Source organism: Mustela lutreola, chromosome 2, assembly GCF_030435805.1.
Source record: "Mustela lutreola isolate mMusLut2 chromosome 2, mMusLut2.pri, whole genome shotgun sequence".
Lineage (NCBI taxonomy): Eukaryota > Metazoa > Chordata > Mammalia > Carnivora > Mustelidae > Mustela > Mustela lutreola.
This window is the reverse complement of record NC_081291.1, coordinates 16,596,058-16,668,146: the sequence shown is the minus strand read 5'-3', so window position 1 is coordinate 16,668,146 and position 72,089 is coordinate 16,596,058. Positions and strand designations below refer to the sequence as shown.

Genomic DNA, 72,089 nt, shown 5'->3' with positions numbered 1-72,089 from the left:
TCTTATTAATTTCAGTGAAAATTTTCTAAGAAACATCAGAATTAAGAAAGTCTTCTTCCCTTTCTCTTTCTCTACCAGCCCCACCTCTCAGCAACTGTAGAAGGCAAAGTTATGAATCATTATGGAAGTACAAGGGTCAGTTCTATAATGTATTACGTTGAAAACATTCACAAGAATATTGGTCCTACTCCTTTGTCTGTTAAGAAACAGGGTGAGATAAGTAAGCGTATCATGCTTAGCGAAATAAGTCAAGCAGAGAAAGACAACTATCATATGATCTCCCTGATATGAGGAAGTGGTGATGCAACATGGGGGCTTAAGTGGGTACGAGAAGAATAAATGAAAGAAGATGGGATTGGGAGGGAGACAAACCATAAGTGACTCTTAATCTCACAAAACAAACTGAGGGTTGTTGGGGGGAGGGGGTTTGGGAGAAGGGGGTGGTATTATGGACATTGGGGAGGGTATGTGTTTTGGTGAGTGCTGTGAAGTGTGTAAACCTGGTGATTCACAGACCTGTACCCCTGGGGATAAAAATATATGTTTATAAAAAATAAAAAATTATATTTAAAAAAAAAAAAAAAGAAAGAAACAGGGTGAGAAAAGTCATTAGCCATGATCATCTTTAACTTGTATCATAAAAAGTCATTCTTGCTTTGCATTTCTAACAGATTTTCAAGACATCTAGACTTTAGATGTTACTATAATTGCTATGAAATGTAGCTTGAAGTATCTAATTGTCAAGTTTGTGAAACTGATTCTTTTTTTTTTTAAAGATTTTTATTTATTTATTTTGTGAAACTGATTCTATTGCTTCATCATCTGCTGCCCTTAGTAATAATATTCAAACTGGCTTTTCTGATTTCAGAAGGTATAAATACCCATAATGAAAAGGAAACATATAATTTCTTTCTGAGCCAGAAGAGTGTAGAAGGTAAAAGAAACTAATGAGGCAGATAGATTTATTCTATCTATCTAGAGTTATTATATCTAAATCTATTAAGATAGATTTATCTTAAAACATTAAGCATGGTTGGTTATTGTCATGTCATTATCTTACCTCTGGACCTCCAGTTTTATGAGAGAATGACCCTCCTTTTTGTTGAAGTTGTTATTTTGGTTAGCTTTTCTGTTACTTGTGTCTAAAATTATGCTGCTTTAAATGTACTCAGGATGAAATTAATTATTAATTAATTGAAAAAGACTTTTTTTAAAAAGACTTTATATTTAGTAGTTCACAGCAATATGTCTAAGTACATCTTGAATGGAAACAAAGTATGCCCAACCAGTTATTGTGGAAACGTAGCACATCAATAGTCCAGAGAAATTCTTCCAAGGTGTCAGAGAGAAAAGATGGTTTTTAAGCAGATGACCAAAGGAATAATAACATCCAAGTGTTTACATAAAATGACAGTTAACTTTGAGGTTTGATACCCAACTATTTTATCAATCAAGAGTGAAGACAAATTTAAGAGATCTCAAGACATATAAGGATTAAGGAATTTTACTATCTACAAACAATAAAAGAACTATCAAATAAAAATCTATTGGTAAATTTAAATGCTGAAGGGAGAAAACTTGGTTGTTGTTGTTGTTGTTTACAAATGTAAAACAAACATAAAAACAACCTGCAAGGCAGTGATGATTATATATAAGGAAGCGATGCTTGATGAGTGAAAAAATTGTACAAAAATCTATGCTGTGTTTAGGCGGAAAATAAAAATATTACATAATTTTAAAATCTGTTGGGAAAATCTGTAAATATGCATGTTTAGGGGTACCTGGGTGGCTCAGTTGTTTGAGTATCTGCCTTCAGTTCAGGTTGCGATCTCAGGGTCCTGGGATTGAGCCCCACTTCCGGCTCCCTGCTCAGTGGGGAGTCTACTTCTCCCTTTCCCTTTGTCCCTCGCCCCCCTGCTCATGCTCTCTCTCTCTCTCTCTCAAATAAATAAAATCTTTTAAAAAATGTACATTTAAAAACATAAGAGGAGCTGTGAAGAGAATTAAGTAGGATATCTAGCTTCCAAAATAACACAGGAGAAACAAACAAAATTAAAGACAGGGAAAGAGATTTAAAGATGAGCTAAAGGAAAAAAGCTCATAAATTGAAACAAAATAGGATGGCTAGGGTCATTCTGATTATACTGGTAATCAAAAAATAGAAAAAGTAAATGGATTGACATCATTTTTTTTTTTTTTTAAGATTTTATTTATTTATCAGAGAGAGAGAGGGCGAGAGCAAGCACAGGCAGACAGAATGGCAGGCAGAGGCAGAGGGAGAAGCAGGCTCCCTGCCGAGCAAGGAGCCCGATGTGGGACTCGATCCCAGGACGCTGGGATCATGACCTGAGCCGAAGGCAGCTGCTTAACCAACTGAGCCACCCAGGCGTCCCTGGATTGACATCATTTATCAAAAGACATAAATTACCCGGCACTGCTTACACAGAACTGTAAGAAAACCACATAGGCTGAAAATAAAGGGTGGGAAAGAGGTATTCTGGGAAAAAATGAACCAAAAAAACATGCTGAAGTAGAATATCAAAATAGAACTTAAAGCGAAATCCGTAAGAAAAGAAGAAAACTGTTTAATTTTAAAGGAATGATTAGAAAAGTAATACTCATTTTGTTATATTATAGTTATAATAAACACTATTATATAAGTAATTAGAAATTATCATAATTTTATAGGTTTTTTTTAACTTTCACATTTATTTTTCTAATTGTATTATAATTATTATAAAACATTAAATATTGGGTTTTTAATCAGTTCTACACATAAGGTGTTTTCCCATTTTTAAATGAGAAATGAGGCTGCCCCTACAGTCATAAGCCTTTATGGTATTTAATGCTAGAGACCACTAGGCGCCTTGCAGATCAAGAGTTTTGATGATAACAATTTCAAAATCTTGCTCATCACCATCAATGAGAAATTTATTCACTTACACAGGGGATAGAAATTAAAGCAAAATATTTACAAGCAGACAAACTTTTGCAATATTGAAATTATGTTTGAGAAATCGAGCAGTTCTTTCGCTTTCATGAACACAGGTAATGTTGAAATTTCTTGTCATACTGAAATACGAACAACTATCAGAGGCCATCAAGCGCTTTATACTAAGAATTTTAAAAAATGCTGCAGCTTTACTTTACAAATCATAATTACATGGTGAGAACAGACTCCCGTGGCTGGCTTGGATGCCAGTAAAAGGGCGCATTAGCCACAAATGAGCAGAAGTGACCAAAAATGTAAAGTAGAGAGTCAGCGCTGTTGCCTAAAGCTGTGTCGGTGGGAGCCCCAGCAGAGCCTCTCTGTTCCCCAACCTCTACTGGAGCTGTACTCTACCTCCAGGGCCCCTGGAATATGAGGGACCTTTTCTATAATTCTGTAGACCCCTTGTCTTTGATGGGCAGCCATGAGCTCTGCTGGTGATGTGAATGTCCACTGAAGGGCGCCTCCTTGCCCAGGCTCAGCTCATGACCATAGAGCCCAGAAGCTGCAGGAAAGTCATGTGCTTACTGCGCATGGGGTCACCAGGTGAGCTTTCTGGACTGAGAGGCTGACTGCCAGGAACCCCAGATGAGGTTGCTTAGGGTAAGCCATCTGTCCCCACCCATCTGTCTGGAGGGCTGAAGAAATCCATCTCTTGTGACATACCCACAGCGCGTTCATGGCTCACTGGCTGGGAACTTTGATGAAAAGCTGGGCGTGTGCAAGTTCCTAATAGACTTATTGGCAAATGGTATCACACAGACTGCATTCCCTGACTGCAATTTATTGAATTAAAGACCATCCTAGTGTAAATTCTAAACAACATGTTTATTGTTGTTTCCAAAATTCCAAAAACACGTTTTTGGGAATGGCAAAATATATTTCTAAATGCACTGTGAGTTAAAAAGAAAAGCAGAACAAAAATCACCAAGTAACGAGAGTTGAATGAAAATGAAAGCATTGATTTGTAATCCATGCAGTCCGCGATTCAGAAATCCAAAGGATTCTGAAAACTGAAACTTTAGTTCATAACTCACTTGGTGGCAAAAATCTGACCTGAGGCTATTCGATCTTTATTTTCCCACCTCTCGCAAGACAATAAAGGGGAAAAACCAACCAACCAAGAATAAGCATAAATAAGCAATATTAGCAACCACAACCACAAAACATATAACTACATAAAACAGAGAATAACCATCTAAGAGAGTAGTTGGCGTGACTTTCATGCCAATACATTTGGAAATTCAGACAAAATGAATAATTTTCTAGAAAATTGAACATTGCCAGAATCAACTCCTGAAAATTATATTTAAAAAACAAACAAACAAACAGAGGTAACGTTTTAAGAAACTAAATTGTTAAAATTTCTTCTTTACCCCAGCAGATTTCCAGACTAGAAACTACAGATGATCAAGAAACAGGCAAATACGCTGAATTTCCATCATAATCAAGAAAATAGAAACGGAAACAGTATTGGGCTAACACTTCCCACCTGTCTGATTAGTAAAGATTACAAATCTTTAATAGGCAAGTGCTACAGATGATGTGGAGAGCATGCCCTCTCCTGTCAGGTAGGCAGGAGTGTAAATGGACAAATCCATTTGTAGAGCAATTTGGTAATATCTAGAAGATGCACAGATGCTCTGATTCAGCACTTCCATTTTTAAGTATATATCTCACCTGGAGAAATGCAAGAGTGGTGCCCAAGGAACTGCCAGGAGAGCAGCTAGAGTGAGAGGGAGTGGGGAGGGGGTGGGACTGACACTCCGCAGAGGTGGAGTTGGGAGCCACGTTAAGTGGGGGCTGGCGGGCATTGGGTGGGGCTTTGCCTTTTATTGGGGCACCAGGTGGAGAAATAGTGCAGGTTCTGGGGAGTGGAGGGATTGATGTTTTAATGGGATGGCTCTGGCAGCTGCATTGGACACAACCTGTTTAGGCACACAGAAGGGGGAAAGAAGCCCTACCCACGGTGGCATGGCTGCAGCGCAGGTTGGGGGAAGGGCTCAGAGCCTGGGTGCAGCCGGGGCCGCATGACTGATGCTGGGCACATGCATAGCCCTGGCCTTACTCCCACACACTGTCCAGTCGCGTGGCTGAGAAATTTTCAGATATCCTTGTGGTAAACTGGTTTCTCTTGGGACGAACAGCTTTCCTCTCCTGTTCCCCGTGGAAGTGAAGAGGCCACTACTATTTCTGTTGGCTTGATTTCGACCATGTAAGGAGTGGGCGTTTGAGAAGGTTGTCTAAGGGTGAAGTGGTCTGACAATTCCTAGTCCCATAAAGCATGGAGGTGTCTTGGAATGAGGTAAGAAAGCAAATCTTGAAATAGATTATCAAAGTCCCTGAGATTTTCAGAATATTAGTGACAGAAATAGACAAGATGAAATTTTAAAAAGAAATAATAATGATAATAATAGTAAGGAGAGTTTTTGACAGGCTCCAGAAGCAGTAAGGCCCCACACTGTAGTTGGGGCTCCTTCCTTAGAGCCCATCTGGTCACTCACAGTGTTCTATCACTTTGTTCCAGGATACTGATTCGAAATGGTTGCTTGTATCTCCTAAGTTTGGGACTTTATAAAGAAAATACATGAATTATTTGAAAAGAGCCCAAGTCAAGTTTTGGGGGCTTGGGGGTTTGTTTTGTTTTGTTTTGTTTTAAAATTTTTAAAAGATTTTATTTATTTATTTGACAGACAGAGTTCACAAGTAGGCAGAGAGCCTGGCAGAGAGAGAGAGGAAAGTAGGCTCCTTGCCCAGCAGAGAGCCTGATGCGGAGTTTGATCCCAGGACCCTGAGATCATGACCCAAGCAGAAAGCAGAGGCTTAACCTACTGAGCCACCCAGGCGCCCCAGTTTTGTTTTAATTTTAAGTGAATGTGTTGTCGGTTACTTTGAACATACATACATCAAATTACAAATCCCAAAAGGATTTGTATACAACCCAGCAGTGTTCAGGGTACAACCTGCACAACTGTTCTTGGACACCCCTCCTCCAATCTACAACTTGATAAAACCCAGCAGTGAAAGCCTCCAGAGATTTCTTGGTTTGGGTTCAGTCCACTTCCTCTTTTATCCTTGTTCTTTTTTTTTTTTTTTTTTTTTTTTTGCTGTTTGCTCACCTCCTTCGGCATCCCACACCCACACATGCCACGATGATCTACCCTAATTCAGAATGGACTTGCCACTTCCTTTTATTAAGGCTGGCACATTAACTACCACGAATATTTTTCTTTTTGTAGTTTCTTAAAGGCCGGACTTTAAAGTAGGTCATTTCCACTGCTCTGTCCACGGTGTCTTAGCTACTTTCCCCCGTGGGACCTGTGAAAGCACAGATCCATTTAAATCTGAGAATTTAGAGGCTTAGCTTTCTGTTGCTATGGCTCTGCAAAACCTCTTCTCCTTCCCTTTCTTAGGAAAGCCTTATGAATATTCTAATTTTGAGGTAGCCTTGAGTTTAGGCTTGCCCGGTTTATGAAAAGCTCTTAAATACAACAGTGGCATCTGAGGCTTGATACTCAGTTGATAATTCTGGCCCAGGATTCCACAAGGTGACACGGTAGATGCAAAACCTTTACACCAGCTCCATTGGCTGGTTCTGTATGGCTCTTAATTATTCCTGCAGCTGTCTCACAGGGTTCTGTTCTATCTGTCTTCTCAGTGACTTTTCTCTTTGACCGAGAGAAGTTCCATTTTTCATCATGATGGGTTGAAGCCTGGGGGCCCAAGCTTCTGTCCTGCCTCTGCTAATGAACGTGAGACATAGGCTGTGGCATGTGGTTCCTTAGGACCTCAGTTTCCCCGACAGTGCAGAGGTCAAGATCAGACTCTCCCAGCCCCACCAGTCCATGGCATTGGGAAGTTGGCTCTTGCTAGGCATCCTGCATTAAAGCAAGAAAAGTCAAGGGGAGCCAACCCCCCTCCCCCGATGGTTTTTCCTCTTGTGTCTTTTCTGCTTATTTCACTATGACTTTTAAGGAAGTGGAGTGATAGATGAGGTTATAGAAATGATCAGTGGGGTTTTTGCACCTTCTCCGAGCCCACCCTGAGAGCAGTTCTCTGCCACATCCTTGCTAAAGCCCAGATGGATAAGCCCACCGGAGAGCTTCTGGTTCCGTAGGTCTGGGGTGGTGGGGCCCTAGACTGCTTTTTTAATGGCATGTGGCTGACAGCACTGCCCTGTAGGACTGCGCCCAAAGTTTATAACTCCTAAATTTCATTTCCTGAGCTCGGCCTCCCATGCACCTGATTGACATTCCAAGCATAGGAGACTCACACTCACTTCCATCCACTTGAGGGGTGGGGGGTGGGAGTGGGAAAAGCCCCTGGACTCAGATGAAGTGACACAGTCTGTCTCTGGTAAGGCCACTGAGCTGCTTCCAGAGTGACTTAAATAAGAATTGAGCCTCCTGGTTGGGCCACTCTCTGTGGTAGACACCCCCCCATCCCCCAGCCTAGGAAGGGGACTCAGAAGAATCTGCTTTGCAGCTGCAGGGGAGGCAAGGCAGAGGTGGGGAGAGGAGAGAGGAGGCTCCTGTTGTCTTGGGCTCCCGTCTTGGCTGCCTGTGTTCAAGGTCCTGCTGTAGTTCTGTCCTTGGAGGACCTGAGGAGCCCCTGTATCCTTCAAATCTATTCCTCCGTTGGCTGAGATCAGCAGTTTCACATTTTTTAATGCACCTCAGCTTCCCCCAGAGGGCTGGTTAAAATGGGGTGCTACCTCCAGAATTTCTGACTGCATAGGTCTAGTCAATCCCCCCACCTCCCATCACCAGGTCCTGGTTGTGAGAAGTTAGTCACCTGCCCGAGGTTCCTCTCCCCAAGGGTGCGGAGCAGGGAGGCGAGCCCCCGGCTGCCTGACTCAAGCTCCTGCTCTTAACTACTGCTGGATTTCACTTCCCCCTCCTGCCAGACTGGGTCTGTTGCCACCCTCTGGAGTGCTGGTCTGCCCTGTCATCCTCAGAGGCTGTTCCAAAGTCTCCCTCTCTCAAGAAGCTCCTCTGGATTTCCCACTCACCGTCCAAACTGTGGATAACGTGGTCCTCAAAGCCTTGCACTTTTTAAAAATTTAAATTCAATTAATTAACATATACTGTAGTATTAATTGCAGGGGTAGAATTCAGGGATTCATCAGTTACATATGACATCCAGTGCTCATTGCAACACGTGCCCTCCAGTTACCCCAGCCCCCCAGTCCCCTCCCCTCCAGCAACCCTCAGTTTGTTTCCTAGAGTTGAGAGTCTCCTGTGGTCTCCCTCTGATTTCATTTTATTCTATTTTTCCCTCCCTTCTCCATCACCTCACACCAGTCAGAATGGCTAAAATTAACAACTCGGGAAACAATAGATGCTGGCAAGGATGTAGAAAGGTGAACCCTCCTCCACGGCTGGTGGGAATGCAAGCTGGGGCAGCCACTCTGGAAAACAGTATGGAAGTTCCTCAAAAAGTGTTCATCATCACTAGCCATCAGGGAGATTCAAATTAAAACCACATTGAGATATCACCTTACACCAGTTAGAATGGCCAAAATTAACAAGACAGGAAACAACGTGTGTGGGAGAGGATGCGGAGAAAGGGGAAACCTCTTAGACTATTGGTGGGAATGCAAGTTGGTGCAGCCACTTTGGAGAACAGTGTGGAGATTCCTTAAGAAATTAAAAATAGAGCTTCCCTATGACCCTGCAATTGCACTACTGGGTATTTACCCCAAAGATACAGATGTAGTGAAAAGAAGGGCCATCTGTACTCCAATGTAGCAGCAATGGCCACGGTTGCCAAACTGTGGAAAGAAGTAAGATGCCCTTTAACAGACGAATGGATAAGGAAGATGTGGTCCATATACACTATGGAGTATTATGCCTCCATCAGAAAGGATGAATACCCAACTTTTATATCAACGTGGATGGGACTGGAGGATATTACTCTGAGTGAAATAAGTCAAGCAGATTCAGTTATCATATGGTTTCACTTATTTGTGGAGCATAAGGAAAAACACGGAGGACATAGGGAGATGGAGAGGAGAAGGGAGTTGAGGGAAATTGGAGGGGGAGATGAACCTTGAGAGACTATGGACTCTGAAAAACAATCTGAGGGTTTTGAAGGGGCAGGGGGTGGGAAGTTGGGCCAGTCTTGGTGGTGGGTATTGTGGAGGGCACGTATTGCAGGGAGCACTGGGTGTGATGCATAAACAATAAATTCTAGCACACTGAAAAGTAATTAAAAAAATAAAAAATTTTTTAAAAAATTAAAAATAGAGCTACCCTATGACCCAGGAATTCTACTATAGGGATTTACTGGAAGGATACAAAGCTAGTGATCTGAAGGACTACATTCACCCCAATGTTTAAGCAGCAATGTCCACAATAACCAAACTATGGGAAGAGCCCAGATGTCCATCAGGAGATGAATGGAGAAAGAAGATATGGTGTGTGTGTGTGTGCGCACACATGCGCACATAATGGAATATTACACAGCCATCAAAAAGGATGAACGGTTATCATTTGCAACAACATGGATAGAACTAGAGAGTGTTATGCTAAGTGAAAAAAGTCAGTGAGAGAAAGACAATTATAATAGGATTTCATCTCTTGAACCTTATGTTTGCTTGTTTTGCCAGCTCCATTGCATGAGCCTGAGCCTGTGAGCTCCTTGAAAGAGGCTGGTGGTGATCCTTCTTCATGTTTGTATTCACCGCCCCTCCCAGCGATGGCTCTAAGCCTTTGATATATCCTGCCTTTGGCAGATGCCTGTTAGGTTGAACTAGAGAAAGAAAGAAAGGGCTTGTTCTTGGTACAAGCTGTGCCACTGGCAGCCAGCAGGGTGTTTATTAGGAGTGGATGACCCTGGGGGGTAGGGAAGGGCAGGAAGCAGGACTGGGAAAAGGGAGGAGCTAGGCTGCCCTGGAGTCCCAGCTGTCTCCTTGAAAGGGCCAAGACAGTGGCGGACTGCTGTCCTGGGAAGGGGGTGGGACTCTTTTCAGCCAAGCGTGTGCCAAGAAGTCTGACAGCTGAGAGCTCTCCACACCAGGGGTCACGAGCCCTTCAGCCTTGTGGGGTGCTTGGGGCGTAGAATCCCCATATGTGGCTCAGCCACCCTCTGGGTCCTAGTGCTCCCTTTCCAGTCCCTGCCACCTGCTTTCTGCATCTTAGACGCATTTCAGGCACTTGAAGTGGTGTGGGGGAGTACCCCAGCTGACTGCCCCTGGTTGTGAGAGGTTGGTCACCTCTCCTCCTTCCTTGCCAACTGCAAATATGCAACACATGGCCTGGAGCTGCAGGTCACAGATCACGGGTCTTGGACTTGGGGAGCTGATGAAAAGTCTTGGAAAATAGGGAAGGGGTTTTACAAGATATCTTGTGGAGGGAGAAGCATAGGGAGAAGGAAAGATTAACCTCCATCATGCTGGTTCAATTGTCATTTCCATGGGTCCCACAGGACTAAGGAGGTGGCAAGGCAGACAGTGGGCATCAAAGTTGGACAGAGCTGAGTCCGAATCTTGGATTCCTCACTGATAAGCTGTGTGACCTTGCCAAGTCACTTGGCCTTTCTAAGCTTTTGCTTGGAAAAAGATTTAAGGTGACTCGGAAACAGAGGTAACGTCCAGAAAAACAACTCAAGTACATGAACGAGGAAATGAGAGAGAAGAAGCAGATGCTATTGAGTCAGGCCACAGAGGCTGTGCTCCGAGGCTCTACACATTTGCTAGAGGACCTCTGACAGTCTGGATCCCAGTCCAGCAGCCAATAAAAAGAGCCAAACACATCCAGATTCAGATTCTCGGGACTCACAGAATCAAGCAAGGTAGTCCTGGATTCAAGGACAGAAATGTCTCCGTGGGTCTTCTTGGAGAAGACAGGCTCATTGGGGAAGTCTGTTCTGAAGTTTAATGCAAAAGCATCTTAAAAAAAAAAAAAAAAAAGGTTAAGTTTGGAAAGTCCCGTCTATCAGACATCCTCCTCGGAGAGTCCCACATCAACGTGTTAAAGGCTCCGTAAATCTCCGAGCGAACAAACCAGGTTCCAGAGCTTCTCGAGCACAGGAGAGTATCTTTGTCTTCTTGCTTCTGTCCTTGTTTCTCTGTAACACCTGCTAACTAGGGCATCATGGCCTGAACCACAACAACTACTGGGGCGATGTGATCAATATTCCTAACAAAATCTACAGAGTCCATATGGCAGTGCGCTGGAAGGAGCCATTTTAAAACGAAACACTCCTCAGTGTAGGTCAGTGATGACACGCCATAGCACAAATCAGGACAGGATATTCGGGAGCTGGTGGGGGTGGGGGGCGTTGCAGATGGAGGGCAGCACCTGCCTGCCTCACACCAGCCTCATTAAATGTGTGCAGATTAATCTCCCCTTTCGGGACCCAGAGGGCAGTCCTCTTGCTAAGGGATTAGGGCCATTCTTAGGATATGAGCTCTTTCTTTCTTTCTGGATTACTGAGTTGAAATTTGTCATTTATGGGTTTCCTCAAGGCAGAAGTAACCATCTGGGACCTAGTGGAGTGGAACCACACACACATTTTTCCTGACAGGAAGGTCCCACGAGTAGGAGAAAGAGAGGCCTGGTGTGGTGGGGTCATTCCTGGGGTGGGGGGAGGGGCTCCTGCAGAAACCCTGGACCTGCTTCTGGAGTGCGGCCAGCACGGGAAGACAGTCTGCGGCCTTGACCTTGGCAGTCCAGGCCCGTTTCTTAGGGCGGGTCAGGTTGGGAGCTTCCACAGAAGCAGGAGGCTGCCTCTCAAAGTCATCCCACTCTCCAGCCATTGTCTTTCCGGGCTTGGGCTGTGGCTCTTCTTGGGTCCAGAGCGTCAGGAAGCAGTGGAGTCCCATGGCCCTCAGGTAGAGGAGAAGACGGACCAGCGTCTCCCGGGAGTGGGACTCAGTGACCTGCCTCGGTGGAGGGATGAACTGAAAGTCTAAATCAGTGACGTATGAAACTCCCCTCCCCCACCACCACACCCGGGCTCCTGATAAAAAGTCAGATGTCCAAGGAGAGGTAGACTTTCAAAAAGCAAAGGGAGTGATGAGTCACAGATAATTTAAAACCTGCAAGAAGGAAATGACTTGAAGCAGTATATTCCGCTCCACTATGTCCCAGGCCTGCATGGGACATGAATCTGAGTTTCCAGGGGAAGAACCTGGACACCTGTAGTTAAGCAAGTCTCAGGCAGATCTTGCAACGGGGCGGGGCTGGGGGCTCGCCATCCATCCTGCTCCTATCTCTGCTGTGAAGATGGCTCCTCATTGTTGCTTCATATCTGAAAACCAGAGCCATCTCCTGGCTGAAAACATCCAGTGACGTTTGCTGGGGGCAGCCCTGATGGAGGTGTCCTTCTGAGTTCTCAGGTGCGCAGCGCTCCCATAGGCCTTTGTGGGCTCGCCCTGTTCCCCCATCCCAGGACTTCTCAGCATCTGAGGCCCAGCTTGTCCATGGAGCTTTTGGTAGGACCTCGAACCCCAGGCGCTCTGTCCCTTCCACCTTAGTGTCTAGCAGTGTTTCTCCAACTTGAACGCGCCTACCTGCCATCTGGGGATCTTGCTAAAATGCAGAGTCTGATTCAGTAGATCTGGGGTGGGACTTGAGAGTCAGCCTTTCTGATCAGCTCCCAGGTGAGGCAGACGGTGTGGGTCCACAGACCTCCCGCTGAAGAGGGAGACCCCGGGCCCTGTAGCACTGTTGTTTAGGGCCCTCTGATTGTTCCATGTGGAGAGTAGGTCTTCCATTGCTCCGCCCCTCCCCTTCCTCCCCTTCCCCAGCTCAGTACCACGTCCATGGTCATGCTTGCTCAACCTTGGTGGGTTGGTGAACAGGAGGAGAGCTATCAGAAAATCATAAACCTGGCCCAGTCGGTCTGCAGGGTTCCATGGCCAGGAGGGAAATTCAAGGAAAGCCTCATTGCCCCTCTCTCACCCCTAGGCTGCCTCAATTTTGATTCCTGTCTCTAAATCCCCTCACCCCACTTGTTCTCTGCCCCTTTGTCTTAACTTCTATAGAAGGATTGAAACTAACAACCTTCAATTTTCGGTGCTTAAAGTAGTTTTCTTCTTGCAGGTTTTAAATGATCTGTGTGACTCATCTCTCCCTTTGCTTTTTGAAAGTCTACCTCTCCCGGTCCCCTGCCCATCCCCACACCCACTTACTCCTGGGATGTGTCACCTTGCTTTGTCATGACAACCTCCTCTTCAGGGCACAGAGCCTGTTGTAGCTTCCTCCATCCACACCCTATTAACCCCAGTTCTTGGCTGTTTCCCCACCTGGCCTCAGCTGTCACTCTCTTCTGTTACTGGCTGCCCTTTCTGCAGAAGACCCACACAACCTCCAAGAGGAAGGGGACAATTCACTGGTCCTGGAGGCTCCCCACAAGGGCTGGGACCAGAATGCAGCTTAGAACCTCACGGATTCTTACCACTTCATTGCTGTTCACCTCACCCCATGTCACCGGGCAATGTCCACGTTGTCCTAATTGGCATCTGTGCATCAACCCATAATGGGAGAAAGTGGGGACTGGCCTGGAGCAGGGGTCAGGGAAATGGCTAGACTGCCTAGCTGCCCCCAAAGGAGTGTCATATGGAGCAACTTACCCAATGTCCATGAGGGTATCCTGACCCAGGTCCCAGATTCCACCCAACCAGCTCAGTGCAGGGGTTGGTGCCTGGTGGCTAAAGTTACAGACACCACCTACATGCATATCCCAAACCCACACGATCCGTCCTTTAGGGCCACACTGTGGCTCAGGAATATCAAGAAGGCTGGGGACATCCAGGGCAAGGGGAGAGTGTCCCCCGTAGCTCAGCAGGATTTCAGGGTCCCACATGGATGAACGGGATGTACTCTCAAGCCAGAGCCAGAAAACATGGCTCCGGAGAATTAAGGGGTGTGTGCCAGAGTTTCTCTTTTCCCCGCAGTGAAGACAGCCTGGTACAAGATACAAGACCAGCATTTGAAGGCACACTGTTTCAGGTGGCATTGGTGGAGTTTGGAAGGGGGTATATGCTTTCCCCTTTATATTATTATTTTCAGTATTATTTATGTACTATTTATTATATTATTATTTATTCCTATGTTATTATTTTTTTTAAGTGTGTTGAAAGCGGAGTTGTAATCTGATTGGCGATCTAGCCTGGTTTGCTTTGCTAAAAGCCACTATTTGGGGGGACACCTGCTCTCTGTGGTAGAAAGACAAGCTTCTTATCTCATCAGGTTGTGACTTTCAACAGGTGTTTCTATTGGGTTGTTTATCCTTTTCTTGCACCTTTTTTTAGAACTCTCTACATTGTAGATTTCAACACTTTATTGGACGTGTTAGCTCAAAGGTCTTTCTCAAACAATTATGTTTACACTAGTTTGCGATGGTTCTAGAGAAATTTGAAAAAAATTATGTCATCAGACATGTTTATCTTTCTTTAACAGCATCTGAGTTCCTGGGCCACTATGGGTAGTCTAAGGAAAAGTGATTGATTTTTGTGTGTTCTGGAAGTTTCTTTCAGGTTTTCTAGGTGTCTGGACATGAAAAGTTTTACCAATGTTTTTCCTTGTTGTACTCATCATATTTGTTAGAACCTCTAAGATAATATTAAATTATAATGATGCTGGCAGGTGTGTATATGTGGTTTCTGAATATCATTGGCTTAATTTTAATATTTTACCATTTGGAGGGATATTTTTCGAGGATTTTTGGTAATACATTTCATCTCAAATAGTTCCACGATTTCCCTTATTTTGGAACTAATTGCTGCACTTTTATCCAATAATTCCTCAATTATTACAACAATTTGGGTTTTATCCTTTTATTTTTTAAAAGCTTTTTAAAATCAATTAATGCAATCATTTGGATTTTGTTCTTTAATTTTTTTTTGTTTTACTTATTTATTCATTTAAGCAACCTCTACACCCAGTGTAGAGCTTGAACTCACAACCCTGAGATCAAGCTTTTCCAACTAAACCAGCCAGGCACCCTGGTTTTTGTTTTTTTATTTATTTGTCAACCAAATGTATTAAGAGAATGGAGTTCCTAACTTGTACTACCTTTTCACATTTACATAATATCACTTGACCATATATTATTATCCTTTTGATGCATTGTTGAATTTTATTCAGTCATGTTTGGATTTGTACAAACTTATGTAAGTAAGGTCCATATATATTTGATTCTATCTTTGCAACAGGCTGACCTCACAAAATTAAATAAGAAATTTTCCTTCTTGTTCTATGAGCTGCAAACATTGGAGTATCATTAAAAAAATCTATTCTTAAAAGGTTAGGTAGAACTTAGCTGTGAAAACATCTGGTTCTCATGGGCTTTTTTTTTTAAGTAGTTATTACTTCACTTTTCTAATTTTCTATTATTAACTGATCTCTTCATACTTCCCTCTTCTTGGAAGAATTTTGATAATGTAAAACTCTCCAGGTAGTCTCCTGTATCCTCAAGATTTTCAAATGTATTGCCATGATGCTCTAGTAGAATTCACCTATAATCGTACAATTCTTTCCGCATTTATAAGTATGTCTCCTTTCTTATCCCTGATGAATGGCCAATTCACAGAAAGGCAAATCAAAATGGCCAAAACAGAACACACACACACACACACACACACGTGAAAACACACAAAAAGTGTTACATCCAAAGCAAAATACCACTTTATGTCTTAGACTAACCACAATGGGAAGAGTGGGAATGCCCGGGTAAGGAGTTTAGAGGTAGAGGCAGAAGTGGGATCTTTCCTCATACACAGTCTGTGGAAAACATAAATTATTGTGATGGTTTCAGAAATTAATGGGACAGGGTCTTTCAAACTGAGAACATGTATCCTGTGGCTGCCCCAATCCCATTCTTGACATTGACGCCATAGAGATAAAAGTAGCAGAGACTGGTGTTTAAGGATATTTAAGTAGGGGGGGAAAAAAAAGCCTGGAAACTGATTAATTCTAAATACTAGAAAGGTTTAATCAATGAGGGTCCATCCACAGCCTAGAAGTACGATGCCATTAAGAAGAAGGAATTCAAGCTAAACCAGCTGATTTGGAAATTTTTTCTGCGAGGTATTGTTGAATAAGGAAGTCAGTTGCAAAGAGCTATGGGGGAAAAAAAGCAAAACAAACAATCCTGTGTATTGGTTTGGTGCATTGGGACAGAGAATATGGTCCTCCATGAGATGTGGGGTCTGTAGCAGGGAGGACAGGGAGAGACGGGAGAGACTGGTAGGAAAAAGAAAGAAACAAAAACTATGCTAAAAAGAAAAACATGGGGTGCCTGGGTGACTCAGTGGGTTAGGGCCTCTGCCTTCGCCTCGGGTCCTGATCCCAGGATCCTAGGATCGAGCCCCGTGTCGAGCTCTCTACTCGGCAGGGAGCCTGCTTCCCTTCCCCCCTCTCTCTCTCTGCCTGCCTTTCTGCCTACTTGTGATCTCTGTCGAATTAAAATAAATAAATAAACAAAAACTTTAAAAAATTAAAAAATTTTAAAAAAAAGAAAAACATGCTCTCACCTGTGCAGGTATAATGTAATACCATAAGTGTAAAATTATGTGTGTAAATGTGGTTTTTTTTTTTTGAAGATTTTATTTATTTATTTGACACAGAGAGAGAGATCACAAGTAGGCAGAGCAACAGGCAAAGAGAGAAGGAAACGCAGGCTCCCTACTGAGCAGAGAGCCCGATGTGGGGCTCGATCCCAGGACCCTGGGATCATGACGTGAGCCGAAGGCAGAGGCTTAACTCACTGAGCCATCTAGTTGCCACCATATGTGTATTTTTTATGAAGAAACTGGGAGAAAGATGGAGAGTTAAGTATCTATCTGTTGAATGGAGGGAATGCCCATAATTTACCATAAAGTGACAAATTAGCAAGTTGAAGGGGAATAAGTACCATATAGTTATATATCCATGAAAGCAAGCAAAGAGAACTCTGTATGTGTGGATATGCCCGTGATACTGTTTGTATGAGCAAGGGGAGGGTGGAAGGAGAGATGCTCACCTTTGCCATTATCATCTTTATCCATCTCTATATATTAAGATTTCATTTGCTTCAACATGTATACATTATCTTGGTAATCTGAAAACCACCAAAAAAAAAAAAAAAAAAGGAAAAGAAAGCACAAAAAAAGAAAGAAAAACTAATCTGTAATTATTACTAACATTTTAAAATATAAGTTTCTGGTCCTTTATTATAAAAGGCTGTCAGATACTTACAGATGGGAGTAGGCTGTCCTTTTTTCTTGTGATGTTAACAGGCACTGATGACCATGGCCTGCATGTACGGATTCATTATGGGTCACAGAATGGTGATATTATCATCCTATTGTTTTTCTTGATTTATTAGCTAGACTCCTTCTAGAAAGAGAAACGTCCTCTCCTCTACGAGTTGATTGCAATAATATATTTTTTAAATTTTTTATTATGTTCAGTGAGCCACTGCATGGTACAGTAGTACGTCATTAGTTTTTGATGTAGTGCTTATGCTAAGTGAGTAAGTCAAGCAGAGAAAGAAAATTCCTATATGGTTTCACTCGTATGTGGAACATATGCAATAGTACTTTCAAGGATTCCACTGGTTAGATCATCTTGCTGTGGCAGAAGTCAGTATTTCGTTTTTACACACGCACACACATACACACAAGCACCCCATTCAACACTTGTTCGTCAGAATGTACACATCCTGAAATCACTCTAGGCTGAACAGCATGCTTGACCGTGTCCTTCTTTCTTATCCCACAAGGATTCTACCCTTTCTCTGAATCCGCCATCTCTAGACCAATCCAGTGTCCTCCAAGACCAGATCGAATTTCCTAAAAGAATCCACCCTTCATGTTCACATCAGTTGCATTTCTTCAAAAAGCAGCTGATACTGACACTTGGACTCCATAAGATCTTGTTGGAAGGACGTACAGCAAAGTTACAGAATGGAAGCATGAGCTGGGCAGCCTGGCGTCGGGAAGGACAACAACTGAAAACTCTGGGAGGAGGGTCTCAGCCTCTGAAGTTCATGGACATGTTCTCCAGAGCTTTGAGATGACTCAATTCTACCCACCTTTGGCCCCAGAATGGTTTCATTTGAAGGTTCAAAACGATGTTGTTTGAAATTCTTGAATCTGATCATGCAGTGGGGGTTAGCTCCTCAGCCAGGAGCAGAGGGAGCTTCTGGGAGCTGACTGACACCTTTCTGGCCATTCATCACAGTCCACCCATTGGCTACATGCAAACATACGCTTGACCTTTATTCCCGATTATCCAGAGGTGACCCTGGCTAATAGGTCAACTGCAAAGTGTTCAACTCCTCCATGGAGGTGGTGGGGAAATATCCAAAGCTGTTACCCTCTGCTGCACCTAGAATGAACCTTGAGTTCCCTGTCCAAGCTCTCCCAGGGATACGGATTTCTACTGGAGTGTCACTGTGAGCCTGTTGATAATCCGCAGCCTGGGAACCAAGTGCTAAATGTAACCATAACCAAAATTACTGATATACAATATGGTGAGAAGTAAATAAGGAAGAGAAGCACAGGCAGAAACAAGACTTACTTATTTTTGCAACTGGTATTTAAGACCCTCCTCCACAACTATTTCATATTTCCCTTTCTTTTGGCCACCACCTCCATGGGTGGAGTCCTTTGGAGTGCCCAATCTGTTATTCCTCAGCCCTCTGAGATATCCCTAGATGGTCTATATAGGACCATAGTAATTTCGGTTAACTCTTATTTGGGAATATAATAATATAAGATGCACAAAATGTTTCCCTAGATTTAACATATATAATCTTCCAGAATATGTATCTTTCAGGGGGTGGGGGCATTTCTCTAATTGTGCAAGGAAATGACAGCAAGGTCAGGTGGCATTCTCAGTTTCCATTGAAGGGGAAATTTGGGGGTCACTTGGGCACTAACACCTTGTGACCAGCAGGGTCTAGAGGTGTGAGGACAGGAAGTCACATTTATGAGTGGATCATTAGGTAAAAACATGAGATATGTCATCATCTCTTGCCTATGTCCACCCATCTCCACCTGTGGTTCCTGGACCTATGTCTTCTGGTTCTGGTTCAGAGGCTGGATCCTCTCAATCTCCAAGATCCTGTCTCAGCCACTAACTCAGCTGAATGTTTATGTGTTAAAAAAAAAAAAAAAATCCAGGGATTTTTGAGGCACACTAACAAAAAGAAGAGTGTTCTCCCAGTACATCTTTAGGCATCTGTTAAGACTTTCCGATACATCTATAGTTCTTGAAATAACCACACAGATGTTGCTCTCCTTTTTTCATTTTAACTCCTTCTGAGTCGCAAGAAACAAAACAGCACATAGAGCTTTTGATGAGTACCCAGGATGGATATAGTTTATGTGAGAATGCAATGCCATTCAAAAACAGGGTTGAGGGGGTGGGTAAACAGCATAGTTAAAAGAATCTAATTTTGACCTCAACTTTGACCTTAGGCACTGGAAGGGAAAGCATCTAGATGCGTGCCTCAGTGTCATTTTGGGAATTTCTGAACTTATGGCTGCTCAATGGTCATGGGATAGTGCTGATTCCCATTGGAGAAATGCATGCAACAGAAGCAGAAGCTCATTGCAGATAATTGGATACTCACGGCCAATATAAAGAAGCATTTAGGTGTCACTGAGAGTGAAAAATCTCCTTACTTGCTTTATGTGTTAAAGTCTTGTCAATCAATTGAATCTTTGACTATGGCAAGAACAAAATGTGGCCAAAACTAATGATAACACCAGCTCTCTCTTTTAGGTATGAACATCAAGATGTTTCAAAAGGTTAAACAAATACACAAAATAAAATGAAGTTAAAACAAGGAAGAAGAGAGAATGCATGTCATCTGACAATATAGTAAGCACACTGTCAGCTTTCAGTAGACAGATGCATATGAGCATAGAAATAACATTAAAAGGCAGACAAGAAAGAAAAGAGGTCATGGAGATTCAGTGGAATCACACTGACTTCTCTTATGCTTTTACTTTATTTGCCTGTCAAGAGATTTCTTCTATGGATAACAAAAAGTGAATCTGAAAGAAAAAAATATGTATTTAATGGAAAATGTTGACTGGTGCCAAGTGTTGTGTAAGTATCGCAGAGAAGAGAAAATGCAGGGCAATGCAATGAGTGGTTTAGGGATTACAAGCATGGTATGTTTTGCTCACACCTTTCAGAAAGCACCCACAACACAGCATAATGCAGCAGAATTGCTGGGTGTAAGCAAAATGGTAGAAGGCCACTTGTATTCAGGTTTTAGTTGAAGGCAAGCTACATGGCCATCTCCAAAACAGTGAAACTGGTTTGATACACGTTTATTCCAAATGCTCAAACGAATGGCATAGCATCTATGACATGTTAGAAAGGCTGCTTGATCAAAATAAGCGGAATCAGGGGCACTTGGGTGGCTCAGTCACTTAAGCGTCCCACTCTTGATTTCAGTTCAGGTGATGATCTCAGGGTTGTGAGATGGAGCCCCATGCCAGGCTCCACGCCGGGCATGGAGCTTGCTTAGAATTCTCTCTCTCCCTCTGCCCTTCCACTCACCACCCACCCTGGTCTCTTTCTCAAAAAAAGAAAAAAGAAAGAAAGTGTAACCATACACTTGACAGATAACAGTACTGGCATAGAACCCAAGTTGCTTGTGGAAAAATAGCTGATTTACTGGAAACCTTTGAAGAAGTCATCTTGAAAGCACAAGTATTTTGGACTCCACATGCTGTAAGGTCCTGCTGTCCTTCCACTCCAGAGCTGTGTGTGCAATGAGGGCTGAAATGCAGACAGAATCTGAGACAATTTTTTAAAAATATTGAATGCTGGTCACATTGCTTCAAGGCACAGTATTAAACTAAAGATTTAAGAATAAAGTTTTCTCAAGCACTTGTAGGGAACCCCAAGTGCATGGGGAAATATTAGAAATTTAAAAATGAAAATGAAGGTGATCATTGCAATCCTGTGTCTTCGCTTGTGTTTTTCAGAAGGCAAAGCCCAAGGTCCAGGCTTCTGTGCCAGAACCTCATCAAGGTATGTGACCTCAGGTGGCAGAGGTGAGGGATGGGGTGGTAAACAGGGAGGGAGCAAGGAGTACAAGGGTGCTCTGTGGCCCCTGCAATGGGTATTGGAAGCTGAGGTGCTTCTTAGGATTGTCCATCTGGGGGTTAGATGAATATTTAACTACACCAGCTGCTCTCTCCCATTGGTCAAATCTCCTCCCACTGGACACTGAGTCCCCTGCATTTGCAGCTTACACGAGTGTGGGTGTCTTGTGTGAAGGAAGCATCCTGGGCTAGGTGGTGAGAGGCATGGCCCTGAGCCAGACCAGGTGCCACCAGACTGCACCTGTTGTGAGGTGGACTGGAGCCCCCAGCAGAAAAAGCTGAGATTGGAATTGGCTCTTAAGAGGTATTTAGATAGTCAGCTTCTGAGAATACTGTTCCAAAGGCATCTTTTTCAAACACTGCTCAGTGAAATTGCATTATAACTGGTGATGGTATCTTTAATTCCAGGAGTTGAGGAAGAGATAAATCTTGGTTGATGACCACGAGAGATAAAGAAAGGAAAGTTTAGTAATTTGGTGATGACGGCACTTCCATGGGCACTTCCCCCCAAATGGCACAGCAAACACAAAACCTTCCACCTCCACCAACCTCGGTTGGAGGCAGTAACTGTATAGCATCTTAATGTGCCACGTACTGACCACAGGAGCCATGGAACACTGATGGTGCAGAGGAGTGATTATCTCTGCACCATGATGTCAGACTTTAAGAAGTAGAGCACTCATTTTGAAGAATACAACTGGAGTGATAATTATACGTTTTGATTTGTTCTTCAATCTCAGCATTTTTTTTTTTTTAGCAATTTTATTCTTTGGTGATGCCCATCCATTCAGGCCTTAGATATGGCTAGGTATTGAGTCTCAGCTAACACTGGGCCATTCAGCATTTACCTAGAAGGTGCAGTTGGTTGGCTTCTAATTTAATATTATCCTAATAATCTAATAATATTTTAGTGACCTTACTGGGCACTGTTTGCTTGGTGTTTGGGCTACTGAGAACCATGTGGTCAAGTGTGTGTTCATCTCCGTCAATTGTCGGGGCCTTTGTCAAGTGGGCAATAATGAATTCTGTTATGGCTTAATCTCACTCTCCTACTTTTATTTTCTTTTTGCTCTCATTTCCTCATCTAGTAACACCAAATACCTTAAAAGTACTTTTTGTGAAAATTGTAACAATGTATCATTAAGAAATACTTCTCCCCACTCCTGCACATGCCACTGAGGCAACCACTGGCACTCCTACTGGCCATTTCTCCTGGAGCTTACCTACTTCATGTATCATGGTGTATCAATTTTAGACATTTTTTTTAATTGATTTCCTGTTCTTGTAGATGAGGGTTTTGCTCCCTCTCACTTCCTTCCCCTCCCTGCCCCTTCTCAGTAGGGTTATTTTCCAGTTTCTGGTTGAGTCAATACTTAGCATTCACGTTATTATGACTACATTAATAACATTCACTGTGGAGCCAATGTGTTGTGTTCCTGGAATTGGTAGCAAATTCTTCCCCACCCCCTCCCCAAACTGATAAGGGTTTTTTTTGGCACCTGTCACTACTTTTCCAAAATGATCCAATTTGATCTATTATTGCCTAGCAATAATTTTTCAGAGTGCTCAAACCTCACAAATTCTATGTTATTTCTCAAGACTGATCTGGATGGATCACTCCAGGGGTCCTGAAGTTCCCTTTGCTGCTCTCCTACATTGAACCCCATTTCTGGGATCCTGGGACCCTCTCTTTCTCACTTACTCCCTCACATTGCTGAAGCATATATGTTGTCTCTTCTTGAGAAATGTTCAAATCCTTACATGTCTCAAGGTATCTGTTCTCTCCCTTCATACTTGATTCTTTACTTGGGCTCTGAATAGATTTCCAGTTTGAACACAACTTTGTCTGAACACTGTGCAGTCGCTGCCCCACCATCTTTCATCAGTCAGCATTGTTGAGGGTCTGACACTAGGTACATTTCAGTCCCCCCCCTTTTTTTAAAGGATTTTATATATTTATTTGACAGACAGAGATTACAAGTAGGCAGAGAGGCAGGCGGAGGGGCAGGGGGAAGTCAGTCTCCCTGCTGAGCCGAGAGACAGATGCGGGGCTCGATTCCAGGACCCTGGGATCATGACCTGAGCCAAAGGCAAAGGCTTTAACCCACTGAGCCACACAGGCACCCCTCAGTTCCTTTTTATTGCCCATTTCTTTTTCTTGTTAAAAGCTCTCAATGGACATGTCTATCCATGCTGTTCTAGAAGTTCATAAGGGTGTGTTTGGAGAGAGTCCGTGTCTATTTATTGAGCTGGGCACCTGGTGCCCCCCTCATTCAAGAGAGTGCTGTACTTCTGTTCTGGAAACTTCTCCTGGCTCACTATTACCAAGGTGACATGATAATATGCTTTACAGCGTTTGTTTGTTTTTTTCCTATTCTATTCCAAACTCCTTTTGTCAAATTTTGGACACCATCCTACATGCCACCCCCTCTTCTTTCCTATGACCAACTTCTGATTTTTTCCTTTTTTCTCTTATTGCACAGTGGTTAAGCATGTGGACTCTAAAGCCAGGTTTTGGTTCTGATTATTACTATTGTCTGTTCAGTTTGTTTTTCTACTCAGCTTTATCTTTCAAGCCTTTTGTTAACTTTTTAAATACAGTTTCTAACATTATAATTTTATTTTCCAAGAATGTTTTCCAATTTCTTTTTTTTTTTTAAGATTTATTTATTTATTTGAGAGACAGTGTGTATGCACACATACAGAGGGGGAAGGCACAGAGGGAGAGGGAGAGAATCTCAAGCAGACTCCACGCTGAGTGCAGAGTCCTGCCCTCAGAGGGGTTCCATCTCATGACCCCAAGATCATGACCTGGCTGAAGCCAAGAGGTGGAGGCTGAACCAACTGAGTCACCCACGCACCTTATGTTTTCCAATTTGTACCTACCTGCCTACCTAGTTATCTCTCTCTCTCTCCCTTTTATCTTTGCTTTAGAAATCCAACCCTTTTTTTTCCCTCTGAAAATGTATATTATGTGATTTGGGGTTTTTGTTTGTTTGTTTGTTTGTTCGTTGTTATACCTTCATATTTCTCTCTCCTCTGAGTTCCTAGTGGCTATCTTCCGTGTAGGCAGTTGTCTTCAAATGTCTGCGTTCCATTTATATTTAAGATGCCACACCACCACTGATTAAAAGCACTGAGTGGGTGGGTTTGTCCCCTGCTGGGCTTTACCATGGGTGATGGGAAGCTGATCTTTATGTTGGGGGACCCCTTGAACATCAGTACTTGTAGGTGTCTTTCTCTGGGGTCATTTGTTTCTGCAGAGAAGAATCCTCTAACCTCCTAGTTGAGGGGCTAATGCCTGACTGCAGAGTTTTTAAAGGTGGGACTGAAGAAGGGGGCTGGCAGTCTCAATATTTGGCACAAGGTCCATTTGGGAAAGACTGGGCCCGAGTCTCAATATAGTAAAGCTCTTCCTCAAAGATATGTGGTTTCAAGAGGCCCTGGCTTTATGAAGACTCATTTCTGAGAATTTGAAGAAACCATATTCTCTACTAAAGTAACTCAAGATTGGTCTGGCTTTTTTTTTTTTTTTTTTTTTCCAGAACTGAAAATTTCTTGAGTAAGATATGATTTAATTTCTGGGGTTCCTATGATAAACAAACCCTTCAGTCCTAATTACCACCCTTTTCAGACAGCTTTTATATTGGTAAGACCTGTTGTTTCTGGCAGATAAAACATGCAGGCTTTGTTATGTTCTCTACCTCAAGGTCAAAGTTGTATTTCAATTATAGCCCCTCCCACTTACCATTCTAGATGACTTGTGTTCTGTGCTCTAGAGAGAATGAGAGTGAGGTAGATTGGCCAGAACCAATGAGGTGGAGGTAATATGCTCTAGTCTTCCTCTAAGTTATTCCAAGGGATCCCTGACCTTTCACACTCACCTAGCATGAACGAGTGTTTGGTCCAAATCTATATTAGTCTAATCAGCTAACTCTTAGAACCCCAGACATTGAACTCAGTACTTCTGATGAGTGCACACATCCATAAATTCAGCTCAACTCAAAATTCTACTCTGCCCACTTTTATTTAGCACTCCAAATCCAAACCCAGATATTTTTGATATAAACAATTAAACAATTTCTCTAATTTCTTCTGGAATTTTCTTCCCGACTCTGATTTTGCATTTTATTTTCTGGCCTATGTGAAATTAAAATCCTATGGCGCACAAGCATGAGGAGTGCACCATGGGGTGAACTGTTAACTATCGTTTTAAGGACAAGAGGAGAGAGAGAGAGCTGTAGGAGGCAGTGAACCAGAAGGCAATGGAGGATGGACGTTTCCCAGGCCCTCGGCATCCTTCCAGATATCCCCATTCCCCCCAGGTTCTCTGTTTGTCTCCACGCATACTCTAAGAGTCACACATGTTTTTTGGCAAATGTGCACATTCAATGCATATTATAATTAAGACAGCTGCCAATTTAGGCTCTCCACTGGTTTCCAACATTCTTAACCAGGCAGCTGCAAGTAATAGAGTTTCTTTCCAACATGGTCCCAGAAAGGCTCTAAGTTTTACTCTAACTTGAAGATTAAAATTTCAGTGTTTGGGGTATTTCCCCCCTTACTTAAGGTGCTTGGTGCTTTCGGAAACACCCATCCTACCTTCTGGTTCTGCCAGGCTTCATCTTCTTTAGATTGGTGAATGATAACATCTTCCTGCTCCCCCCCCCCCCACACACACACCACCCACTGCTGGCCGGGCTCTGTCATTGGTGGTTGACTAATTGTTTCATTACCAGATCACATAGGTTGCCACCTTCCCACTCTGCGACATCGGTACGAACTTCACCTCTGTGGAAGTCTCTTGTCGGCAGCCTGCTCCCTAGCATTCCCTTCCACCTCCATTAATTTTCTTAATGGATAAACAGCCCCAGCTTCAGCTACAAATGACTGCATGGGTATGGTCTGGACAACTACCACAAAGGAAAAGGGAAGGGAAGGAAGGGCCACCTGGCCTCAGGAGATCATGCAGCCTCTCTCTGGGCATGAAAGAATCAATCCTTCTCAATAGAGTTTTCGAATTCCAAGTGGCCTTGCTTATGTCAGGCTAGGGTCAAAAGCCCTTGAATCAAACAAATCAAGAGGACCTGAGAGGATCCTGGCAATGGTCATCATGAGCCAGGCAGACAACCCGCATCCCCCCCCCCCACCGCCCCCGCCGTTTGTGTCTGGTGCAGTGTTGCCGCTGACAGGGCACATTCACACCTGTAGCTTGAAGGTTCTTAATTCAAGCCTCCCACTGTCTTTGCTTCCAGACCTCTCACTCCTAATCTTCCCAATTTCTCCATTCCATACCCACTGTTAGTCTTTGCTCCCTAAATATTTCCCCTCATCCCAAGGCGCTCTTGCTTAGACACTTTCCCCAGCTCTCCTCGGGGTTTGGCTTCCTGCCTTTAAGATGCCATCTCCTGCCTCCTTCTCCAGGAAGTCCTCCCAGAATGCTTACTTGACACTATTTTTTTCTCTTTTTGCCAACTTCTTTTCCTGCGTTATATATCGTATCCTGTGTCACGCACGGTGCCTACAGGAAACAGCTGACATATTCAAATTGGGCAATTTGAGGAGTTTTTAAAAAGGTCCATTTACAAAGGCAACAGCAGGTGAGTGGAGACTGCAAACCCGCGCCCCCCGCCCAAGTAAGATGAGTAGCAGCGGAGCTCATTACCAGCTGTAAAGGGGTAAAGGGTGGGGGAAACCATGTAGAGAGGTCCACCAAGGGTGGTTGGGGTTCACCTGGCTCCCAGTGCTGCTTCAGGAGGGACTGGAGGGAATAAACACTCAGACCTCACTCTGCCCCTTTCTTCCAACCTCCTGCAGGGGCTCCCAATGGGATCAATCCAGACAGCAAGATAGAGTGTTGGCCACCTCCATGCAGGGCAGCTTCTCGGACACAGGGCAGGGTGGAGAAAGGTACAGAGTGGATCCAAGAGCATTGGCCAGGACGTCCTGTACATTCTTTGATTAGATAGAGCATTATCTTCTCGCGGCCAGCCACCAAGCCTTTGTTTTATCTTTCCTTTCACTGCTTCTTCCGCCCCCACCCCCATAAAGACTAGGACGCTGTAGATGTTCCGTAAAAGTGACCAGCTGGGGTTTGGGAGATGAACAGCCTCCAGACTGAACAACACAGCATGGGCTCCATCCATTCTCCCTCGCCCTGGGCCACAGGTGCTGCTGTTGTGATCATTAGATTTCAGAACACAGATGGGACCACACACACCAGCAGCCGAGGGCCTCTGGGTATTAAAAGATCCAGCACAGGCACTAGCAATTTTGTTTCCACCCGGCAAACAGCTGCATGTTTCATCAGGAGCAGGCTCTGCTATTCTCTTTTTCTCTGTTCTCTTTTATTCACATGCGTTTTTGACATACGCATATCGTTAGGCTTGGGCTTGGCCCTCTGGAATAAGATTTGGATTTTGGTTTGGGAGGAGGTGGTGGAATTTCGTAAGCCTTGAACTATAAACAGTTTGCCAGCATCTACATCAAGGAGCTAGGTTTAGCCCAGATCATAATAAATCAGCCCCAGTTTTCCTTTCTGGGGCACTCACTGCATTGCACAATTCCTAGGGATGTAAATGGCATCCCCTAACGTTTTGCCGCACAGTTGGACCACATCAGATGGAGGCATTCCTGAGCTTCTTGCTGTAATATCCAGCCTAGCACACAGACATCTTCCCCGCTTACTGAATGAACCCACGGGGCCGGCTGCGCCTCCCGCATGGGCGGACGCCCCCTGGTGTTCATATTTCCCACTGCACCTGTGACCGAAGCCTGTGTTAGCATGCCGGGAAAGCTTGAGCTTCTGCTTATGGGGGTCAATTTGCCAGGACCGCGAAGTAAACCAGGAAAAATTTTGTCCTCTCTGAAAACTGAGAGTCTTTCCTCAGTTCCAAAAGTTTAGATTGCAAGAGGCAGCCATTCTGTGGATAGCACTGGGGCAGTGGTCCGTGGACCCTAAGGAGGCTGGATCCCATACTCGGAGCCTTTTTAATCTGCGTGACTCATCTCAAGGTCCTGGTGGGTGCCACTGGCCTCATTCTTACAGGCTTGAGGTGAGACACGGGCACCCATCTCTTCCCCTACAGGGGAGGGGGCACCAGCAGCCTTCTACAAAGAACCCCTTTTCAAATATCTCCCTATTTTCATCAATGCAATCTCTTTGTTCCCAATATAGTTGGCCAGGGGGGTCCTATAGAGTTATAAAACCTGTCTTTAAAGTTCCTGTGTAAGTTCTGCTTATACTCTGCTTTGCAATACAGCATCTATGGAGTTCTGCTGTCTCAGTAAATCTTTCAGTGTGCCATCCTAGTACACATGTCAGCCTTTTGCGTTGGAGACCAACACTGGGCCACTACACCCCCTAATCCTATGTTGTGTATGGAGCCGCTCTGGCTAAATAGGCCCTTACAGTGTATTTTGAACAGCTTCCAGGGTCAAGGTCGGACTAGCCTGGGCATTTAAGCAGCTTATATACAGGACTCATATCTCAAGTCCTCCCCCGCAATCTGGTCTCCCTTGTCGTGGCATGGTCTATCAGACCCCCAGATCCTGTGCAGCAGTGTGGATGTTCGGGGTCAGGGAGATTCTTCTGTATAGGACAAGGAGATAAATCATTTTAGGATCTGCAGGCAGTATAGTATCTGCCACAATTCTTCCACTCTTTCATCATCATGCAAAAGAACCACAGATAATTTATAAGCCTAAGAGCATGGCTGTCTTCCCATGGAACTTTATTTACAGAGCGGGCAGTGGGCTGTGTTTGGCTCATGGGTCACAATTCACGGACCCCTGGAAGAGATCGGTGGATGGAGAAAGATGACCGTAACCATACTGGGAACTTACCTGGGTGGAAATGGAAGAAAATGCTGGTGAATTTCTTGTAAACCCACAGCTATGAAGGACAGGAACCTGCTTTGTTAAGCATCAGACTTTCGAACTTTAGCTCTGGAATTTGAAAGAAATCTCAGAAACTCAAACTGGAAAAGGATCATCTTTTTTAAACTAGTAGAGTGTGATGCTCGGCATGAAGGAGGAGGCGCAGGGAAGTCAGCGCTGAGGTGTGTCCAAGGCCACCTGCCATTGTCAAGGTCACCCCAGGCTTGCAGCAGAAGGTTCTCCCTACTGTACTTTTGCGCCTTTGTGCCGTCCCACAAATTGACCCACCTGTCTGGCCACCACTCTCAGGGCCACCTGTTGTTTTATGGAAAAGTTGTTAACAAACCTGTTCAAAAATGCAGCCAATGTGTTATTCCTCAAGCCTTCTCTGAGTGCGCCCATCTGGCTTCCAACCACCAGCAGCCACATTGCGTTGCCTGGGAGATTTCTGCAAAGCCGGAAGGACTTCTCGGCCAGAGCCAGTCAGGCCAGAACTACCTGGGGAATTAACGCCCCCCGCCCCCAGGGGCTGCCATTAGCCAATGACTGCCAGGGATGCAGTATAAATACCCAACCTCTTCGTGCCTCCAGTGGGATTGCCAAGTGTGAGTTACACTGTTGCCAGGAGTTTTCTAGTGGTCTTGAGTTCCAGTCACTGCCAGTGGAAGTACTTCATAATGAACCCTTTGATGGTATCTTTCCTGTTTCTGTCTTACTTCCCCGCGCTCTCTACTGGATTTCCCTGCACTTTCCAAATAAATTCTTTGCTCTCCAATTCTCGCTCAGGATCTGCTCTGGGGGGAAGCCAACCTAAGCAAAATGTGACTTTCTCTGGGTACTTTTCTTCAATGCTCCCTTCTACTCCCTACTGCCGGAGAAAGCACCCATTGTGTTTCATTATAATCACTGACTTCGGATGAGTCTCTTCCAGCGAACAGCGAGCGAGTTTTCTAGAAGTGGGTCTTATTCATCTTTGCATCACTGGTATTTTCCCTAGTCTGTCGTGCAGGGTTCAAGATGTGTGTTTGCTGGCTAATGAAAGCTGATGTGTAGGTAGAAGATGCAAAGGGGCAAGGCGGCCGAGGTCAGTGCTGCACCGTTGGCCCCATATAACTGCTACAAGCCACTTGTGGCTATTTCAGTTAAAATTGAAAGAAATTAGAAATCCAGTTCCTCAGTCACAGGGGCCACATTTCAAGGGCTATATGTGGTTAGTAGGTGATCCTACTGGACAACACAGATATAGAACATTTCTCTCTCTCTCTCTTTTTTTTTTTTTTAGTATTTTATTTATTTACTTGACACAGAGAGAGAAAACACAGACAGGGGGAGTGGGAGAGGGAGAAGCAGGCTTCCCACTGAGAGCAGGGAGTCCTATGCAGGGTTTGATCCCAGGACCCTGGGATCATGACCTGAGCCAAAGGCAGATGCTTAATGACTAAGCCACCCAGCTGCCCCCAAAACATTTCTATCCCTGTAGTTAGTTCTATTGGACAGCATGGGGCCAAAGGGCCAAACGGAGGATACTGAATCTGTGATTTGGTTATGTGCCAATCTGTGAGGGTCCCAACGCTCTAAAGGTTTCAGGGATCTGGATATATGACCAAGTATCTATATCTTGCACCTGTGCCCACCTGAGGACAGACACTACTTCACCAGACAAGAGAAACACAGTGATGTATAGTTAAGTCTTCAGATGATTGCTTTATTTACATTCTGGCTGAAACCACAAAAAAGACAAAAGATACTTCAGAGTTCCCAATGCCCTTTTGGCTGGTAGAATGGATACCACATCAGAAGAGCAGCCTAGCTTTTTTTTTTTTTTTTTTAATACATAATTCTAAAGTGTTGTTTATGTTTTTAATTGCTAACCTGTTCCCATAGTTCAAAAGCCAAAAGGCACAAGGGTATTCAGAGAAAAGTCACACTTCTACTCTCCATCGTCCTCCCTCCCTAAAGATAACCAAACATCGCTGTTTCTTTTACTATTTTTTTAAGGGATGAGGAATGAACCCAAACACCGCGAATAATCTGTTTATCCCCTCCCCCCCCTTTTTTTTTCTTTTTAACATAGGATACATGCTGTTTTTGTCTTTGCTTTTTTTCCAGTCAATTTTATATCACTCCTGGGGCTTTGACCTTTCCTTCACCGCTGTCTCTTGGCTGAATTCCTCTCCAGGTTCTTCTGGCACCTCTCTTATTACCCACTGATCTCTCCTTGCCTCACATGTGCCCTTCTCTTCTAACCAGCTCCCTGCATGGTTCTGGGGTCTCTATTTCATCCTGTGTTACCGGATTTGTCTTCCTAACGCGCCATGGTGATTATTCTCCTCCCCTGCTCTAAACCCTTCAGTAGCTCCCTTTGTCTTCCCAAAAAAGCCCACGATGCTTGCCTGAAATCCGTGGCCCATCCCAACCTGCCTCCCACCCTCCTGTCCATCCACATTCATGACCCCTCCCCTCCTCACCTTTGTACTGGGCATCCCACTGGTTTCAAGTGTCTTTCCCGAATCCTCTCCGTTTCCAAATCCTGCCCTTTTTTCAAAGACCTACTCAAAAGCCACTTCTTCCATGAAGTCTTCCTCCCTCAGATTCCAACTAAAAATGGTCTCTCCCTTCCTGGCCCAGGGAGAGCACTGAGGATGTTTCTTTTTGTTCTGGAGTTATTTGTTTCTGTCTCACACCCTCTAGCAGATGTTTTACAGGGCAAGGACTAGTGTTTATCTTACACATTTTCTACATCCTTCACTTAACTTAAAGCAATGTTGGTGCATCCTGTCTGTATCACCTGGTACACAGTTGTTGAATGAATGGTAAGCCTGGTGTTGAAGAGGACAGTGTCTACACATTTCAGGGCTCCAAGAAGTCTCAGTGAGCGAGGTCTTTATTCTCTCTACTGAAAATATCAAATTGCTCTTCTTTTACTGAGTTGCTCATAAGAAATCTGGTCATTTGGTATAAACAGGAAATCCATTTACTAATAAACACACTTGAAAAGGGGGGGCACCTGGCTGACTCAGTAGGCAGACCATGCAACTCTTGATCTCCGGGTTGTGAGTTTAAGCCCCACATTGGGTGGAAATTATTTAAAAAATAAAATCCTTAAAAAAAAAAAAAAGTACTAGGAACAAGGATGACATGCCATTATGCTGCTTGAGAGTACATATACATTAAAAAAATGAAAAGAAAAAAGCCTTTTCATCAAGCAAAGAGAGAGCTAGTCATGTTAAAAGGATTGTGATTGAGATACTGTATTTTGTGAAATATGTTTCATTTATGCAATAGCTGGCTGAAGTTAAGGTTTAAATTTAAAAGGATTTACCTGTAGGTAGTTGTGTGTTGTAACTCTCTAACACTCAGGGGCATTACAATGTATATAACTCTTCAGAGAACCAAACAAAGTTCTATCTTTTGTGGTAGAGAGTAAGTGAATGGACTAGCCAGCAACCCCTGGTAATGCCTGGGCCACGCATATATACTGACCCCATTGTGTATATATTTTAATGTCTTTAAGAGTTTCAGCATTGAGCTGGAAGCTTAAGGGCCGGTGTTGAGGTCAATGTGGTTGACATAATGCTTCTGCTCCTTGGGTCCAGCACATTAGGTCATTTTCCGCATGTGTCTTAAAATACAAATGAGAATTCCTGTTCCCCTGTTGATGGGGATACAGAGAAGCTGACTCTGTCTGACTTCTCGCTGGGAAGGAACGGGATGTATTTTCCCAGGTAGGTGACCACGTGCCTGCGGAAGAAGTGGCAGAGATGCTCCTGGAACCTCTCCCCGACGAAGGCATAGATGACGGGGTTGACGCAGCAGTGTGTGTAGGCGATCACCTCCGTCACCTGCATGGCCACGTCCAGATGCTTGCTCTGCTCACAGTTTGTCTCAAAGAAGATTGTTTGAAAAGCAGAGAGGAGGAGGACCAGGTTGTAGGGTGTCCAGAAAACGAAAAAGACCACCATGATGACAAAAATGAGCCGGATGGCCTTGTACTTTTTCTTACCGGGGCATCTCAGCAGTGTTTTAATGATTCCAGAGTAGCAGACAACCATGATGAGCACAGGCAGAGCAAGACCCAAGATATTCATTCTCAGGGCATGGAAAAGCTTCCATCTATCTTCTTGGTTTTTTGGGTAGAGAGGCAAGCAGACATGTTGGGAGTCCTCCTTTTGGGACTCATGGAAGATAAATTCAGGGACAGTTGCTAGCCCTGCCAGGACCCAGGTTAGAACACTCATGACGACACCGAAAGTGACAGTCCGGGCTCGTAAGGCAAACACGGCGTGGACAATGGCCAGGTACCGGTCTATGGTCAGCAGGATGATGAAAAAGATCTCACTATATAAGCCCATGTAATAAAGCCCAGAGATGAATTTACACATGAAGGAACCAAAAACCCACTCATTCCACATAACATAGTGAATCCAGAATACCAGAGAGATTAGAAAGAGCAAGTCAGAAATGGCCAAATTGAGCAGGAAGATGTTGGTCATAATCCGGAGCCTCTTATATTTTGTGAGGATGACCACCACCACCACATTGCCCAGCAGACCAACCACGAACACCAGGGAGTACAGCGGAGGCAAGAACTGGGCTCCCAGCTCCCTGATGTTGACTTTTTCACATGGCACTGAATCCTCATAGTCGAACACTGTGGTCTCAACAGACGCATCCACGCTCTTCATCACGGCTGTGAGGGTCTCCATTATTTTGTTCCTGTGATAGACAGATCGACAACAACAAACACCAACCGCACAATTAAGGCACAATAACCCTGAGTAAGCCACACCCACTGATTTACCCATTTGCCCACCAAATTACATGTGATTAAACAGCCTAGACATGTAAAGTTTCTTCAGCACGTATTTCAAAGGTACGTGGGAGAGTGGGAGGAGCGAGGTGTCAGGAACAACAGATGGGAAGTTTTGAAAGTCAGCGCAATTCATATGGGAAAAGTAAAAGAAATGTGTGGTGAAGAATGGGAATGCTGACTTCTGCAAGCATTGGAGGGAGGAAATACAGAGCCGGGGGAAAAAGCAGGCTGGGGAATGAGAACAATAATATTATACTGGTTTTTATTGCTGTATCTTTTCAGGCATTTTGAGTTTTATGTTTCATAGTTTATATATGACTTTCAAAAGCATCTTCCTTATCCCCTCCAACACATGTTGTTTCCTGTCTTGCTAATTTTGGCCATTCTAACTGGTGAAAGGTGATATCTCAATGTGGTTTTTTTTTTTTTTTTGGAGAACAGTGTGGAGATTCCTTGAGAAATAAAAAATAGAGCTTCCCTATGACCCTGTCATTGCACTACTGGGTATTTACCCCAAAGATACAGCTGTAGTGAAAAGAAGGGCCATCTGTACCCCCAATGTTTATAGCAGCAATGGCCATGATCGCCAAACTGTGGAAAGAAGCAAGATGCCCTTCAACGGACGAATGGATAAGGAAGATGTGGTCCATATACACTATGGAGTATTATGCCTCCATCAGAAAGGACGAATACCCAATTTTGTAGCAACATGGATGGGACTGGAAGAGATTATGCTGAGTGAAATAAGTCAAGCAGAGAGAGTCAAGTATCATATGGTTTCACTTATTTATGGAGCATAACAAATAGCGTGGAGAACATGGGGAGATAGAGAGGAGAAGGGAGTTGGGGGAAATTGGAAGGGGGGGGTGAACCATGAGAGACTATGGACTCTGAAAAACAATCTGAGGGTTTTGAAGGGGTTGGGGGTGGGAGGTCGGGGTACCAGGTGGTGGGTATTATAGAGGGCATGGATTGCATGGAGCACTGGGTATGGTGCAAAAATAATAAATACTGTTATGCTGAAAATAAATAAAAAATAAATTTAAAAAAAACCAAAAAAAAAAAAAAGCATCTTCCTTACTTAAAGACTACATGCTAATAATAATAATAATAATAGTGATTGTTATTATTACAAATAACTTCCCCTCTGTGTGGCCCCTTAACAAGGCACTGTTCATCATAGCTGATGGGGAAATTAAACCTTCAAGAAATTTAGTAATTTACCCCAAATCCTCTAACAAGTAAATATACAAGTTCAGGCTAGGTCTTCAGTATCTATGAACAAGTCTTTTCTTACTAGATTCTAGTGCAGTGGTTTTTAAGTTCAACTTTTGAAGACTTCATTATTGTAATTATTATTAACTAGTGTGACCATTACAGTTCTAAGCACCAGTAACCTAGGCTCCTGCCCTTTACCTGCTCCCGATGATGCTGAGATAAGCCAGTCCTGTGCCAACAGCAAACACCTTGGAGTTCCTCCTTCATAAAGGGACTGCGTGGGCGGGATAGGACAATGGAATTCCTTAGCGGATTCAATAATTTTTAGACTGGGATCCCTAGGTCCAGTGGCTGCCTTTCTTAAGATTGCAGACTTTACTGGAGAAGAAAGTGTTCCGCAGAGGGCAGTGAGTCCCTGCACTGTTTCCGTGGAAGACGTTCTACTGATTTCCTCTGAGGAAGGGACAAGTGTGAAGACATGAATATCTGTCAGTGGGCATTTCTCAAGGTAAGGGTTAGAAATGCAATAATTGGAGCCAAAGGCAAGGCACTATCTTTGCTTCTTAATAAAATACTGGGACCGCCTCCCCACGCCCACGTGGTCAGCACCTGTCAGGGTCCTGTGTAGCCAAAGTGAGAATGGACAGGGGCAGGAGCTGTTCCCAGCCATTCCTCTCCCCAGCTGTAGGACTTGGACGATAACTTAACTTTGAGCCTCATTTATTCATCCCCAAAAGGCAGATCTTGATACCACTTGAAGTTATGTTCAGGATCAAATAAGATTAAAAAAAAAAATCTGTAAAACTGGTAGGAAGTAGGACTGAAAGAAAAGCAACGAGAAGTCATTTCATATAAAATTAGTTAAGGAAGTCAGGTCTCTTGGATAGAACCTGATCTATTTCAGTGGCTCCATCCTGATACATCCCGCTGATCAGTAACACATCCAGGCTTTTGTGGTGGAAGACAGGATTGAAAACAACTGATTTCTATGATCTTATCAGCATTCTTATTACTAACAGTATAATCCACAGTCGCTGAGAAAAAAAAAAAAAAAACACCCTTTCTTTTGTCTGTTACATAGTTAACAATCACAGAGAGCATCCCTCTCCAAACTTTAGTCACTAAAGAAAAAGAAAAAAAAAAGAACAGAACTGCTCGCTCCAGAGAGCAAAAGTATAATACTCTCTACTTGTTTCTATTATCTTTCTTTTTCTCTGAGACAGATCTAAAAACAAGTCAAAGTAAAACAAACAAACAAAACTCACTAAGGTTTTGTTTAACTTGATGGTCATGTCTTGAATTCATGTGTCACTTTCAATATGACCACCAGAAAATTACGGAATCTTTTGGGGGGCTCTAGAGTGCAACGAACAGGGAAACATGCAGGTTCTCTGGTGTCAGAAGCCAAGTCCTTGACTACTAGTTACGTGGGTTCAATGATATGAAAACGGAAATGGTTTTCAGTCCAAATCAAAATGACTATTTCAGTGTGAAATAGTTAAGAGGTTTGAAGTAAGCTCTTAAAAATCCTTTTTTTTTTTTTTTTTGCATTTTGGAAATATAGTACAATAAGAGTAAGCAGACAGGGGCGCCTGGGTGGCTCAGTGGGTTAAGCCGCTGCCTTCGGCTCAGGTCATGGTCTCAGGGTCCTGGGATCGAGTCCCGCATCGGGCTCTCTGCTCAGCAGGGAGCCTGCTTCCTTCTCTCTCTCTCTGCCTGCCTCTCAGTGTACTTGTAATTTCTCTCTGTCAAATAAATAAATAAAATCTTTAAAAAAAAAAAAAAAAAAAAAAAAAAAAAAAAGAGTAAGCAGACAGCACCAATAATAAAGAGAGGCAAAAAACATAAAAGTAAAAACCACCCCAAATTTCCCCATGGAGTCTACTACTAGTAACATTTCTCTATGCAGATATGCATACATGGATACACGTTTTACCCAGAAAATGAGCTCATATGACTTTAGCTGGTTCACTAAAATCACTCACAGGACAACCCGGCTGTGCATGCAAAGAAATTTCTTTAGTCTCCAAAACAATTTGATCTTACCAACTTTCCGCTGGGAAGCTGGAAAAAGGATTCACAGAGTTTAGTCCAAGAGGGTGTAAACTTAGCCTGAAGCATTCATTTGAAGGGTGGTTAGGGTTTTGCTCATTCTCTTTACATTGCCAGCTTATTTATTTGGGTTTCTGATCTTTTCTCATTAGTCCTTTCTAAGATGGCAGGGGAGATATGGGGGAGGGGCAAGCCCAGGCAGAGAGGAAAGAGGGTGCCTTGGTCTCCTGTTGGTCCTGTTTATGCGGCTGGTGTCTGCTGAGGAAGGACAACCCCATACCAACCCCGAACTTTTGGCTGGCATCTGCTGCTTTGTGGCTAATGGCCTCATGGTCCATTCATTCTCTGTTGTGCCTGGGCATAGCAACCTCTCCAGCTCTGGCTGGAATGGAGCACTGTTTCTGTTCCTGCCACATCATTAGGCTGCTGGCCCAGGCTGAGAATCTTCTGAATTGGCAGGAACCTAGACAGCCATACTGCTCCTTGACTCCACATCCTCACCAGGTGCAAACTAAGGGACACTCAAGGGTACAAACTAAATTATTTTTCTGCCTGACTACCGTTAACCATGCTGGCCACCCATGAGGGTAAGGAAGTGACTTGCAGAGAGACATCCTCTCAGAGGGTCCCCCTCAATTTATCAAACAGGGTTTCATACCCCCCCCAATTCTGGTCAAAACCTGGATGGGAAAGATAGGAACCCATAAGCATGACTGCTTCCTTCTGTGACATTTGACTCTTCTCTCACAATTCCTGGAGTCAGAAGGAGAGGAGCCCTCCTCCCTGCCCCCTCCCCCGGCCCCCCAAATCTCTAATTTTTACTGTGTAAAATGTAATGTATACCCTCCAGGGAAACAAGCAGAGTTTTACATTCACCAATTTAAAATTTTAATGACTGTTGCAAAGTGGAATTGAAAATGAACAACTAGAATTAGAGATGCTTCTTTTTTTTTTTTTTTAAGATTTTATTTATTTATTTGTGAGAGAGAATGAGCAGGGAAAAGGGGCAGAGGGAGAGAGAGAGAAGCAAACTCTCTGTAGAGCAGGATGCCCAACACAAGGTTCAATCCTATGACCCAGAGATCATGACCTGAGCCGAAACCCTTAACTGACTGAGCTGCCCAGGTGCCCCTAGAGAAGCTTCTTTAGAAAATAGATTGAAGGGTACCTGGGTGGCTCAATGGGTTGAGCCTCTGCCTTCAGCTCAGGTCATGATCCCGGGGTCCTGGGATTGAGCCCTCCATTGGGCTCTCTGCTCAGCAGGGAGCCTGCTTCCCCCTCTCTCTCTTTGCCTGCCTCTCTGCCTACTTGTGATCTCTCTTTCTGTCAAATAAATAAATAAAATATTTTTTAAAAAATAGAAAATAGATTGAAATTTGGAATGTCATTTTAATCACCGAAAAAAAAAAAAAAGTAAATGATGCCCAAATGATGCCCCCCCCCTCCAGTGCTGGTGAGATTGGAGTGACCCTGGAGCAATTATGCATTCTGGATACAACATAACTGGGTTCAGTAAGTTTAGGAAGTCTTGCACAGAACAAGAACCAATGAGATACACATGGCTTTGACACAGGGGTTCTACTCTGAGGAATTTACCCTAAGGGGACGAAGACCCCCAAACCAAACCAGCATGTTCACTGTGGCCTCATTTTCATCATGGAGAGAAATAAAGAAATGAAAAGAGTTTAAATGTTTGACAGTGAAGGAGACTTTGGATAAATCGCAGTCCACTTACTGCAACAGATTATTATGTAGTCATTAATAAAACTAGTTTTAGAGGGGCGCCTGGATGGTTCAGTCAGTTAAGCATCCGCTTTAGCTCAGGTCATGATCTAAAGGTCCTGGGATCGAGCCCTGCATCGGGAATCCCTGCTCAGTGGGGAGTCTGCTTCTCCCTCCATCTACCTCTCCCTGCCACCCCTTCCCCTCTTTCTCACTCTCTCTCAAATATATAAAATCTTTCAAAAAAAAAAAAAAAGAAAGAAAGAAAGAAAAGAAAAACAACTAGTTTTGAAGGGGCACCTGAGTGGCTCAGTCCATTCAACTTAAGTGTCAGACTACTCTTGGTTTCAGCTCAGGTCATGATTTGAGATCCCGAGATTGAACCCAGTGTTGAACTCTGCGCTGGGTGTGGAACCTGCTTAAGATTCTCTCTCTTCCTCTCCCCCTGCCCCACTTTTTCCCTCTCTTAAAAAAAAAAAAAATGGCAATGGGCAAATAATGAAAATAGTTGTAGAAGGGAAGTGGATGATCATGTTTAAAGTTGCAAGATGTGGAATTTTTCTATATCCCCTTAGCCATTAAACTGTAATAAAAAGCCAGTACCTTCCAGGAGACACTGCTGGGGAGATGGCAAACACATTTTCTAAAGGTAACTAGGTTGAAAGTGTGGGCAAATTTCAAGATGAAGGTTTAGTCATCATAACCTGAAACCACAAATTTGAGATCTAAGAAACTTGAAGTGGAACTCCCACGCTAGGTAGAGCGTTTGAATTTTGTTTTAAAGATCTTAACGTTTGGCTCTTGTCGATCTTGGGTGGCGTTAAGGTGAAACCACCAGACCGGGGGAGGGGAGATTTCTCTTAGAAATTTCTCTTTAGGTCTTGAGACCTGAACTGGCCAGCTTCCACGGAAGACTGAGAAGCCCTTCAGATGACCTGGTGTGCACAAGCTTGTGGATGTGTGGGCTGTGTAGACACTGGCTCCCAGATTATCTCGGATGTAACACTGTGACTGGCTTCCAGATTATCTCGGGTGTAACACTGTGACTCCCACATTTTCCTCCTTCTACTCTGTGCATCTTAGTGCTTTTGGCAGATGCTGAAGTAAGAAGATAACCACGGGGCCCTGCACTTCTCTTGCTGGCCCCAGGCCTTCAACCTATGTGACTGGACTCTGCGTTAAGATGTCCCTGAGGAAAATGGGTTTACAGTAATTCACACCTCTCTGCCTTTGAAGAAGGGGAGACCATTTCCCTGCACCCTTGAACCACCTTCTCAGATGCAAGCTGGACCTTCCCCTAATGAGTCAGCTCAAAGAGGCCTGTTAAAATCCAAAGCCATCCCAAGTAAAACCAGTGAGCTGTGACCCCAACCCCTTTGTCTTGAGCGCCAGCCCTCATGGTACTTCTGAATGAAAGAAATACTCATTTTCCAGCCTAGATCAAATAATGCATGATATGGTCAAATTCTTTGATGCATTTCTTTCCTTATTGTCAACAACCCCCTGCTAAGGGACAAAATAGTGGGAAGAAAATGGCCTCTGCATTCTGGAAATTTATTTTCTTTTCACATAACCAATGTGAGGTAAGAGTCAATGATAACTGAGCCTTCCTTAGGCCAAGTGCTTTCCATATGTCTGCTTCATCTCACAACTTCACAAGGTAGGTTTATATATTCCCATTTTATAGATGAGCAAACAGAGGCTTGGCAAGTCTTGGTCACTCACCTGAAGCTATTCTGTGCACGGCAGAGATGAGACTTGATCCTGTGCCCTTTTGCCCTAAAGCCTACACTGTCACTGCCTTGGGGTTCCATTTAATAAGGACCTCCACATCCCAAGATTGCATGAATGTTTATATGTATATATATTTTGGTATCTTTGTGGTTCAATATCTCATGCGTATAAATCTCTAATCCTTTTAAATTCAGTTTGATCTAAGGCATGAAGTACATTTCCATTTTTTTCTCTATAAATGGGTGAATAACATCACTTTTGTTATATATTCTTTAGTATTCCTGATTCTGTTTGTGTCCTTTACATTCTACACCTCTACATCTCTTGTTTTGGTGCCGGAAACACTCTGTTCACTATTTGGATGTATTAGGTCTTTTATGTGGATTGTCTGCTTATGCGGCTCTTTCATTATTCATTTCCAAATATGTCTTATCTGTTAGAGCCTTCTGTCCTATTAGATAAACCTTAGAATCATTTGGTTCATTACTTATAAAGATAAAATTTTGAGTGGAATTGTATTACATTTATAAATAAATTTGGGGAGAATTGATAACTTAACCATATCAAGTTTTCATTATTTGGGAACATGATCTGTGTACTTATTGTATTTATTGCTGTTCTTTTAGTTCTCAGTCTCACACATTTTTTTATTGTTTTTATCTCTCTGGTTTTGGTTTTTTTCTGAGGTTACGCAAATGAGATATTTTTTTTTTCCCTAACGAGTTTTCTGAACAATGCTTGGTATGTAGGAAAGAATTTTTTTTTTTTTAAACTGGTCACCCTACTGATTTTTAAAAATAATTTCCTTTAGGACTTTTAAATAATCACATCAGCTGTGAAATAGGGCTAACATCATAACCTTCTTGTTCATATTCCTCCTTTGTTTTTCTCACCTTGTGTCTTTGGTTGGAATTTCCATAGCAATGCAATGTTAAGTAACAGTGGTTCCTGATTTTAATGGGACAGGATCCTCCCCCCACGCCCAGCCTTTCAAAGGCCTCAAGGCACGGACTAATTAACAGTCCTTCATTGTCCTTTAAGATGGTTTAAAATTGATCAAAGATCTTAAGAATTTTAGTAAGGCTCTCCAAGAGTGGACGGCAATTTAAAAACAAAATCATTGGACAGAAGCCTGAAAAAAATTAAAACAGGAGGCTTTCTGAATAGTTGTGGTCTTCAGAGGAATGAAAGAATTAACATTTTTTGAGTCACACCTGTTTAAGGTTCTTCCCTAGAAACATATTTCACATGATTACTTATCACGACAGCCGTGGGAGGTAAATGTTTTTATTATTCTTGTTGCTGAAACAAAACTGAGCTCAGGAAAAAAAAAAAAAAAAAAACTGAGCTCAGAGCAATTCCATAACTTATGATCACACAGAGAGCAAATGGCTAAGTTGGGACTTGAGTCCAGAAACTTGACTCAAAGAAACCTAGGCTCTCTGTAGCCACACCTGCCCATCAGCTCCTACCCACTAGGTGAGGACCTTCAGTGTGGCAGTGAACACCTTTCTCAGTTTCAGCATCACTTCTGCACTGTGGACATGCACTGTACATGGAAGTCATGACCCCCCTCCAACAGTTCCCCTCACCCCCACACCCCCCTTGGCGTCAATGCTAGAGCCTGGGGTCTGTCTATGGCAGTCAAAGCCAGAGACACTCTGAGCTGATCTTTTGCAATATTTCTTGGGCTTGTCTGAATGCTTTTAGAAGTTAATTTCAACAAGCTCTAGTCAGATGGACAGAAAAAGGTACTGCTAATTTAAGATCCATTTTATAACAAAACCTCACTGAAGTGGAAATCCATTATGCTGCTAATGAAGAGTGTTGATCCTTGGCAGTAAAGGGAGGTTGGTTAAAACCAGGCATGTCTGATAGAAGACCACATGGGGAATGATATCCCAGTTCAGTAGTGAAGTCACTAATCTGGATTCTATGTTTGTGTGCATGTGTATATGTGTGTGTAAGTGCTTTGTCTCTTTGAAGGGATCATCCTCTCAGGTGAACTTGATAAATCATCCAAAGAATATGGAGAGGAGACCAGGTGTGACTGCCTTCGGGTTTGGTGTCACAGCCTGCTACCCTGACTCTACCTGCCCATCTGGAAGAGCCCTGTCCACAGGTGACTCCCAGTGGTGATTATTCCTGTAAAAACCACCTGGTGTTAAGATCATGACTTGTGCCCAAGACCCTAGATACTTTTTTAAAAAAGATTTTATTTATTTATTTGATAGAGAGAGGACAGAGAGAGAGGGAACACAAGCAAGGGGAGTAGGAGCGGGAAAAGCAGGCTTCCCTGAGCAGGGAGCCCGAGGCGGGGCTCAATCCCAGGACCCTGGGATCATGACCTGAGCAGAAGGCAGCTGCTTAATGAATGAGCCACCCAGGTGCCCCAAGACCCTAGATACTTTTGACTCCATTGGTATCTGGTGCTAAGAGAATCTGTAAGATTTTCTTTCTTATATATCTTTCGTCCTCATCAGTGCAGGATAATAATTTATTACTGTGTCTGATGAAATCACTATGTGACCTAGAGCAAGGAACTTAACCACTCTATGCCTCAGAATTCTCATGTGCAACATGGTGATGAGAAGAGTTACTGCCTCGTGGGGTTCCTCAGCCATTCATTCAACAATTACTTATAAGCACCTATGACAGGCAAGGGGACACAGGCAACATCAGGGAACAGAACAGACCAAACTTCCTGACTTCATGGAACTTATTTTCTAGTTGAGGACCCAGAGAATAAATAACTAAAAATGACAGGGTCTCAGATGGACATGAGTGCTACAGAGAGAGATGAAGTAGGGGGAGATAGAGAAAGATGATAGGGTGGAGTCAGATGTGGGCAATTTTAAATTGAAGGAGGGGTCAATACAGAACCCACTGAGGTGACATTTGAGAAAAAACTTGGGAGAAGTGAGGGAATGAGTTGTACAGGTATCTGAGGGATGAGAGCCCTTGGCACAGATACAGCAAGTACAAATGTCCTGAGATGGCAGGCGTCTAGACATATTCTTAGAAGAGCAAGAAGCCCAGTGTGGCCAGAGGAGGAGTGAGGGGTGAGTATATCTAGAGAAGGTTTCAGAGAGATGTAGGGGAGAGATGGGCAGGGGTTCAGTGTAGCTGTGCATCCCCTGAATAATTTTGGCTTTTCCCTGAATGGGGTAGGGACCAATGGAGAGTTTCCATTAAAACTGTGACATGATCCAATTTATGTTTTGTAAAAACTTTTCTGGCTGCCGTGTGGAGACAGACTATGGAATTAAAGTTAGAAACAGGGGACCAATAAAGAGGTTGACATGATAATCCAGGCAAGACATGACACTGGATTGGACATGGTAGTAAGAGTAGAAAGGTGAGAAGTAGACAGATTGAGCATAAATGCAGAAGGTAGCACCAAAGGATATGTTAACAGATTGGATGTGAGTGAGAAATGGTCAAAGCTGAGAAGCTCCAAGAGTCTTGACCTACACGACTGGAAGGATGGAGTTGCCACCAGCTATAGCTATAGTAAAGAAGCCTGGGGCATGTCAAGTCTGAGTGTCATCCAAGTGGAGACGTCTAGCAAGTAGGTAGTTGGATATATGACTCCAGAGGCGAGCTCTTGGTTAAGATCTAAAGTGGACAGGTGTTGTCATATTGATGGTGTTTGAAGTCATGAAATGAGTGTAGATAGTAAAGGATGGCATTCTCAGGTATGTCAAAAATCAGAGGTCAGAGGAACAAGGACTCAGCAAGAGAGTCTCAGAAGGAGTGGACAATAGGAGGAAAACCAGAAGAGCGGGCATCTCAGAAGCCAAGTGAAGATGGTGTCAAGGAGGGAAAAGCGGTGTGAGGATAACATGAACTAACACATATGAGAACATCTAGAGCACAGAGCCAGGCAAGCATATGTCAGCTCTTCTCCCACCCCCCACCCATCGACCTTTATCTTTCAGTTCTCAAGCCTTTCCCAAATTTCTTAGATTCTTGTCCAGTGTAGTATAATATGACTTCAGAGGAGCAAGTGTCTCTTCCACCTAAACAGAAATGCTTATCTTTCCACAAATATCTAGTCAGTAGTCCATTACCCTAGGTTCTAGAAAACCTACAATGATTGGCATCCAATAATTTGTTTTAACCAGATATTTCAGTCTTCATTTAAATCTTTAGTTACTCTAAATGAAGAGTTTGAATTTCTACAAACAAGTCTGGATCTCAACCAAATTAAATAACCTAATGGGAACCCTAGATTATATTAATCCATGTACTCATTGACGTACCCAATGGGGAGCTATCAGAGGTCCCATTATCTTTCAGAAAGATAATGTGGGTGATATGTAGAGATAGAGATAGAGATAGAAAGATAGAGAGAGAGAGATATAGATGAATTCTCAGAAAACTGAGGACAACCAAAAATCAAGGAGAGTTCGACTGGACACTTCATTCTGACCACCTTAGGATGCTAAGAAATGATCACTTCCCATAATCTGCATAGAACACTTCCATTAACTTAATCTATATTTGTATGAAAGAAGTTGTTTTCTTTATAAGAGGAACATTTTTATTTCAAATTACATGTGATTTATGATAGAAAAGGGAATACACACAATCCTATGGTTCAAAACATAGTACTGTGAGAAGATACACAGTAAGAAGTCTCATCCTACTTCATCCCTGTACACCTCTTCTGCATCAACAGCTGTGAGGAGTCTAAGATCTTATCTTACCCGCAAGCTAACAAGCAAGGCTGCCACTTTTTCACAGATACCAGAAAAAGGCACATGACAATTAGATAAGGACAAAGGACCTACAGCAGGCGTGTAGCTAGATGTCCTCATTGGTTCTTCATGCTGCCAAGTTGCACAGGGGCCATGTGGAGTGGCCTGGGGAGTGGGGAGTCCCTGAACACAACAGGATTGGCTCACAGATGAACAATCTGAGTGTAGGAACCCCCAATCTTCTACACTGGGCTGATCACAAATCCGCCCACTCTTGGCCTGGGAGGGAAACATTTCCATTTGCAACTGTAAGCCAATATAAATGTATCTTTTAATCTTACCCTGTCGGTTGCATAAAAACAAAGCATTACATTCATCATCCTGCACCTTGCTTTTTCCGCTTCACAACTTAAGTTTTTCTTATTCTTTGTTACGGCTGTGGAGAATCCATTGTGTGGATACACCAGTTTATTTAGCCAGTCTCCTACAAACAGGTACTCTTTGTTATTTCAAATAATGATGCCATTGATGATCTTACACAGGAAGTTTTTTTTTTTTCAAAAAACAGGGATCCCTGGGTGGGGTTGTAGGGTAAGCGTCTGACTCCTGGTTTCTGCTCAGGTTATGATTTCAGTATCATGAGCCCCAGGTCAGGCTCCATACTGAGAGCAGAGTCTGCTTGAGGTCCTCTCTCCCTTTCCTTCTGCCCCTCCCACTGGTGCTTTCTCTCTCTCCCTCTCTAAAAAAAATAAAGAAATCTTTAAAAAATAAATAAAAATTTTAAAAACCCCATCACACACTAACTTTATGGTCAGCTAGAGTTACAGGTTAGCATGTGATGGGATTTTCAAGTAGTCTGAGACTACATCCAGAGCACTGTCCTAGGTCCCAGACAAGACATTTAATGTGAACACTGACCAACTGAAACGTAGGGGAGAGGAAACCCCACCCGAAAAAGATGAGTTGAAGAAGCCAGAGGTATCCATCTACCCAGGAGAAAAGATACTGCAGGTAGGAAAGAGAGCAAATACTGGGGTGTATATGAAAATCAGAATCGGATTCACAGTGCTGCCCTCCAGAACCCATAGGAGGTCGTTCCTAGAGGCAAACTGAAACACTACATAAGAAAGAACATGAGCGGGATTACCCAAAATGAAAGGATGTCTTGGGAGAGGCCAAACAAACTGGGCTTGGAGGCATCCAAGCAGAGGCTCAGTGGCTGCCTGGCAGGGACATTGCAGAAGGGGATTCCATGGTGAGAAGAAGTTCAACTCCAGCAGTGGTTATCGGCCCAGGCTGCACACGGAAACTATGCGGGAGCTTTTGAAATCCCGATGCTAGGCTATACACCTGAGCAGGTAAACCAGAATTTCTGGAGATGGGATCTAGACCACAGTGACTCTTAAATCTCCCCCATTCTTGAATGAAGTGACATGAAGTCTCTTCTAAATTTTATGACTCTGTTCCCTGTCTCTGAGATACATACTCTCCAACCTCCTTAAGCTTAGGTGAGGAGAAAATGGGAAATTCAGGGGTGGACTAAAGAATGTCAACACTGTGACACAGCAAGTGAATTCAGTTTTAGTCTGTGCTAGTAGATCATCCAGAACAAGATAAATCTACCTACCAGACTCTCCACCCACTTCTCTACCCAGCTCCCCCTCCCCCTTCATTTATCCATCCAATTACCTATCCAACTAGCTACTCAAATTGCTTCCCACCTATGCAGTTAAGCCAGAACTCCCTCCCCAAAACCTTTTTGTTTTGCTTTGTTTTACAGAGAAACTGGAGTTGGCAGAAAAAAATAATTACCTGGCAGAGCACCAACCAATAGAACTTTTCAGCAGTGATGGTAGCGTTCTGCATCTGTGTTGTCCAACAAGGCACTACTAACCGTGCAGCTGTTGGACATTTGAAATGCGGCTAGTGCTGTTGAGAAAGTGAACTTTTCATTTTATTGAAACTTAGTGAGTTTAAATTCAAGTAGCCACATGTGGCAAGTAGTCACCATATGGGATAGTGTGGAACTGGTGACTAATATCCGTATAATATGCCCAACAATTAATAGCTGCTTAATAAACACTTCTGAAATGGACAGAAGGATGGACCAGAATAATTTTCATTCTGCTTTTTACTATGCAGACTACACTTTTGAAGTATTAGGTTCTGTCCCAGGTACCCCATTTTAAGGGAGCTAGTATCCATCTGGAGTACAAGATAGACTAGGATGATAAAGGTCCAGAAACATCATAACAGCAACTATAATTGACAGAATTTGGAATGTTTTGTATGAAAAATACAAGTCTTCTAACTCTCAGATTAATTTTAGTTCCTTTTTTTTTTTGTCTTGTATTTGTATCTCTTTGGTCTGGACCAAATTTTCTAATTTTTTTTTTTAAAGATCTAATGTATTTATTTGACAGAAAAAGAGCAAGCAGAAGCAGGTAGAACAGCAGGCAGAGGGAGAGGGAGAAGCAGGCTCCCCACTGAGCAAAGAGCCAGCATGGGCTGAGCCAAAGGCAGATGCCCAACCGACTGGGCTACCCAGGCAGCCATCTTATTTTTTAAATTACATTACATTTAATTTAATTAATATTTAAATGGGGCAATTTTTAAGGTCCCTTTGCGATAGACTGATAACTTTTCCTGCAGAAGAGGAGGTTGACTCCCTAGAGCATAGCAATCTGACAGCATTGGAGGACACCACATTCAGTCCCACATGGGCAAGGATTGGTGGGAAGAGAATGGGATGCTTGGTGAGCCGGGAAGCTCCCTCCCTGGAACCACACACGAACCTCTCAAGCTTGAAATCGTGAATAAATACAGTCTTCTTGCCAGCTGAAGACCCAACCCAGCACTGTATTTTAGGGCAGCCAGTGGACTTCCACAACCACTAATCATTATCATTAGTTACTAGAGCTAAGGCTATACTCCATTCTTGGAATGTGGCCAGTTCATTTTAAGTGACTTGGTTTTATCTACCTGCCAAGTGGTTTTGGATATTTTTACCAACTTCTTTGTAAAAGATTAGATTTACTCCTTATAGTTCAACATTAGGTGTTTCAAACGTGGTTGAATTTTCATTGGGTACAGGCTGACATGTTATTTAGTTGAAAGAGATGATTGTGAGGAATATGTTTTCATAGGGAAGGCATGACTATGTAATCAAAATAACATGGTTGGGGGGGGGCGTGTTCAGCATGAACAGAGGTCTCAGCTCCCCGGCTACTGGTACTGGTACTGGTACTGGACCACGTTCACCTGAGTCATGGAGAAAGAACCATTGTCTCTGCCTCTTTTCTAGGTACCATGTTTGTTAGAATGGATATCACACTTCTATATCAGTTTTCGTGTTCTGATATTTTCAGTTGCATATTCTGTACCTTATTCCGTGTTGTTAATAATTATTTGAAAATGTAATCTGTAGGGGCACCTGGGTGGCTCAGTGGGTTAAAGCCTCTGCCTTCGGCTCAGGTCATGATTCCAGGGTCCTGGGATCGAGCCCCACATCAGGCTCTCTGCTCCATGGGGAGCCTGCTTCCCCTTCTCTCTCTGCCTGCCTCTCTGCCTAGTTGTGATCTCTGTCTGTCAAATAAGTAAATAAAATCTTAAAAAAAAAAAAAAAAGAAAATGTAATTTGTAGAAGTTCCTGGGTGGCATCCAACTTTTAACTCTTGGTCTAGGTTTAGGTCATGATCTCAAGGTCCTAGGCTTCATGCTCAGTGTGGAGTCTGCTTGAGATTCTCTCTCCCTCTCCCTCTACCCTTCTTACCTGTTCTCTCTCTCTCTCTCTCAAATAAATAAATATTTTTAAAAGGTATAATTTGTTAAGATTCCAAAAATTATACAGATATCCATGGTTATACAATCATTGTCTTATTTTTGTGTGACCAAGTTGTCCCAGATATACAATTTATATATAATGCTGCAATGAACATCTTTGTGGTTTTAAAATTATTTCCTTAAAGTAGATTTCCCAAAGTGCAATTTCTACCTATGATCATATTTCTAAGTCTATTGATGCATTTTGCTATATTGTTTCCAGAGAGTATGTAGCAATGTATATATTTTCTTGGCACTCATAGAGATTGGTGTGGGTCTCAGCAAGCATCCATCAACACCAAGAAATCAGAAAAGAAAAAAAACTGGCCAATTATATGGGTGAAAATGACGCTGTTATTGTGTAACTAATATTTATTTAATTACCAAGAAATTTTTAAACTGTAATTAGTAGTCATTTGTGTTTCCTTTTCTGTGAATTATCAGTTTGTGCCCTTTACCCATTTCATTCCCCTGAGTACATCTGCTTTTTTCTTATTGAGTCATACAATGCTTCCCCCAGGAAAATAACTCAGTCTGCATGGTTGAATGTCACCCTCGCCACCTTCTGAAAAGAGTGACAAATACACCTATCACTTCCACGTACCAAAGACACCATTTTCCCATCGTCCTTCCCGGAGACACTTGTCAAACAACAGTTAGCTTCCATCCCCATAAATCCAAGTTTTCCAAAAGATTAGGAAGGACTTCTACCCCTGTCCTCTAGTTACAGGTCCAGGAAAAACAAATAGTCAACCTTGTAAATCCAGATGCAAAGACCAAATCAGTTGATTAACGGGTTCATCTCAGAGCCTTAGAGTGGATTTTCAATGAACACTTAAAAAAATACACACACACACACAACATACAAATATATGTAATAATATATAAATTAATATATGTTATTAATATATAATATAATAATAATATAATATTATATATATTAATAATATATAATAATATAACATATTATTATATATAATTAATATATAAATGTATTTATATACCCACTGACTGTTTCATACAAGTGAATATCCATAAACACAAAACTATGAAGTGTAATCCTTTTGGGGTTCTCACATTCTCAACAGTTGGGAATTTATGAAAGCATAGTGAACACACCAGGCACAAAGCCATGGGCATGTTGACTACAGAGGTATAAAGCACCAAGGTGGGATGACTGGGAGTAGCAAGCACATCCTGGTAACGGGTGGGAGAAAAGAAGGGAAAATGGGAGAAAAGCAGAAGAAAATGGACATATGTCACAACAAACTCTCCCAGTTTAGCCCCACATTACCTACTAAATCACGGTGGGGGCCCCTCTCCTCTGCCTCCTCAACCCAAGAGCACCTGCCTAGACCCCTCTCTCCAACTCCTTGTTCTTAGAAACCCGGCAGTCTACCCAGAAATCAGGTCTAAATAAACAACATCTATCCCATTTAATAAGTTCTTGCCCAGATGAGAACAGAAAGAAGACAAGCGGTACCTGCTACTTTAACAAAGTCCGTTATGCATCCAGTGACAGCTAAGTCTCACCACTCGAAATGAAGATACCATCTGATCAGAGACATTTGTAAGGTAGGAAACAATACGGCTTCCTCTTTTAAACAGACCAGCTGCTCAGGTTTTGCAAGTTTTCAGAAGATATCAAGTTTGGTACAGTTCTTCTTTTCTACCATTGACATGACATTCTAGAGCACTCAGTTGAGTAATCCTTGAGATGAATGCTGCTGATGTTGAACAGCTATTTTAGGGGTTCTGCATTCTCTTGGCCTTGTTCTTTTATGTTTATGTTTATGTTTATTTTTTTAGAGATAGTTCTCGAATAAGCATTGCCTTGACCTGGGGGAGGCAGAGTAAGAAGTAAAATCGAGTGACAGATGGTGACTACAGCTGGCAGATGGTGGTGAGCTTTGTAACGTATAGAATTGTTGAATCACTATGTTGTACCCATGAAACTGATTGTATGTCAGTTGCTCTTTGATACTGAAAGAAATTTTTAAAAAATATTTTATTTATTTATTTGAGGGATAGAATGAGTGAGAGAGAGCAAGCATGAGCAGGGAGAAGACCAGAGGGAGAGAGAGAAGCAGACTCCCCACTGAGCAGGGATCCCGACTTGGGGCTTGATCCTGGCACTTCAGGATCATGACCTAGGCCCAACCAACTGAGCCACCCAGCTGCCCCCATACTAAAAAGATGGGGTTTTTTATTGTTTCTTTTTTTTTAATTGCACCCAAATGCTATTTTTTTAAACTTCTTTTTATTTTTTTTATAAACATGTAATGTATTATTAGCCCCAGGGGTACAGGTCTGTGAATCACTAGGTTTACACACTTCACAGCTCTCACCATAGCACATACCCTCCCCAATGTCCATAACTCAACCACCCTCTCCCTACCCCCCTACCCCCGGCAACCCTCAGTTTGTTTTGTGAGATTAAGAGTCTCTTACGGTTTGTCTCCCTCCTAATCCCATCTTGTTTCATTTATTCTTTTCCTACCCCCCAAACCCCCCACATTGCATATCCACTTCCTCATATCAGGGAGATCATATGATATTGTCTTTCTCCGATTGACTTATTTTGCTAAGCATAATACCCTCTAGTTCCATCCACGTTGTCGCAAATGGCAAGATTCCATTTCTTTTGATGGCTGCATAGTATTCCATTGTATTTATATACCACATTAAAAAGATATTTTTTAATAAAACCAGAATTTTCTTGTCCAAAGGAACACATAGACTGTGGGATAACCAAATTATTCTACAGAACTCAACAGGAGACTTTGATGAGTCAAGGTAGAGCCCATGGCTGGATGTCCCAAGAAGACCCGAGAAAGCCTTCCAGCTGTGGCTCCCTTGAACGCAGCATAACTTTGTGTTCATCATTAGGTCTTGCTGGACCTCAGCCTCCTCATCTGTGAATCATAGGGTAGACATGGAAACAACTAGAATATGGGAAAAAGCTCTGTGGAATATATAAGGCTAAGCAAACATAAGCTGTGAGTAGAATACCACTGTGCGATGTGCCTGTTCTGAGTGCTGATGTGTCCAGGAGACCTTTCATGAGGCTGGGCACAGAGCACGTGTCACCCAACATTTGTGGGAAGAGATCTGATAAACTGGCGAAGTGGACGCGCCAGTAAAATTCACCAAACATCTTTCACACATCTGCTATGTACGCAGGGCTATGCCACATGCTTGAAAGAATAAAGATAAATAAATTAAAAAAAAAAAAAAAACGATAAAGAAAAGATAAGTGAAAAAGCAAGGACTCTGCCAAAGAGGGCACACGGGCTTCCTGGAGGCTGGAGTTTGAGGGAGCTTGACAGCCAGCATTCAGGGTCAGGTGGGTCCTAGAAGCCCTGCCGGAGAAGAGTTAGAGGAGCTAGAAGCTTCTTTTCTGAAGAAGAAGATAGGAAGTTGTTGTACATTATAATGGAGTTGGCCTTTCTCTTGGGCTCTCTGCCCCAGACAGCTAGAAATCTCAGCAGGGTGTCCTGCGGGGGTAGGGGGCATCTTGGGAGCTCCAGAAGAAGCTGGGGATGCATAGCCTGGGGCGCTGTGCACTCACCCCTGCGAGGGCAGCTCCCTGGAACTCGGGGCCAGCCCCTCCCCCATCACCCCTTGCCCTGCCTCGCCTCCCCTGCACACCAACGGCACTAGGTGAATACCCATTGAACAAGTCAAAGAGTACACATTTTTGTAATTGTTCTGGGGAAAACATTCACAACAGCCGTGTTTTGGGTTTCAAAAAAGAAAGAAAACTGTGTCATTATTGTAGAAACCTAATAGAAACAGAAGAGGAAAGCAATCTACACGTACATGAAGGGGAAGAGAAGGTAATAAATGAGAACAAGGCAACGTTATGTCAAATTGGGTACTTTTGACATACGACCTCGCTCGCTGGGGAAGCCGGGTGGAGACAGCCAGGCTGGGGTCCAGACGGAGAGGCCTAGGTGGAGGGTCCTCCCCTCTGCCATATTTATAGGGCAAATGACAGGGTTTGAAGTTACACATTTGTTGCAGATGTGCAGTTTGGAGTAAGCTGCATTTCTGTATTATCACCCTTCTAGACTTTCAAGGAGCCTGGACTATGGGCGTGTGTATGTCTGTACCCCACTCCTGGATTCCATGCCTGGAGCAGGAGGCGATATGAGACCAGATGTGTAGTTCTTCCAGAACAGAAGGGCCATTTCTGAGCTGGAGGCCAGATAATATATTTTAAATAACCCAGGCCCCCCAAGGTCACTGACACAGCAAGAGTCTCATAAACAACATTTCTCAAGCTGCTTGTGTAGTGCAAGGCCAGGTGGTCTGGTACGTGGCACAAATCACAGAAACAGCCGTCCATATAGAGCAGTCATGCAAATTCCATTTGAGAATAGGGATAACTCTCTCTGCATGTTGGGGGCTGGATTGGAAAATCCCAGGATTTCCAGCTGCATTTCTCAGGACTCTCTTTCTGCTCCAAGTCCCCCCCCCCCCCATTCACGCCCCATGGGGGACTCAGAGCTGCTTGAGACAGTCTCACCGTCTCTCCCCTCTGCTGGTGTGCGCCCCAACTGCCGTCAAGGTCCAGCTCCCCTAGGAGGATCTCCCTTTCTACTTAGGATGACTGGACTCCGAGGCCAGGTGGCTGGCACTGGGCTTGCCTTCCTCCTCCGCGAACAGCACACGTGGATGGGAGCATCAGGCGAGATAGCCCATGAAAGTGCCAACCACAGTGTCTGCTTGTGGGAAAGGCCCAGCCACGGCTGACCAGGACTACAGTGTCTCTCCCCGGAGCGAGCGCTTGGTTCTCACCTCCTCCGTGGAACTTCTGCAGCATTTATGGCTGACCTAGACTTCTGGTGCTCAGCATCATCTGCACCCCTGCCCTCTCCACCTGTCCCCTTTACTCTCTGGTTCTGAGCGAGTGCAAGCACAAAGAGGCCACAAATAACCCCGTTCCCCAAATCGCAGGGTTGGGTGCTTTACTGAGGCAAAACCAAAACCAAGAGCGGCCAGCAGCTCTCCGGCCTGGGGAAAGAGGACAGAGCTGAGCGGAGCCTTCCCTGCTGTGCTTTCCACACTTTCCAAATTCAAGTCATTGCACCTCCTGCAGTGGGAAGGGTGGAAGCTGGGGGATCACACCAAGTGTCCTTCAGGAGGAGGCAGGTGGGTGGCAGGGAGAGGGCTGGGTAGGGAGTGGGCCCTCTGTCTCGTACGTGGCCAACTGCCACTGAGCTCAGGCTTCCTCCCCCGAAGCAATCGAAGAACTTCTTTACGTTGTGGAACAAGCCAAGTGCTGGCAATGGCGGTAGAGGAGAGCTGACAAGAAGAGGTCTAAACAGGTTTGGGGGGCATTGCTGGGGCGTGTGGAATCCAGGAGTGACATGGATCCTCCAGGGAGGGACCCCACAGAGCCCTCAGTGTAGTGTACAGGCAACAAATCTTGGGAGCCCTTTCCCTGGGGACTTTGGTCAGGGGCACATTTTCTCACCACTTGAGAGATTAAACTTTAGAGAAAGTTATTGATGGGGGTTCCTTTATGTGAGGATAAACACAACTACAGATGATTTGGATGGGAACAGGACTCGGGAGCCTGTGTGGGCTGTGGAAGGGCACGCGGTGACTCTGGGGGAATCTTGGTCAGATTCTTCACTCTTCAGGGATCCTCCTGGGCTTGTTTTGGCATCAAGAAGCTCAGGTCCCGGGACGCCTGGGTGGCTCAGTTGGTTAAGCAGCTGCCTTCGACTCAGGTCATGATCCCAGCGTCCTGGGATCGAGTCCCGCATCGGGCTCCTTGCTCCGCGGGGAACCTGCTTCTCCCTCTGACTCTGCCTTCCACTCTATCTGCCTGTGCTCACTCTCGCTCGCTCTCTCTCTGACAAATAAATTTAATAAATAAATAAATAAATAAATAAATCTTTAAAAAAAAAAAAGAAGCTCAGGTCCCTACAGGCTATAGCTCCTCATTGCCCATCTGTTGCTTAAACTAACTAATCCGTCCCAATGTGTTTGATGTCTCCTATGATCTGGCATTAGCACGAGAGCTGGCCACAAATCTAAAGCCTACATCCTCCAGGAATCGCTGTGTTTATCTCCTACGGCATTTCCACTCGAGGCTGTTGTATGGGAGCCCACAAGGTCCCACATAAAGAAGATCCTCTCATACACTAGTGGAAAACACTCATGGAGAGCCACAACACACTAAAGGCTCTGAGAAATCCTCTAGAATAGAACCCGTTTAAGCTTTGTTAACTGTTGGAGGCCACGGCACGGTTGGAGTCGTGGATCAAACCAGGCCCTGACTTGTGCCTCCTTTAAAGTCCAGACGCCTGGATAAGGGGTTAAGGACAGGAAAGGTGAGTAACACTGAGAAAGGGTCTGTGCTATGGGTCGTGCGCTCGCCCTTGTGACTTCCCACACGTTCTCCCTACAGAAGGGAACAATATGGTCAGGGTCATAAATTCTTAGTTGGTCCTTGTTGTTCCGGTACTTCCCGTAATCCACTCCCTGGTTGATTGTAACTTCTTGTATCAATAGTAGCTAATGGCATTAGCCGTGCTTACCTGATATTCACGAGATTTGTTTGTAGTTAATGTAAAAGTTGTTATAGGAACTTGCGGTTATCTGACTAGATACTGATGTATGACTCCTTCTATTGTGGTCTGCCTTATAAATGCTTGTAAGATGTGGGATAAAATCAGCACTGTTGGACATCCTCCTCAGTGCTCCTCCTGCCCCCATCTCTCTGCTTCTCTCTGCTTCTTTTCTTCAACCTCTTACCCTCACGTTCCTGGTCGATTTGTTGCGCCGGCCACGACAGTTAACCTAGCATTTCCCCCAAACTATTTTTAATGCAGGAAAAAAAATTGTTTTCTTTCAAATAACACCTGTTCACATTCTTTAAGACTGGGATTCCTTGGAGCTCTGGAAGTTGGTGGTCTGATGATTGCTGCGTACATGGACGCAGCACAGGGCAGCTAGCTGCAAACCGCCTTCCGGCCCATTCTGTCATTTTGATGGGGGTCTCCAGAGCAGCCCACGAGGTTGTCAAGGATGCTCTTGTTACATCAATGCTGTAGATGAGACAAGCGAGAGACGTCAAGGGACTTGGCAAAAGCCACAGGGAGGGTGAAGACCAGAGCTGGGCCACAGTGTAGACTACCCACTGAGTACTCTTTTCCTGCGCAGTCCCACCATCTGAAGGACAGGGGCCCATGGGACTTCAGCTGACCATGAGGATGACATTGTGCCAAACCCAGGGAGGTTTCTCTGAGGACAGTGGGGGCTTGCTCTGTCTTGACTCTTCCCAGGAAGGACAAGAGACTTTTGGTGCTTCCTTCAGGCCACTCAAGGCATTAAGCTCACAGGAAAACCTGACCCCAAACGCTAATACCCTATGATCTTCCAGATTCTCAAGGTCACATAAACTAAAGAATAAACATCTCAGAGGAAAAACAATCCAAACCACCACCACCACCACCACCACCACAGACCAAACACAGGACAACCTAGGAAGATAGGAGCAAGGGCAGGAGAAATAAACAAGACCCTTCAGGAACTAGGAGAGGGCCAGAAGTCTCTTGCAGGAGAGGTCGGGTCAACCCCAGAGGTGAGCGTGTGAAAGGAAGTGATTGCTAGAGTAGCAGAGAGTACGCGGTTCCTTGAATTGCGCCCAGCTTCCGGTCAGCAGCTCCTGGGTACACGGTCTTGGGGCCCACCTGGGGCACAGAGGCTGAGCTTGGACCACACGCCTTCTGGGTCTCCAAACATTTTCCCAATGGGGTTGTGGGAGGGCTGAGGTCGGCGGCTCCCTGGTGGCCCAGTGTTATCTCTGAGGTCCCCCCCATCCACAGCACACTGCCCTTCTGTGAAGCTCAAAAATCTATGGAAGCAAGCCTTCCCCCTCCTAGATGGTTCACAAGAAAGACTGGAGGGAGGCAGTAGACTTGGCAGAATGTACAGAAAACAGAAAAGCAGAGTCTAGCCTCCGCATTGGCCTCCAACTCAAAACCAAGATGGACCAAACCCCACCCTCATGGAGCAGCCATGAGCACGTACCCCCGACCACCTCTGGCTGCAGGGTAGGGGCTTGACCTTGGCCCCCTGCTGGGCTCCAAAACCAGGGCTGTGCTTGCCCCAAGGCCCCATGTCTCCTGGTCCCCATCTGCCCCGGACCAAGGGCAGTGCGGACGCTGAGGCAGGCCCATTCCCGGGACACCTTCCTCCTCTGCTGGCTGACTTCAGGGTGAGGACTCCTCATTATGACACCAGACATCCCTCTGTCTGTGTCTGCGTGATGACCAGCAGGCTTCTGCAGTCCTGCCCTGACAGCTGTTCTGCGGGGTTCCTGACAGCTGTCCCAGCTGCCCCCTTCCCAAATTTCCCCTCACAAACCCCAACAGATATAAAACCTCCTTGGTGTCTGCTTTTCAGGATCTGGGCTAGCACTACCTACATATTCTGATTAGCCTGAAAACAGACCCCGGGCCCCACTAGACCATTCCTATAAGGCTCTGGGCTCAGCTGCTACTGTCCCTCTAACCATTTTGTGTGTTTCGTTTGTTCTTTTTTATTCCTCTATATAAATAGCATAAATCTAATGCTGAAAATTAGTAAATAAATGGGATGGGGAAGAAAAAACCATGCAGTGATTAGAAATGGTGCAGAAAATACAGTTTTCTCCCCGGGACTATGGGCTAGAATACAGCCCTGAATAAGCAGGAGCAAACTTGTGTGACGTCCGTGGAGTAGAAGAGTGAATCCTTTCTTCCAGGTTCCTTTATACTCTGAGATAGGCTGCTCTTGGAAATGCAAGTCGGGGGAGGGGAGGGAAAGAGGGAAGAGAGGAGGAGGAGGAGGAGAAAATAGATAAAATAAACAAGAGAAACTGGAGCTAGAAGGGATGGGAGATTATAGATCGTCACGCTCATTTCTTTCTCCTAACAGCATCCAGAAATGTTTCTCCCATTCGAGAATGGTTCATTTCTGCTTCACTCACGACCTAGGAGTATGGCATGTGGGAGATCTCTACGAACCCCAGGGGCTGGAGGGACACCCAGAGTGGGAGCTCAGGGTAGAGAGGTTTTTGATGGTTTGCTTTCACAAAACAAGATTTATCTGGACCCTTTCAAAATGTGTCAAGCTCCTATTTGGCCCAGTGCCAATCCTGCACGAATTAAAAAACGTGCCTGAGTCTCTGCTCTGGGAAAGATGAAAGAGCCAGTGTGGGGACTGGAGGAAGGGTCCATCAGTCCGGAATGCAGGAGGACACAAGGGACTCAAAGCCGCCGGGAGTGACAGGGCTCGGGGCTGTTGTCCACTATGGGGGATTTGCAGGAGGGGAGGATGGTTTAATAATGAAAACAGGTTTTTCTGAGCACCTATGTCACAGCAGAGCCTTTGCAGAGGGCATCACGTGCTTGGTCTTGAGTAAAAGGTGTCTCCCTGAGCCTGTGAGGTAAGTGAGCTTGTTTTTAACATTTCTCAGAGGAGGAACTGAAGTGAGTTGGTTAAGCAATGAGCCCAAGACCACACAGCCAGAACACAGGGGGTCTGGGTCAGGATCCCCAGCTCCATCCCCCAACCCCCACCAACTCCCCCCCAACCCCACCGAGCCCCCTGCAGCTGCTGCCTCCCTGGAGGTCAGGGTGTGCAGCTGGCCAGGACCCCCATCCCCCTGCAGCAGCCCATGCCCAGGATCCCACCGTTGCATTCTATATCTGAACACCTGTGCTTTAATTCTACATCTCTTCAAAACCAATCAGAAGAAAATGTGTACATTATGTACGTGGGGCAAAGAGGGGGCTTTGCTTGCCATCACTCGTGCTGATTTCCTCCTGGCCTGTCCTGCTTTCTCACTCCCTTGCTTGCTGGTTGCTTCTGAGAGCACTCAGAGAAGAAAGTGAGGGTTGTTGGAGAGATGTGGGTGGGGGGTGGGGACCGAGGAGGGCACTGCTGCATGAGCCCTGGGCTTTGTGTATAAATGATGAATCACTGAATTCTACTCCTAAAACCAACATTGCATTCTATGTTCACTAGAATTTAAATTAAAAAAAAAAAAAATCACTCTCATGTGACTCCTCACCTCAAGGGTCTGGGAACCTGATAGAAGAGGGGGAGTTTATCATAGATGGTGGTTGCTTTTTTTGCATCAGCTTATTCAGATACCATTTTTAGACAATCACCTGTATCCGTCTGATGAATTTTGACACTTCCAGGTATCTGGAAAACAACTGCCACAGTCAAGATACAGAACTGTGAAATATCCCCGAAGAGATTCCTTGTGCCTCTTTGCTGTCCAACCCCCGCTTTGCCCCCAACTCCAAGCAACCACATCTTTCCAGTTCTTAAGATCAGTTTCTCTGCAGCCCACTGCCTGAACATAGAGCCACTACTGCATAGTTCAAGTTTTTGAATGGCACTTCTTCAAGGTACCGATTTCTACATCAGGTAAGAAAATGCTAGCTACTCACAAACACAGTCCAAAATGCATAATGAGCTTAAACACACATTTCTGGATCATGTGTAGCTAATCAGAAATCACTCATCAGTGGTGGTCTGCTTCTAGTCATTAATTCAGGGAGCAAGGCACCTTACACACATCCCTAGCTGGCACCAAGATCGCAATGTATGCAGCCGCCTCACCTAAGAGGTAGGTAAAAGAGTATGGAAGGGTTTTGTGAACAGTCCTAGAAATTGCTCACATCATGTTTGTCCCATTCCATGGGCTGGAACCCATGTGATACGACCACACATAAATGCAAGAGAGGCCGGACGGGTGGTCTGTCGGTGTGCCCATTATTAACACTCTCGGGTCTGCATACAGCTCTCTGAAGGTGAAAGGAAAGCTAGGAAGAAGAAGGAGCAAGACATACTGACGTACGGTGTGACAGCAACACACCACATCTAAGTAACACAAGATGAGAGCTATCATTTTTTGAACAGTCTCATGCCAAGGGTTTACCATGGTTTGTCAGGTTCTTGTCACGATTTACAGGTGTCAAAGTTACAGGTGAGAAAGCCATGTGAGGTAACACGACCCACAGTGGCTGCACGGCCATCCAGTGGGATGGCTGTGCGGTGTGGGATATAACCATCCTCTATCAGTCAGGGTTTTTTGCTCATGGAAAAGGCTTCTGCAGGTCACTTTGGCCTGGAAGGGAACTGATATAGGATTTCAGTGTCTTTATGTTTAGTAAATATTTTCCAGTGCCCATGGAATATTCCCCAAGATAAACCACCTCCAGGGCCTCAAAACTTGAAAAAAAAAAAAAATTGAAATGACACAGAATACATTCTCAGAGCAAAGCGGAATCAACTGAAAATGAATCATAGGAATGTTTCTAAACACTTGAAAATTTAAAAATGCACTTCTAGATCATGCATAGGTCAAAGAGGAAGTCTCAAAGGAAATAACAAAAATACATAGAACTAGATGAAAACAAAAATATAATGAGTGAAAATAGGCAGGGTGCAGCTGAGGCAGCTCTGAAGGCCAACACACAGCATGAAATGTTTAGGTTAGAAAAGAATAGCCCCAGGCGCCTGGGTGGCTCAGTGAGTTAGGCCGCTGCATTCGGCTCAGGTCATGATCTCAGGGTCCTGGGATGGAGTCCCGCATCGGGCTCTCTGCTCAGCGGGGAGCCTGCTTCTCTCTCTCTCTGCCAGCCTCTCTGCCTACCTGTGATCTCTCTCTGTCAAATAAATAAATAAAATCTTAAAAAAAAAAAAAAGAAAGAAAGAAAAGGACAGCCTCAAATCAGTAATCTAAGTTTCTTTCTCAAGAAACTAGAAAAAGGGGGGAAATTTAAGGAAAAAAAAAAACCCAAATCTCAAGGAAGCAGGAAGAAACAAATCAATAAAACTGAAAAAAGAAACAACACACAAAATCAATGAAACAAGAAGCAGTTAAAAAAAAAAAAAAGATCATTGAAAGTGGTAAACCTCTAGCAAGACATGAAAAAGAGAACAGAAACAGAGAAAAAACATTAATCACGAATCCACGTCAGGACTGAAAGGAGATATCACTACAGAACCTTCAACCAAAAAAGGGATCAGAGAGAATACTTTGAACAACCTTATGCTCATAAATGCAAAATCTTACAGGAAATAGGTTCATTTGACGAGTAGTAACACAGAGAATACATTTGGCAAAATAGTTCACCCATTCATGGTAAATAGTGAACCGTGAATATACATTTCCTTGACATGATAAACAACATCTACAGAGAGCCAGTGACTACATTGCACTTGCTGGTGAGAAACTGGGTGCTTCCCTCTGCCATCAGGAACGGAGTGAGATGCCCATTCTCACCACTCCTACCCAACCACAGATCCTAGCCAGCGATAAGAAAGAAAAAGAAATAGAAGGTGCATCAACTGAAAAGGAGGAAATAAAATTTAGTCCCTGTTTGAAGATGACACGGTCATCTGCGGAGAAAATCCAAAAGAATCTAAAAAAAACTCAGAACAAATGACTAAGTTCAGCTAGGTTGTAGGAAGACAAAAACCCAACAAACAAAAATCCATCACGTTTTTATTTAATGAACTGGAAGCCAAAACTGAAAACACGATACCATTTACAGTCGCTCCAGAAGGCTTCGGGACCACTCTAACAACACATTTGCAGGACTTGGTGCTGGAAACTGCAAAAGGCTGGTGAAGAAAACAAAAGACCTAAATAAACGGAGAGAGACAGGCTATGTTCATGAGTGGGGAAACTCAACATAGTAAAGAGGTCAGTTCCCCTCCCCGCCTCTGCCTCGCAATTATCTATAGGTTTAAAACAATTTAGATTAAAATCCCATCAAGGTCTTTTTGTAGAAAAAGACATAGATGAGCTGATTATTCTTATATTGACATGGATAATCACAGGATTTCGGACCCACTAAAAACAATTTTGAAAACAAGGACTAAAGCCAGAGGAATCACTTTATCTGATTTCAGGGTGTCATACCTGAAATCAGATAAAGCTACAGTAATCCAGACACTGTAGTTTTGACAGAGGGACCGACAGATCAGTGGAATGAAACACAAAATGTAGAAATGGACTTACAAAGATGCCCAACTGCTTTTTGAGAAAGACACCATGTCAGCCTTTCCAGTAAATGGTGCTGGAGCAAGTAGATATCCACGAGCAGGAAGAAAATAATAAGCCTCTGCCTCAACCTCATATCTTACACAAAAATTAACTCAAATCGATCACAGCCCTAATTATAAAACTTTTGTAAAACTAGAAAGCTCTGGATGACAACGGAGAAATCTTTGGCATCTGGGCCACGGCCAAGTGTTTGTAGACTCCACACTTACCATCCGTAAGAAGAAAAACTGATAAATTCGCTTTCGTCAAGATGAAAACCTTTCCTCTGCGAGGGACACTATTGAGCAGATGAAAATACAAGCTCCAGACTCAGAGAAAATATCTGTGAACAACATATCCAGCAAAGTATCTGTATCTAAAATGTACTGCACTCTTAGAACTCAAAAGGAAAAAAATCCATTTAGAAAACGATAAAGACATAGACATTTCCAGGAAGAAGACATACAGATGACAATTGGGCATATGAACACATCTTCAATATTATTAGGCATTAGAAAAATGTAAATGAGGGGCACCTGAGTGGCTCAGTCAGTTAAGCATCTGCCTTTGGCTCAGGTCATGATCCCAGGGTCCTCAGATTGAGTCCTGCATCAGACTCCTTGCCTGTTAGGAAACCTGCTTCTCCCTCTGCCTGTGCTCTCTCTCTCTTTCTGTGTCAAATAAATAAATAAAATATTTTTAAAAAGAAAAAGAAAAATGGAAATGGAGACTACCGCCAGATATTACCACACACCTGTCAGAATTCCTGAAATAAAACACAGGGACACAACCAGATGCGCCCCCCCCCACCCCATTGCTGCTTGTGGATACAAAATAATACAGCCACCCTGGAAAAGAGTATGGCAGTTTCTTGTTGTTGTTGTTGTTGTTGTTGTTGTTTTAAAATAATTTTAATTTTTAATCAAGCTTGTTTTATTATTTTCTTCAGACCTTATTTTATTTTTTCAGTGTTCCAAGATTCATTGTTTACGAGTATGGCAGTTTCTTACAAAACTAAATCATGTGCTTATAGTACAACCCAACAGTCACATTCTGGGCAATGTATCTCAAAATAAAAAATATATATATTTAAAGATTTTTTTTTTTTTTAAGATTTTGTTTCGTTATTTGACAGACAGAGATCACAAGTAGGCAGAGAGGCAGGCAGAGAGAGAGGACGAAGCAAGCTCCCTGCTGAGCAGAGAGCCTAATGTGGGGCTCGATCCCAGGACCCCGGGATCATGACCTGAGCTGAAGGCAGAGGCTTAACGCACTGAGCCACCCAGGTGCCCTATATTAAAAGATTTTTAAATTGAAATGCAGGATGCATCTAGTAAAATGCCTAAAGGACACTAATCTTGGGTTTTTGCAGACACATATACCCGTGTAACCACCAGTCAGGACGTTGCCGGAAGCCAGAATGTTCCTTGACTGGGTCTTCCCAGTCAGTACCCATGAAGGTAATTGCTATTTTATTTCTATCACCATGGATTAGTTTCGACTGCTCTTGAACTCAATAGCAATGGAGCAATACAGAATATAGCAGCAGCAGATTATACTTTTATGTTGTTGGGTAGCACTTTATCATATGAAGATACCACAATTTACCCATTTTATTGTTGATAGGAATTTGGGATTTCCAGTTTGGGACTCTTCTGAATGAAGTTCCTAGCAACACTCTTGAGCATATCTTTTGGGTTCATATGCCCTTCTTTCTCTTGGGTATGTAGCTTGCAGTAGCATTCCTGGCTCTTAGAGAAGCCCTATGTTTCACTCCATATAATTCAGTTGGTGCAAAAAGGAACTTTTCAGGGTACTCCCTTGAGATACTCTCTCCTTCCCTTTCTCCGGCATGGAGGTGGGGGGAAGGGGACCCTGGGATAATTTGTTGTTTTGTTTTTTTTTTTTTTGCACATAGGAGACACTCTACCCATGTTTGCTGGTTCGACTGAGGCTTGTGTTGAAGACTTAGAGAGCTACATAGCTCCCATCAGCTGAACACTCACCCAATGCCAGGCATGTAGGAAATCACATTTAATTCTTGCAACAATCCAGAGAAAGAAATACTATCATCCCTGTTTTACAGATGGGGAAACTGAGGCTGGGACAAGGGGTAAAGAAAATTGCCCATGATCCCTTGGTTGGCATCTGATAGAGCTATCATTCGAACCCAAGTCTGGCATGCTGGGGTGCCTATTGCTGGCTGGGAGATGCTTGGACAATGAGGGGAGACAGGGACAGAGGGTAAAACCTATCCCTTAACCAGGCCTGGGGCAGCCAGTTCTCTGAGGCAGGGGCCCAGGAGAAGAGCACCCTGAAGGCTTTTCTCCTGAGCTCTCCACCAGCCTGGCGGTACCCTTTGAAAGGAAGCCTGAGGGTGCCTCACCAGTGCTCTGAACGGCAAGGCAGCAGCAAGAGAGAGAGAGACAAAGGAGATGAGAGAGCAACACAGCCAGGCTGTCAGGGCCTCTCCCTGTCACATCCCAGAGTGGAATGCTTGACCCCTCCCGTGCCCAACTGGGCTAGAAGTCCCCGTGATGCCGCCATCAAGTCCCCTCTGTCCCCGTGATGCCCCCATCAAGTCCCCTCTACCCTGCTTATCCAGGAAAGCCTGGGGCCATGCTCTGGGCGATGGGGAAGGGCGGGGCTTCTGTGTTGATGGGGAGCCGTGGTGATGGCATGGCCCTTGGTGCTGGTTCCTCAGGCCTCACCATTCTGGAACAGGACTTGAGCAGCCCAGACCTCAGCAAGACCTTCAATGTCAGGGCCTTGGAAGAAGCCTCTGGCAGGCTCCAAAACTGTCCCCGAAAGGACTGGGTCATGGCGGGCCCGGGAGGTCATGTCTCTTTGAGCCAGAGCCACTGTCCTCTCTACTCTTGCACAGCTCTGGAAAGGGCGGTCCCTTGACTCTGTCTTTCCCAGGGGTAATTTGTTTAGACCGCCCCCCGGGCCCCTTTGAGCTCCGGGAAGAAGGATGACAAGTCTTTGCCCCTTCTCCCTGGGAGAGTCCCTCCATGTCACTAAGACCACTAAAAATGAAAGTCCAGAGTAGAGAGGCCCAATTGGCCTCGAGTCCACCCAACCAGGGGAGGCCCCCCCAACAGCCATCTTTGTAAAGGCCTTTGATGGGACTCTGGGTCCTCCTTACAGAGACATCAGGAAACAGGCAAGACTGGAAGCATCAGAGAGAGGACAGGAAGCTCCAAGTGGGAATTAAAGATAAGAAAGGAGTGCTGTCTGGACAGTAGGGAAGTGGGGAGGGGGGGGGCCCTGGAGCAGAAGGTGGGGGGATATTCTGGGAGGAGGGGAAGGCCCTGGAGCAGGAGGTGGGGGACATGTTGGGGACACTCTGCAGGGAGGAGATGCCGGTGCAGGACAAAGGAGACAGAGGAGCTGCTTCCCTTCATGAGCTTTCCCCTTGGCTGTCCTGGGAGACCTTGGGTCTGCAAGGAGCTGGTCTGCAAGGAGCAAAAGAACCCAAGATCCTCAGAAGAAATATTTAAACCTGCCCTTCAGCCAGGGAAGCTGCCAGCTGGTGCTAGTGGGGAGAGTAAACACCAGAAATGAAGGCCAGAAAACAGAACAATCTAGCACCATCCCCTGCCTCGCTCCCCCTCGAAAGCCCACAGAAGGAAAAGGAAGACTGGAGGGAGGTTAGAAAGTCCAGAAAAGGGAAGTACAAAGTGAGTACAAGATGCCCGCACCGACCCGGGGCTAGAACTTCTGTGTGTGTGTGTGACATGACCCGGAGCCCCTTCCCCAGCCGCCGCCCCCCCCTCACCCCGGCCCCACACACAGGGCAGCAGCCAAGGCCAGCGCCTCCCTTCACGGAGAGGACCAGGCTGATGAGTGGTGGTCTTGTGGTGTGGTGTGGGTGCACCTTGAATGGGAGGGAATCCCCGTGTGGTTGGGGAACTGGGCTCCAGCTAGTTGTGCAAGGGGCAGACATTCAAATAAAAGCAAGTTTCTGCCCAGACCAAAGGTCTGTATGCATTCAGATGCAAAATTTCTTGTTAGGTCCCTCTGCCCTCACAGAGGGCAACATCCCCCCTCCACACACCCCCTCCCCCTTAGCGCATGGCCTGTGGCTGCCCTGCAGAGGAGAGCTGGTTTCATATCAGCTTTCTGGCAGGGAGGAATGAAAAAGGCATTGATGTGGGGCGCCTGGGTGGCTCAGTGGCTAAAGCCTCTGCCTTCGGCTCGGGTCATGATCTCAGGGTCCTGGGATCGAGCCCCGCATCAGGCTCTCTGCTCAGCAGGGAGTCTGCTTCCTCTTCTCTCTCTGCCTGCCTCTCTGCCTACTTGTGATCTGTCTGTCAAATAAATAAAAAACAATCTTTAAAAAAAGAAAAAGGCATTGATGTGTATCGTCGGCCAATTCCCAGTGTGAAGACTCTCAGGGGGGCCAAGTTCAATCTGTCAACTTAATGTCACTGGAGGCTCAGCTGGGTGGCCTGAGTCGGCTGTGGGGTTTAGGGACCTATCATAACAGCGTTTACTAAGTATATACCATGTGCTAAACATCTTACGTGCATCATCTTATTAATGCACACAGAGCAAAGCTCAGAAAAATAGTTAACTTACCCTGGGTCCCTAATTACTAATGGCAGAGTCAGGAATTCAGAAGAACATATCTGTATCAGTCTGCCTGGCACCCAGCTTTGCGTCTCAGGAACGTGGGTACTCTACAGTGACCGCAAGCACCAAAGACCTTTTGTTTACACGGGTTATTAATATTTATTAATATTTGCAGAAATCAAAAACTGAGAACTTATTACAATGTCATTCTCTTAAAAATAACAGGAATGAAAACTGTTCCATAATAACATAAATAAGTCTTTCAGGAAAATAGTTATATTTTCCCAGATGAAAAAAAAGGTCAGTGGGAAGAGTGGCCGGATCCCCGAAGCTGCTTCAGCCCCCATCCGTCATGACTGCTTTGGTTGACACCTGTGGAGGGAAACCAGCCGCCCAACAACTCCATAGTTGGAAAAGGGAAGGCGTCAGGGGCCCCTGGGATGGGTTTGGGAGACCCCTTTGGACCACATTTTAAGAACAGCCCAGTAGATGCAAGCCAAGAGGTACCAAATAACACACAGTGAAAACTAAGCTTCCTCTCTCCCCACATCACCTGTTTCCCTCACAGGGCACCTGCACCAGCAGGCCCTCCCCCACCGGGAGCATCCTCGGTCCCTCCAGCCTGGAGGCATTTTGTACCGACACAGAAGTTTGCACACTATTCCTGAACCAGCCCCCACACCAACCAGGGAACATCCTTGTCGCCTGTATCTTCTGCCCCTGGTGTAAATACTCGTAAGATCAATTCCTACAGGTGGAATTAGAACAAAAGAAGCACACATTTGATTTCTTTTCCTTTTGAAAGATTTTATTTATTTATTTGACAGAGATGGAGGGACAGTGAGGGAGGGAACACAAGCAGGGGGTGTGGGAGAGGGGGAAGCAGGTTCCCCACTGAGTAGGGAGCCCGAGTTGGGATTCAATCCCAGAACCCTGAGATCAAGACCTGAGCAGAAAGCAGATGCTTACCAGCTGAGCCACCCAGGCACCCCCACATTGGATTTCTCTCTTTTTTTAAAAAAGAGTTTATTTATTTATTTGACAGACAGATCACAAGTAGGCAGAGAAGCAGGCATTGGATTTCTAATGGAAATGGCCAAACAGCTCTCCCTGGTGGGGGAACTGATTTCTACTCCCTCCAGCAATGGGTAGGCGTGACTTCCTCAACTTCAGCAACACACGAGGTCAGGGCCCAGGGCAGCCGCACTAAGCTTCAGGGTGGGGCTTGAAAGTCCTGTCTGTCTGTCTAGGTAGCTCAGCTAGCGCTCTCCTTCTGTGCGACAAGCAGTGCCCCAATGTTTACTGAGCATCTTCACCCAGATGGGCATCCGGACTAGGTGTCAATGTCTCTGCAGGATGCTTTGGGACTCCGCCCACCTTCCTCTGGCCATCTCTTGAAACTTACACAGATATAATCACTGGACCATGACGTTCTAGAACCAGGGTGTCTCACACCATACTGTGCAAACAAATCCCCAGGGGGATCTGGTGAAAACGCAGTTTCTCCTTCCGCAGGCCCATGGTCTGCATTTCTGGGAGTGCGTTCGGGTCTTGCCATCACACATTAATCAGGAAGTGTCTAGCTAGATTCTCAAACCCCAGCATAATAAATAAGATGCCCTGGAGGGCTTCCAGCTTCTTGGGTCCAACTCCCAATCCTAGGGATTCTGATTCAGCAGGTCTGGGGTGGGGCTGGAGAATCTTTCTTCTTAACCTGCTCCAGGTGATGCTGATGCTGCCCGCTCTCTCGCAGACCACCCCCTGGGGTGAACACGGGAGTGCCAGGCCCTGCCTCACTCACCTGGGGCCTGTGACGGTACCAGGCGTGACACAGAGAGAGGGCACATCCTGGGTGGGGGATGGATGGAGTGGGAGGGAACCAGTGCCTGCAGGAGCACCCCCCTCCCCCGCTCCACAGGGTTCAGCTTTCAAAAGAGGTGGCAGGTGCCTACGCCTCACGGTCTACAGCTTCGATCCGAGGCACCAAAGGTGATGATCGCCTTCTTCACAGACCCCTGCCTCCTGACAGTGAGTTACTACTCAGTCTTTGCCGGCGCTTACCCCTGCCACCTGCCGTGGTCTGGTGGGCAGCAACTATAGGCCTAGCGGCTGGGCTCGGGGGAGCTCTCGACCACCCCAGAGACTAGGGAGTCTGGTGGGCAGGAGGAGGAGAGGAAGGAGACTAGATGAGGATCATGATGGGCTCGTCCTTCCCCTTGTCGGTTGGTTCTAAGCTTTCAAACCCTGCCCTCCAGTGTCTGTTTCCTGCTGAGCATTGCCCTGTGGCAGAAGAATGGGGAGGAGGGGCTCTCCCTCCGGTGACTGTCACCCAGGCCCTGCCCCTGGGCGCACTGGAGAGAAGCCACCTCTCCAGGGGCTGTTTTCTCAAAGAACTCCCTGGAACTTCCTTTTTCTTCTAAACTGACGAAAGGAAGAGGCAGCCCTGTCTTCTGGTACACCTCACAATGCCTGGAGATGTCGCCAGCAGCCCTCTCTGGGCCCGGGCCAGAGAGCTGGTCTGAGCCTGTTAGAAAGATAGACAGAGCCATCACACTGCCCATGGGTGACCGTGGGCCCTCCCGTGGGGCCACCATTCCTTTCGAACCATCCCGGGCGGGATGCCTGCAGGGTTCCCTCTGGCCACGCTCAACTTTGTGGGTATGCGTGTGGCGCTGGTTCTGCCCGGGACTGGATGTTGCTGGGCGGACACCACAAGGTCAGAAAGGAGCCCAGGAAGGGAGGGGGGGTGTGGGTCAGGGAGGGACTACAATGATGGACAACAGGGCAGGAGGAGGCGGATGGTCTGTGGAAAGCTGACAACCCCCTGGGATCCAAGAACCACTGGTGCAGGAGGGAAGAAAGGTGGGGGTGGGGTCAGAGGCTGGGGTGCTGGGGGCCGAGGTATGAAGGCCACGGATGGTATGATGGGGAGAAGGCAGGAGTTAGGATCACGGGAGTGAGCGGCTGGGGAATGTGGAAGACACGGCCGAGGAGGGGAGGAGTTCAAGGAACCCGTTGGCCCCGGAGCTGGAGGAAACCTGCACTTTGGGGGGAGGATAAAATAGGGCTTCCAGGTCCCCCCTGTCTTGGGGCACATGGCCTTCTACAGTGTACTCGATGGCTCCAGCTGAAACATTCCTTCCATCCCCCGACTCCTTGGTTGTGGCTGGGCTCTGTGACTTGCTGTGACTGACGGGATGCAGCCGAAGGGACATCGGTGACTTCTGATGCTATGCCTGAAGACACTCTTCAGTCTTTGCTCATGCCTACTTATGCCCCCACCCCCAGCCATCACCACCACCACCAGGCAAGGAAGCTGGTATGGCCAGCGGGAGGACGGGAGACCGTGTGGAAAACTAGGACACCCCTCTTCGAACACCAGTACCCACTGCCACACGGGGACACCCATGCCCCACAGATTCACGCCACAGTATCAGCGCGATATTAAGCCCCAAAGTGTGAAGGTGTCAGGCTGCAGACGTGTGGATTGTGAAATCATCAAGAATTATTACAAGGGAATGTTAGAGATTGTTAGCTAAGATCTAGGTTCGTGACACAAGAACAGTTTTTAGTCTTTTTTTCATTTTTATTTTGAACTATTTCGAGTGACTGCTTTGCTATTTATTGTCAAAAGTATCCAACATATGTCATCAGGCGTAAACAAAGGGACCTCCACCACTCCCCCAGAAAGCTCTCAGAGCTCCGGCGTCTGCGCCTCCCGGATGGACTTCTTGCTGCAGCGTGGGAAGGCTTCAAGAGAGGAGGTGGCATTTTGCACGATCCAGGCAGGATGAGAAGGGCCATGGGTGTGGCCAACACCCTCAATGACATTGGGACGTGACACAGCACAAGAGAGAAACAAGCAGAACTTAGGGGAGAGAAGATGACACATTGGGCAGCAGACAGAGCTCCATGGTCCTGGCCACCGCCAGTCCCTCTTGGAAATTTACCTACAGGTGTACCACTTGAACCCAAAGGGTGAGCCTCCATGAGAACCAGGCTCCACATAGTCCATGAGCCTGGCCTTGCCCTGTCTTGGTTAAACAGAGCATGAGATTTCTGGGATGTTGAGGCTGAGACAAGAAAGGAGCGGAGAAATGGCAGGGTCAACATATGATGTAAAATTCCACACAATGGAAGTGTGTGAGATGAAAGGGGAGGGTCAGCAGGCTAGGTCAGGGGTTGACACAAAGGAAGGGGGTGCCAAATGGAGGAGTCAGAGACCTAGGCGAAGTCAAGGTCAGAATCTTGGGGTGTGCACCTTACTGATCCTTCCACCTGTCCCCGCTATGTCTAGGGCAATCGCCAGTGCCTGAAGGGCCAGCCCTGTGCCCTGGTGGAGAATCTCCTGGGAATGATATTCAGTAACACAAGCCAATGAGAAAGAGTCCTCTGCCAGCAGTGGGCAGGTAGAGATTTAATAGATACATTTTAATAGATACATGCCTGGTCTCCTCACCTCTGGTCCCACAGTAGGGGTGACTCTTGGGGGCTCCCTGAGCTCCCCCTAAGGCCAGGGTGCCACTTGTCTTCTACACAGTGCTACCTTCATCCTCACATTCCCTTCCCTGGCCCGCTTTCCCCTCCCCTGTAGTGCTTCCTAGGATCCCCTGAACATACACTACTTGTGTCTGCATTCCACTCCAGGCTTTGCACCTAACCGGGAACCCCAAACTAAGACAGGCATCGAACACGTCTCAGGCACTCCACCAAACCATTCATTCACAGGCATGTCTCTATCTTCATCTAATCCTCTAGAAAGTCGGCATCATTAGCTTTGTTTTACAGAAGAGGAAAGAGACAGTCAAAAGCATAAATAATACACTCAAAGTTACCAAGAGGTGGACCCAGGATGAGATGCAGGTCTGGTTTGCCAGGCTCATCAGAGCCCGCCCCTCATGCCCTGCTCTCCCCACATAGGCAGCAAGTTCTTGGGCCCGTCTCCCTCTTCGTCCATCTGGTCACCTTTGGCTTCCCTCTTGCCCCATCTCTCTGTGGACAGGCTGCTGAAGAGGGAAGACCTGATCCCAGGAGACTCATGGAATGTTCCTTTGAAGACCTTGTCTAATGTCTTCATTTTACAGATCAGGAAACAGCCTTGAGGGGACAAGTGACATTTCCAAAGCACACAGGCCTTCCTTTCTGAATTGGTGCTTTGCACCATCTGTGAAGAAGGCCTAGCGGAGTCCTGTGTTATGGAAAAGGAGCAAAACCCCAGCAGGCTGCAAGTTCAGTGGCACAGCAGGTGTTGGCCGCCGAGGAGAAATTCACAAGAGGCATCTTCCATCAGACATTTTCTCTTGGACCAGGTGCTCTGGGACACCCTTCACCTACAAGCTGACCTGGGGCATCCCGCTACGAGCCAAAGTGTTCAGCCTTCTCGTTGGATGGAGCGGGAGCCAAGACATCTGCCCTTATCTCCAGGACAGAGCTGGGATTTGGCCCTGGCC

At 44.9% G+C, this 72,089-nt stretch overlaps 1 protein-coding gene and 1 long non-coding RNA gene across 2 annotated transcripts; both read right to left on the bottom strand.

Moving 5' to 3' along the window:
* Positions 1-20,271: 20,271 nt before the first annotated feature.
* On the bottom strand, positions 20,272-29,399 carry LOC131823849 (uncharacterized). Its single transcript, XR_009350680.1, has 3 exons — positions 29,275-29,399; positions 28,896-28,997; positions 20,272-20,721 (listed from the first exon to the last, which is right to left on the bottom strand). It is a non-coding gene; the product is annotated as an uncharacterized LOC131823849 (long non-coding RNA).
* A 1,208-nt stretch (positions 29,400-30,607) lies between these two features.
* On the bottom strand, positions 30,608-50,702 carry LOC131823848 (C-C chemokine receptor type 3). Its single transcript, XM_059160694.1, has 2 exons — positions 50,476-50,702; positions 30,608-33,644 (listed from the first exon to the last, which is right to left on the bottom strand). Exon 2 carries the CDS (start codon positions 33,632-33,634, stop codon positions 32,552-32,554), a length of 1,083 nt encoding a protein of 360 aa, XP_059016677.1. The 5' UTR covers positions 33,635-33,644; positions 50,476-50,702; the 3' UTR covers positions 30,608-32,551.
* Positions 50,703-72,089: the final 21,387 nt, after the last annotated feature.

What these genes read in the sequence shown, in the direction of transcription:
- LOC131823848 (XM_059160694.1), bottom strand. Translation starts at nt 33,634, where the DNA reads ATGGAGACCCTCACAGCCGTGATGAAGAGCGTGGATGCGTCTGTTGAG.